The 57,330-nt window shown below is 49.6% G+C and overlaps 2 protein-coding genes across 7 annotated transcripts in view; both read left to right on the top strand.

The window, feature by feature from the left end:
* Positions 1–2,019: 2,019 nt before the first annotated feature.
* Positions 2,020–31,368, top strand: MAVS (mitochondrial antiviral signaling protein). 2 transcript variants are annotated; one of them, XM_030914199.1, is made up of 7 exons: positions 2,020–2,547; positions 10,068–10,256; positions 13,162–13,336; positions 16,559–16,731; positions 17,484–17,643; positions 19,481–20,013; positions 20,915–22,578. In XM_030914199.1, exons 2-7 carry the CDS (start codon positions 10,140–10,142, stop codon positions 21,392–21,394), a joined length of 1,638 nt encoding a protein of 545 aa, XP_030770059.1. In that variant the 5' UTR covers positions 2,020–2,547; positions 10,068–10,139; the 3' UTR covers positions 21,395–22,578. The 2 variants fall into 2 exon arrangements, with proteins under 2 accessions (XP_030770059.1, XP_010377253.2); XM_010378951.2 differs by lacking the exon at positions 2,020–2,547 and adding an exon at positions 2,647–2,768 and having other exon boundaries at positions 20,915–31,368.
* Positions 31,369–48,078: 16,710 nt separating this feature from the next.
* Positions 48,079–57,330, top strand: part of PANK2 (pantothenate kinase 2) — a 36,838-nt gene continuing 27,586 nt past the window's right edge. For 3 of the 5 annotated variants that reach the window (XM_030914185.1, XM_030914184.1, XM_010378950.2), the window contains exon 1: positions 48,079–49,760. In XM_030914185.1, the coding sequence (XP_030770045.1) occupies positions 49,121–49,760 (640 nt within the window). In that variant the 5' untranslated portion in view covers positions 48,079–49,120. Of the gene's footprint in view, positions 49,761–49,830; positions 49,964–57,330 lie in introns of those variants that run through there. The other 2 variants (XM_030914186.1, XM_030914188.1) reach the window with 2 other exon arrangements.

Below are 57,330 nucleotides of genomic sequence, written 5' to 3'. Positions count from 1 at the left end.
ACTACAGGCGCCGCCACCTCGCCCGGGTAGTTTTTGTATTTTTTAGTAGAGACGGGGTTTCACCGTGTTCATCAGGATGGTCTCGAACTCCTGACCTCGTGATCCGCCCGTCTCGGCCTCCCAAAGTGCTGGGATTACAGGCTTGAGCCACCGCGCCCGGCCAAGAATTGTTAACTGATCCAAAAGCCTTATTTGAATTTTGCCTAATGTCCTTTTTCTGTTTCAGGATCCAACCCAGGTTCCCATATTGCATTTAGTTGTCGTGTCACTACCAAAGTCCTTTTCTCTGGAGCAGTCCCTCAGTCTCCTTGTCTTTCCTGACCTTGAAATTTTTGAAGAGTTATTCTGCAGAGCAGTGCTATCCAATAGAACTTTCAGCAATGACAGAAATACTCCATTTGGGCCTGGTGCTATAGCTCACGCCTGTAATTCCAGAACTTTGGGAGGCCGAGGTGGGCAGATCACCTGAGGTCGGGAGTTCAAGACCAACCTGGCCAACATGGAGAACCCCGTCTCTACTAAAAACACAAAATTAGCTGGGCATGGTGGCGCATGCCTATAATCCCAGCTACTCGGGAGGCTGAGGCAGGAGAATCCCTTGAACCTGGGAGGTGGAGGTTGCAGTGAGCCGAGATCATGCCATTGTACTCCAGCCTCAGCAACAAGAGTAAAACTCTCTCCCAAAACAAACAAAAAAATAGAAATGCTCTGTGCCACCCAGTATGAAGCCATTAGCTACATGAAAGTAGCATTTGAAATGTGGCTCGTGGGGCCAGGGCCAGTGGCTCATGCCCATAATCCCAGCACTTTTGGAGGCTGAGGTGGCCTGATCATGAGGTCAGGAGTTCGAGACCAGCCTGGCCGATACGGTGAAACCCCGTCTCTACTAAAAATACAAAAATTGGCCGGGCGTGGTAACAGGCGCCTGTAGTCCCAGCTACTCGGGAGAATCACTTGAACCCAGGAGGCAGAGGTTGCAGTGAGCTGAGATTGGGCCACTGCACTCTAGCCTGGGTGAAAAAGTGAGATTCTGTCTCAAAAAAAGAAAAAAAGAAAAAAAAAAAGGTGGCTCCTGGGTCTCAGGAACTGGCTTCTAAGTATTATTTAATTTTAATTAAAATAGCTACATGTGGCTAGTAGCCGCTGTATTGGACAGGACAGCTGTTAAATGTCCCTCGTTTTGGGTTTGCTTACTGTTTCCCTATGATTAGTTTTAGATCATGAGCTTTTGATCGGAATACCAGAAGCATGTTGTGTTCTTCTTTGTCTAAATTTTTATAAAAACTGTTGACAGGTGGCAGGGAACCACCTAGTCAGGCAGTGGGATTGTTTTAATGCTCTTTGAGGTCCAGCAAAGACAGGAGTGATAGCTGCATTTGGAAGCCCGCACCCACACTTTAAATGTTCTTCCCGAAAGAATTAGATATTGGCCGGGCGAGGTGGCTCACGCCTGTAGTAATCCCACCACTTTGGGAGGCCGAGACGGGCGGATCACGAGGTCAGGAGATCGAGACCATCCTGGCTAACACGGTGAAACCCTGTCTCTACTAAAAATACAAAAAAAGTAGCCGGGCGTGGTGGTGGGAGCCTGTAGTCCCAGCTATTGGGCGGGGGGGCTGAGGCAGGACAATGGCGTGAACCGGGAAGGCGGAGCTTGCAGTGAGCTGAGATTGCGCCACTGCACTCCAGCCTGGAGACAGAGAGAGACTCCGTCTCGCGGGGGGGAAAAAACGTATTAGATATGAAGCTGCTAGAACCCGGTGGGGAGCAGGCAGGCTTGATTCTTGAACTAATCCAAATTTATGCTCTCTTGGCTAAACTAGGTAGAGCTGGTTTTATTACAGTTCAGGTGTGATTAAGCATACTTTGTAAATGCTGAAGGTTGTGAAATATTCACAGGGATATAAAGTACAGTAATAAAATCTCACTTGAGGCCGGGCGTGGTGGCGACAGAAGGAGACAGCCTGGGCGACAGAGGGAGACTGTCTCAAAAAAAAAAAAAAAAAAAAAAAAAAGAAGGCCCTGTGCCTGGAAGGCAGTAAGTGCTCAATAAGTGCTGGCCTCTGCCCCAGAAGGGGAAGGGCGAGGCAGATGGCAGGAACTGCGGGAGGTACCTGTCCCAGGCCCTTGGGCGTAAGAGGCCTCTCCCACGCAGCACCCAACCCATACCCAGCCTGCCAGCCAGCCAACGTCGGTGTCCCTGCCTTGCGCCTACCTGCCCGGCAGTCCCCCGCCCGCTCCCACTCCCACAGGCCCAGCGTGCGCGTCTCTAGGCTAGGCATCCTTGCCCCTGTGACTTCAGCGTCACCCAACGTTTATTGGGCACTAACTGTATGCCTGGCTATGGGGATGCAGGAGAGAAAGACACGAAGACCCTCACCCGTCAAAGCTCCCGGCTGGAGGAGGGGATGTTTCACTTGGGAAGCGTGAGGATGGAATTCTCAGCCCCCTGAGGACTCCGAGGCTGGCCGCCTGCCTGGTTTCTGGTCGGACACTGGACTTCCCCTGGAAGTTGCTCGAGACTACGCGCCCCTAGCAGAAAATCAGGTCGGTTCTCGGTGCCCAGCCTAGCGCTTCCCCACCAGTAAACCAAGGCCCAGTGTCCGCCCGGCGCGGCCTGTGCCGCCAGCCAACCACGCGCGGCCGAGTAGCCCTGCCCCTCCACGTGACCAACGGCCGCGCGCCCTGCCCGCCCCGTCCCCTCGCTAAGGGGAGGGTCCTGGGCCCCGGGCGGCGATCGCCAGGTCTCAGGGTTGGGGCTACTCGAGGTAAGATCGCTGCCCGGGCGATGGGTCTTCTCGGCTCAGCACGCACGGACGCCTTTAGAGAAGGTGGCTGCAGCGGCAGGACCGAGCCCGCCGGGACGCCCTGGGTCTGGGGCGCGCGGGGGCCGAGAAGGGGACAGGGCGCGCGGGGCTCCGGAAGAGTCGGCCCTGTGGCGCACGGGGTTCGGGAACATTGAGGGCTGCAGGCGCCGCATCCAGCATCCAGGGAAAAGGGGGTGGGTGGCGCTGGGCGTCTGTTCGGGCTGGGGGAAAGGTAGGGCTAGAAGGGGACGGGCAGCGGCCGCTGACCTCTTCCTGCTGCCCGCGGGCCCAGGGTGACGCTAAGGTGGGGCTGAGCCTCGACCGGCTGCGCCTTGAGGTCGAGTGCTGCCGCCCTCCCCTGGGTCTGGATAGTTCTCGGTGGCGATACCAGCTCAGAAAAGCCTCCCCGCCCTCAGCGGACCTGGGTCTCGCCCAGGAATCCGATCCGAGGCTGTGAGGCCTGTCCCTTTGGTGGGGGTGGGTATTTATTTCCGGAATGCACTCAGAGACTCTGGACAGTCACGTCGGAAACTTTGCTGCATCGGGAACACTCTGTCACCTCCTTCCTTCTCAGATGGGAAGGAGGTGCCAGGAAAACAGTGAAACAAACCAAAAACACGAAAAAGGCATTCTCTGTAGGGAAGCCGTGAAGCCTCAAAAATATCTAGAACAGCCAGCGACCTGGGACCTGTGGCAGCCATGTGAGGGCGGGGTTAATGTTTGTACTAAATGTTGCTTCCTCCCAAGTGCACCCTCAGCCTCCTCTCCGCCAAGTGACCTTGGGTCCTCTTTGGGCTTGAAGGCAGGTGACTGTGTGGGTCTCTCTTGCTGCAGGGGTCTCTGTGCCCTGCAAGGTTTATGACTGGCTGCAGTGAGGCAGCAGTTTCTGGGTTCAAATCCTGTGCTAACCTCTGGCCAGCTGTGCACCTTGGCATCAGTTTCCCTGTCACGGGATTGGGGAAGGTTTAACTGAAAGAACCTTAGGATGTGCCTGTCTGCAGTGGGCCCTCCATAAATGTGAACAAATGTGGGCTTCCTTTCCTTTTGGTTGGGCCACATCGTCCCTTCCCCTCCATCTGTGGCTGAGGCTGGAATGCAGAAGAGTGCCTCATCTGACTGCCTCCTGGTACCTGGCCGATACCATGAGAAAGGAAGGAGAAAGAGGTCTTTTTTTTTTTTTTTTTTGAAATGGAGTCTCACTCTCTTGCCCAGGCTGGAGCGCAGCGGCCCAATCTGGGCTCACTGCAACCTCCGTCTCCTGCGTTTGGAGATTCTCATGCCTCAGCTTCCCAAGTAGCAGGGATTACAGGTCTCTGATACCATGCCTGGCTAATTTTTGCATTTTTAGTAGAGACTGGGTTTCACCATGTTGGCCAGGCTGGTCTCAAACTCCTGACCTCAAGTGATCTGCCCGCCTTGGCCTCCCAAAGTGCTGGAATTGCAGGCATGAGCCACCATGCCTGGCTGAGAAAGGGGTCTGTTAACTCCCACAGAGTTGTTCTTTGCTTATTTCTTGAAGGCTCAGAGGACCCCCACCTCACCTTCCTGACTCTCCCGACCTGTCATTAGTACTTGCCCCAGGAGGAATGCAGCAGCGCCTGGTGGTTGGCAAAGCAAGCAGCTTTTAGATGCTGTCTGCTCTGCAGCACTGCCTCCTGAGAGAGGTTTCATGCCTGCCTGATGCCCATTTGGTCCTCTCCTGTCTCCTTCCCTCCCTGACAACCCACTTGGAATCCAATAGCATCTCAAGCTTCACTTGTTGAGAACTGAGTTCTGGAGTTCCTTCTGAGCCACTGCTCCTCCCCTGGCTTCTCTGGCCTGGTAAAAGGGCACCTTCCATCCATCCAGTGCCCAAGGAGTCATCCTTCTTTTCTCTCCCTTATCTCCTACACCCTCAAAACACCAGGAATCTGGCTGCCTCCTGCCATCTCTGTGGTTCCCATCCTGACCATAATCATCCTGTCTCCTGGGCTGTGGCCTCCTGACTGGTCTCCCAGTTCTCATCCTGGCCCCTCCAAAGTCCTCACAACCACCAGAGAAGTATTTTTTTTTTTTTTTTTTTTTTTTGAGATGGAGTCTTGCTCTGCCGCCCAGGCTGGAGTGCAGTGGCCGGATCTCAGCTCACTGCAAGCTCCGCCTCCTGGGTGCACGCCATTCTCCTGCCTCAGCCTCCCGAGTAGCTGGGACTACAGGCGCCCGCCTCGTCGCCCGGCTAGTTTTTTGTATTTTTTAGTAGAGACGGGGTTTCACCATATTAGCCAGGATGGTCTCGATCTCCTGACCTCGTGATCCGCCTGTCTCGGCCTCCCAAAGTGCTGGGATTACAGGCTTGAGCCACCGCGCCCGGCCCAGAGAAGTCTTTAACGTAAATCAGATCCTCTTCTTTCCCTGCCAGAACCTTCCAGTGGTTCCCTGTTTCACGCCAACTAAAACCCAGAGTCCATTCCTATAGCACTCTACATGCATGGCCCCTGCCACCTCCTTGACCTTGACAATCTCTGCCCCTTTCCCTAGCTTGCTTGCTTGCTTTTTTTTTTTTTTTTTTTGATGGAGTTTTGCTCTTGTCGCCCAGGCTGGAGTGCAATGGGCATGATTTTGGCTCACTGCAACCTCTGCCTTCTGGGTTCAAGCGGTTCTCCTGCCCCAGCCTCCCGAGTAGCTGGGATTACAGGCGCCCACCACCATGCTAATTTTTGTATTTTTAGTAGAGAAAGGGTTTCACCATGTTGGTAAGGCTGGTCTCCAACTCCTGAGCTCAGGTGATCCATCCACCTAGGCCTCCCAAAGTGCTGAGATTACAGGCGTGAGCCACTGCACCCAGTCATACCTAGCTTTCTTTTTTTTTTTTTTTTTTTTTTTTGAGACGGAGTCTTGCTCTGCCGCCCAGGCTGGAGTGCAGTGGCCGGCTCTCAGCTCACTGCAAGCTCCGCCTCCTGGGTTCACGCCATTCTCCTGTCTCAGCCTCCCGAGTAGCTGGGACTACAGGCGCCCGCCTCGTCGCCCGGCTAGTTTTTTGTATTTTTTAGTAGAGACGGGGTTTCACCGTATTAGCCAGGATGGTCTCGATCTCCTGACCTCGTGATCCGCCCGTCTCGGCCTCCCAAAGTGCTGGGATTACAGGCTTGAGCCACCGCGCCCGGCCCCATACCTAGCTTTCTTAACCTAGACCACACTGATCTGCTTTCTGTTCTTCAAACATGCCAAGCTCATTCCCATTTTAGGATTTTTGCATTTACCATGCCCTTTGCCTAAAGCACCAATCTTCTCAGAGCCTGAGAACAGCTCAACTGTGTTCTGAACACTAGTTCAGAAAGGCTTCTTTGACCCCCTAGTTCAAGTAGCATGCCTGTCTCCAGGGGCTCTGTCTCATCACCTGCTTTATTTTCTTTAGAACCTTTATTGCTATCTGGAATTCTTATTTGGGTGTTAATTTACTGATCTGTTATTTTTCCCAACTCATTAGAATATAAATTGGATGTGGCATAGACCTTTTCTCTTTTATTCCCTGCAACACTCCCTGATGGGGGAGGCAAAAAAATAACAAGCAAATACATCTATAATTGCAAATTGTGGTAACTCCTACATAAACAACTGGCAGCAATTGCTTATATTTGAGGCACTTAAAAATTTTTAAGCTGCTAGGCGCGGTGGCTCACGCCTGTAATCTCAGCACTTTGGGAGGCCGAGGTGAGCGGATCACCTGAGGTTGGGAGTTTGAGACCAGCCTGACCAACATGGTGAAACCCTGTCTCTACTAAAAATACAAAATTAGCTGGGTATGGTGGCGCATGCCTGTAATCCTAGCTACTCGGGAGGCTGAGGCAGGAGAATCACTTGAACCCGGGAGGCGGAGGTTGCAGTGAGCTGAGATCGCACCATTGCACTCCAGCCTGGGAAACAAGAGTGAAACTCCATCTCAAAAAAAAAAAAAAAAAGAAAAAGAAAAAAAAATTAAGCTTCCACAGTGGCTCAGCAATGTGGGAGGCCAAGGCGAGGATCACTTCAGGTCAGGAGTTCGAGACCAGCCTGGCCAACGTTGGTGAAACCCTGTCTCTATTAAAAAATACAAAAATTGGCCAGGCGCTTTGGCTTGCGCCTGTAATCCTAGCACCTTGGGAGACCAAGGCAGGCGGATCACCTGAGGTCAGGAGTTCAGGACCTGGCCTGACCAACATTAAAACATACAAAACCCTGTCTCTACTAAAAATATAAAAATCATCCAGGCATGGTTGTGTGTACCCATAATCCCAGCTACTCGAGAGGCTGAGGTAGGAGAATTGCTTGAACCCGAGAGGCGGAGGTTGCAGTGAGCTGAGATTATGCCACTGCACTCCAGCCTGGGCAACAGAGCGAGACTCTGTCTCAAAAACAACAACAAACAAACAAACAAACAAACAAATTAGTCAGGCATGATGGTGGGTACGTGTAATCCCAGCTACTCGGGAGGCTGAGGCAGGAGAATTGCTTGAACATGGGAGATGGAGGCTGCAGTGAGCCGAGATCACACCACTGCAGTCCAGCCTGGGTGACAGGGAGACTCTGTCTCAACAAAAAAAAAAAAAAAAAAAAAGAAAGCTTATAAGGCTGAATTACTGTACTGTCAAAACAAGGTATCTGAGCCATTTTAAGGGTGAGGAAGTCTGGAAACTGTTAACTTGCCCAGGACACACAGTGAGTTCAAGGCATGGAACTCAGTCTCCTATCTTAAGAATGTATGTGGGCTGGGCATGGTGGCTCATACCTGTAATCCCAGCACTTTGGGAGGCCAAGGCAGGCAGATCATCTGAGGTCAGGAGTTTAAGATCAGCCTGACCAACATGGAGAAACCCTGTCTCTACTAAAAATACAAAATTAACCAGGTGTTGGTGGTGCATGCCTGTAATTCCAGCTACTCAGGAGGCTGAGGCAGGAGAATTGCTTGAACCTGGAAGGTGGAGGTTGCAGTGAGCTGAGATTGAGCCATTGTACACCAGCCTTGGCAACAAGAGTGGAACTCTGTCTCAAAAAAGAAAAAAAATAATGTATGTGTAGCAGGCTTTAATGGTGGGCCTGCAGCCACATCATGGAAAGAAGCTGACCTAAAGATCTCAGTTCTTCCCTCTTCTACTAACTAGCAAGCGTACCTCAATTTCTTCTTCAAAGTAGGATGATCCTAGTATTATCATGTTGGGGTTCGCTTTTTATTTTTTCAGTGTGTCCCAAAGCAGCAGCATGTTTAGGTATAGCCCTCTTGCTATCAGCTTGAGGGCCTTAGAGCCAGGACATTTATAGGCACAGAAACTAGGGTCACATACAGATCCTCCACCACATGTGCTAGGGGTACATGCAGACCTCCCCAATGCTGACCCACCTGCAGGGAAGAAATGAGCCCTAGGTATTCTGGATCTGATTCTTTTTGGTCATCAATTATTTTTATTTTTATTTTTTTAGAGACAGGGTCTCACTGTGTTGCCCAGGCTGGCCTTGAACACCTGGACTCAAGTGATCCTCCTTCCCTAGCTTCTTGAGTAGCTGGTGGTCATCAATTCATTTTTAGCAAATTCTGCAGGAATTTTTTTTTTTAGACGGAGTCTCACTCTGTGGCCCAGGCTGGAGTGTAGTGGCATGATCTTGGCTCACTGCAACCTCCGCCTCTTGGGTTCAAGCAATTCTCTGCCTCAGCCTCCTCAATAGCTGGGATTGCAAGCGCCCGCCACCATGCCCGGCTAATTTTTTTGTATTTTTAGTAGAGATGGGGTTTCACCATCTTGGCCAGGTTGGTATTAAACTCCTGACCTCGTGATCCACCCGCCTCGGCCTCCCAAAGTGTTGGGGTTACAGGCGTGAGCCACCGCACCCGGCTTCTGCAGGAATTTTGGAGAGACCCAGGCAGTAATAAAATAGGATGTTTAAAGAAATTAAAGATGGCAGCCAGGCACGGTGGCTCATGCCTGTAATCCCAGCACTTTGGGGGGTCGAGGCGGGCGGATCACGAAGTCAGGAGATCGAGACCATCCTGGCTAAAACGGTGAAACCCCGTCTCCAATAAAAATACAAAAAAATTAGCTGGGCGTGTTGGCAAGCGCCTGTAGTCCCAGCTCCTGGGGAGGCTGAGGCAGGAGAATGGCGTGAACCCAGGAGGCTGAGCTTGCAGTGAGCCGAGATTGCGCCACTGCACTCCAGCCTGGGCAACAATGCAAGACTCCATCTCAAAAAAAGAAATTAAAGATGGCTGTGCACATTGGCTGGCACTTGTAATCCGACCTAGTTGACAGGCTGAGGCAGGAGGATCGCTTGAGGCCTGGGCAACATCATGAGACCCTGTCTCTAGAAATAATATAAAAATTAGCTGGGCATAGTGGTGAAAGTTTGTAGTTTCAGCTACCGGGGACGCTGAGGCAGGAGGATTGCTTGAGCCCAGAAGTTTGAGGCTGCAGTGAACTATGATTGCACCACTGCACCCAACCTGGGTGACAGAGTGAGACCCCATTTCTTTTTTGGTTTGTTTGTTTGTTTTTGAGATGGAGTTTCGCTCTTGTTGCCCAGGCTGGAGTGCAATGGCGTGATCTCGGATCACCGCAACCTCTGCCTCCCAGGTTCAAGCAATTCTCCTGCCTCAACCTCCTGAGTAGCTGGGACTACAGGCGTGCACCACCATGCCCAGCTGATTTTTTATTGTTGTTGTTGTATTTTTAGTAGAGACGGGGTTTCTTCATGTTGGTCAGGCTGGTCTCCAACTCCCAATCTCAGGTAATCCCCCAACTTGGCCTCCCAAAGTGCTGGGATTATAGGCATGAACCATTGTGCCCAGCCCGAGAACCCGTCTCTTAAAAAAGAAAAAGAAAAAGAAAAAAAAGCTGGGTGTGGTGGCTCATGCCTGTAATCTCCAAACTTGGGAGGCTGAGGCGGCTGGATCACTTGAGGTCAGGAGTCCGTGACCAGTCTGCCAACATGGTGAAACCCCATCTCTACTAAAAATACAAATATTAGCTGGGCATGGTGGTGGGCACCTGTAATGCCAGCTACTTGGGAAGGGGAAGCTGAGGTAAGAGTCAATTGAACCCAGGAGGCAGAGGTTGCAGTGAGCCAAGATCGCGCCACTGCACTCCAGCCTGGGTGACAGACTGAGACTCAGTCTCAAAAAAAAAAAAGAAGAAGAAGAAAAAGAAGAAGAAATTCAAGATGAAAGAAAACAAAAATTCCAAAAAGTTGAGAAAGAATTGCCTTTTGTCCAGCCCCACTCCCAACCCTGTTGTCATGTGTGATTCTGTTTTCTTCCAGTCTCCGTTTCCTCTCAGTCCATCCACCCTTCCTGGATGGGGCCAGAGCCCTCTCTCTAGAATCTGAGCAGCAATGCCGTTTGCTGAAGACAAGACCTATAAGTATATCTGCCGCAATTTCAGCAATTTTTGCAACGTGGATGTTGTAGAGATTCTGCCTTACCTGCCCTGCCTCACAGCAAGAGACCAGGTGAGCAAGGGAAGTGACAACCGGACACTGGCCTGGGGGCAGGACTGTGGAATTCAAAGCTCAGCCCTATTCTAGTTCCTTACCCAAGCCAGGGCTGGCTCCTTCCTTCTGCCTCTTGCTGTGTCTTGCTTCTTGTCCTTGCTGCTTTTCATTTTTTTGAGACAGAGTCTCACTCTGTCGCCAGGCTGGAGTGCAGTGGCATGATCTTGGCTCACTGCAACCTCTGCCTCCCGGGTTCAAGAGATTCTCCTGCCTCAGCCTCCCGAGTAGCTGGGATTACAGGTGTGTGCCACCACGCCCAGCTAATTTTTGTGTTTTTAATAGAGACGGGGTTTCACCGTGTTAGCCAGGATGGTCTCGATCTCTTGACCTCGTGATCCACCTGCCTCGGCCTCCGAAAGTGCTGGGATTACAGGCCTGAGCACCGTTGCTGCTTTTCTAACTTTTGGATGAAGTGTGGCTTGGGGTGGCATTGCTGACTTCGCTGAACTCCCCCTTGTGTTGTTTTTGTACACTGCTCAAAAATATGGCACTGGCTCTCTGAGATTTCCTGGCTCTGGTTCACTTGCCCACTTTTTTTGGAACCTCCTATTTCCTTCATCTCTCTTGCCCTTCCTTGTCCTGCTCAGTTTTGATTCCATTCTCCTTGTCATGGGGACCTGTCCTGGCACAGCGCTGGGACTCAGGTTTGAAAGCTGGCAGGAGCCAGGTCGCTCTAGCCCCAACAGAACTTGCTGCAGGCCCCTGGCACTCACTAGTTAGTGAAACGGGCACAACCCCTCCCTAATGTAGCTGCTATTCTCAGATTGGACCCCTGTGCTCCAGAGGGTACCTGTTGGCTCTTTTGGGGCCTCCTGTCCTCAGATTTCTCAGGAGCCCCATTGCTGTCTCTGGTGTCCTCCCACACAGATCGTATTAGTATGCAGGTCTGTTTGGGGTTTGCCCCTCCCTCTTGTATTTTGGGGTTTATAGGGATATCTTGTTTTGTAGTAAATATTTTCTGTGGGTTTTCTTTATTTTCTTTAAAAAAATTTTTTGAGACAGAGTCTCACTCAGTTGCCCAGGTTGGAGTGCAATGGTGTGATCTCAGTTCACTGTAACCTCCGCCTCCCGGGTTCAAGTGATTGTCGCGCCTCAGCCTCCTGAGTAGCTGGGGTTACAGGCGCATGCCACCACACCTGGCTAGTTTTTTTTTTTTTTTGAGACGGAGTCTCGCTCTGTTGCCCAGGCTGGAGTGCAGTGGCGCAGTCTCGGCTCACTGCGAGCTCTGCCTCCCGAGTTCACAACATTCTCCTACCTCAGCCTCCCAAGTAGCTGGGACTACAGGCGCCTGCCACCACGCCCGACTAATTTTTTGTACTTTTAGTAGAGACTGGGTTTCACCGTGTTAGCCAGGATGGTCTTGATCTCCTGACCTTATGATCCGCCCGCCTCGGCCTCCTAAAGTGCTGGGATTACAGGCATAAGCCACCACGCCCAGCTAGTTTTGTATTTTTAGTAGAGACGGAGTTTCACCATGTTGGCCAGGCTGGTCTTTATTTTTATTTTTGAGACAGAGTCTTGCTCTTGTCACTCAGGCTGGAGTGCAGTGGTACAATTTTTTTTTTTTTTTTTTTTTTTTTTTTTTTTTTGAGATGGAGTCTTGCTCTGTCTTCCAGGCTGGAGTGCAGTGGTGCCATCTCCGGTTACCGCAAACTCTGCCTCCTGGGTTCAAGCGATTTTCCTGCTTCAGCCTCCTGAGTAGCTGGGATTACAGGCATGTGCCACCATGCCCAGCTAATTTTTGTATTTTTAGTAGAGACGGGGTTTCACCATGTTGGTCAGGCTAGTCTCAAACTCCTGACCTCGTGATCCTTGGCCTTCCAAAGTGCTAGGATTACAGGTGTGAGCTACCGCACCTGCCTATTTTCCTTTTTCTAAAAATCTAGCTCCTGCAGGATTCTGTGGGTTTTTGTTTCTGCTATCTGGTTGCTTGTTTTTAATGTGGGGATTCAGGTAGACATAAAACCTCCAGGGCTGGGCACGGTGGCTCACGCCTGTAATCCCAGCACTTTGGGAGGCCAAGGTGGGTGGATCACCTGAGGTCAGGAGTTTGAGACCAGCCTAACATGGCGAAACCACGTCTCTACTAAAAATACAAAAAAATTAGCCGGGCGTGGTGGTGGGCACCTATAATCCCAGCTACTCGGGTGGGAGACTGAGGCAGGAGAATTACTTGAACCCAGGAGGCAGAGGTTGCAGTAAGGTGAGATCGTGCCACTGCACTCCAGCCTGGGCGACAGAGCGGGACTCAGTCTCGAAAAAAGAAATTAAAAAAAAAAGAAAAAAGAAAAAAAAAACTGCAGCCACTGTCATCTGCCCAGTATCTCCCCAGCACTCTCAGCTTCCTTGTTTCTTATTGTCGGCCCCCCCTCTTTCCTTCTTTTGCCCCTTTCATCATACTTTTGCTATCTACCTTTTCTTTCTTTACTAATCCAAACCTTTCTTTTTGCCCTGGGGGCCATATAAATCCAAGGCTTTTGTATCTGATTAACTGGGTTTGGATTCCTGCCCCACTGTTGTAGGCTCTTTGCTATAGTACTTTGCTTCTGCTAAGCCTCAGTTTCCTCATTAGTATAGTGGGGATAATAATGGCATTAAATAAGATGATACATGCAAAGCCCTTAATGGAGAGTCCAGGACACACTTAATTGTCAGTTTCCAGCAGCTGCCTTTATTGATGTGGCTGCTAATTGCTCTTCCTCACTCCATACCTGGCCCTGTCCTGGGCTCTGATTCAGTTTCATGTGGCTGCCTTGCTCTTCTGGTTTCTTGGCACCCCACCGCCCTGCTGTGGCTTCATTCTGGGTGGGTAAGTGGCTGGGGCCGCCTGGCTTGAGCAGGACAGTGCCATTGTGTCTTCCAGGATCGACTGCGGGCCACCTGCACACTCTCAGGGAACCGGGACACCCTCTGGCATCTCTTCAGTACCCTTCAGCGGCGGCCCGGCTGGGTTGAGTCCTTCATTGCGGCGCTGAGGGACTGTGAGCTAGCTGATCTCGCAGACGAAGTGGCCTGTGTCTACCAGAGCTACCAGCCTCGTAAGCGTCCTGCCCTGGCCTTCCTCTTGGACCCCTGGTCTGCTCCCTGGCCTCTGCTCTCCCTTCCCCTCTCCCTGTACCTCCTGCCTTTCTCTGTCATCCTCTTTTTCATCACTGTGAAGCAATAGATAAACCTGGGTATAGATCCATGTTGAGCCACTTACCAGCTGTGTCCCTTTGGCCAAGTCCCTTAATTTCCCTGAGCCTCAGGCCTCTCCTCTGTAAAATGAAGTTCATGGCAGCATCTGCCGCGGGGGCTGCAGTGGGTGATACTGCGGGATGATGCGTGTTGCGTACTGAGCTGGGCTGGGCACTTCCTGTATGCCCAGCACATGGGGTCTCCTCTAATTTTCATGGCTGTAGCGTTCGCCTCCCACCCTTCCTCATTTCTTCTCCCCCACCTACTCATTCATCCTCCCTCTCTTCACCTTCTCTTCCCCTCCCCTGGTTTACTTTGAGAGCCTTCAACGCCCTCTACCAACTGCCCAGTTATTCCTTAAGTCCCTCTCAGTGTCCCTGCCACTCTGAGTGCTTGGAGGGGATTTGGTGAGATTGAGTTTGATCCTGAGTGAGATCAAGACATGGGAAAGAGGCTGGGCGCGGTGTGTCACGCCTGTAATCCAGAACTTTGGGAGGCTGAAGCAGGCAGATCATGAGGTCAGGAGATGGAGACCATCCTGGCTAAAACGATGAAACCCCGTCTCTACTAAAAATACAAAAAATTAGCCAGGTGTGTTGTCCCAGCTACTCGGGAGGCTGAGGCAGGAGAATTACTTGAACCAGGGAGGCAGAGGTTGCAGTGAGCCGAGATCGCACCACTGCACTGCAGGCTGGGCGACAGTGAGACTCCATCTCAAAAAAAAAAGAAAAGACTTGGGAAGAAAAATCAAGCCAGCCCTATTTATATTTCAAACTAGAGGTAACCCCCAAGACCCTGGTCACATTTACAGCTGTGGGACATCCATGTTTATCTTTTCTTTCTCTTTCTCCTTTTTTTCCCCCCCTTTTAGAGACAGAGGCTTGCTCTGTCACCCAAGCTGGAGTGCAGTGGTGCAATCATAGCTCACTGCAGCCTTGACCTCCTGGGCTCAAGTGATCCTTCTACCTCAGCCTCCAGAGTAGCTGGGACTACAGGCATGGGCAACTATACCTGGCTAATTTTTAAATTTTTTTTAGAGATGAGGTCTCACTATGTTGCCCAGGCTGGTCTTGAACTCCTGGGCTGAAGCGATCAGCCTCCCAGAGTGCTGGGATCATAGGTGTGAGCCACCGCGTCTGGCTCTCATGCTTGCTTTTCTTTCCTTTTTCTCTTCCTTGCTTTTCCTCCCTCCCTCCCTCTCTTCCTCCCCTCCTCTCTTCCTGTTTTTCCTTCCTTCTTTTTAAATGTGACTCTTCATGTGTGGCGATTAATAGTGATTCCCCCCGCTGAGCGCAGTGGCTCACACCTGTAATCCCAGCACTTTGGGAGGCCAAGGCGGGCAGATCACAAGGTCAGGACTTTGAGACCAGCCTGGCCAATATGGTGAAACCCCATGTCTACTAAAAATACAAAAAAATTAGCTGGGCGTGGTGGTGCAAGCCTGTAATCCCAGCTACTTGGGAGGCTGAGGCAGGAGAATTGCGTGAACTGGGGAGGTGGAGGTTGCAGTGAACCGAGATTGTGCCATCGCACTTCAGCCTGGTCGACAGAGCGAGACTCTGTCTCAAAAAAAAAAAAAAAAAAAGAGAAAAAAATAGTGACCCCCTGAATACAATACAATGGCTGTGGTAGGGCCTGATGAGGGGTGGTGGCAAAGGGGAGGGGCTGAGGCAGCAGCATCAGGGCAGGGGTCAGTAAGCAATGACAGTCATGTGGAGGAGAAAGCCACTGGGTCCCAGGATGCCTGGGGACAGAGAAGAGCGACTGCTGACACGGTGTGGGTGGCTAGAGGCCTACGAGGCCCCCCCCACACTCCCCCTCCTCCCTTGCTACCTTGTCCTCCAACTGCTGTCTCCCTCCCACTCCTGCCCCCTTGCCAAGTGATTCTTGTCACTCTTGAGGAGCGGACCCATATCAGAACAGCTTTTGGACCTATGGGTGGGGCGGGGGGTATACCCAAGAGCACCCAAGCCTCTTTCATCATGAGGAGAACCCCCAATTCCTTTTTTTTTTTTTTTTTTTTGAGACGGAGTCTTGCACAGTTGCCCAGGCTGGAGTACAGTGGCGTGACTTTGGCTCACCGCAACCTCTGCCTCCAGGGTTCAAGTGGTTCTCCTTCCTCAGCCTCGCTGTAGTCCCTGATTCCCTTTTTTTTTTTTTTTTTTGGAGGTGGAGTCTTGCTCTTATTGCCCAAGCTGGAGTGCAATGGTGCAATCTCGGCTCACGGCAACCTTCACCTCCCGGGTTCAAGCAATTTTCCTGCCTCAGCCTCCCGAGTAGCTGGGATTACAGGCATGTGCCTCCACGCCTGGCTAATTTTGTTATTTTTAGTAGAGATGGGGTTTCTCCATGTTGGTCAGGCTGGTCTCGAACTCCCGACCTCAGGTGATCTGCCAACCTTGGCCTCCCAAAGTGCTGGGATTACAGGCATGAGCCACCGCATCTGGCTTTTTTTTTTTTTCCTCCCAAGACGGAGTCTTGCTTTGTTGCCCAGGCTGGAGTGCAGTGGCACGATTTCAGCTCACTGCAACCTCCGCCTCCCAGGTTCAAGCAATTCTCCTGCCTCAACCTCCCGAGTAGCTGGGATTACAGGTGCATGCCACCATGCCCTGCTAATTTTTGTATTTTTAGTAGAGATGGGGTTTCACTATACTGGCCAGGCTGGTCTTGAACTCCTGACCTCCTAATCCACCTGCCTTGGCCTCCCCAAATCCTGGGATTACAGGCATGAGCCACCATGCCCAGCCCCTGATTCCTTTTTTTTTTTTGAGTCAGAGTCTCGCTCTGTCGCCCAGGCTGGAGTGCAGTGATGCAATCTGGGCTCACTGCAAGCTCCGCCTCCCGGGTTCATGCCATTCTCCTGCCTCAGCCTGAGTAGCTGGGACTATAGGTGCCTGCCACCACACCTGGCTAATTTTGCATTTTTAGTAGAGACAGGATTTCACCATGTTAGCCAGGATGGTCTCGATCTCCTGACCTCGTGATCCGCCCGCCTTGGCCTCTCAAAGTGCTGGGATTACAGGCATGAGCCACTATGTCCAGCCCCGATTCCTTCTTGATAACACTACATCTTTGTCCTCCAGGGACCTCGGACCGTCCCCTAGACCCACTGGAGCCACCGTCACTTCCTGCTGAGAGGCCAGGGCCCCCCACACCTGCTGCGGCCCACAGTATCCCCTACAACGGCTACAGAGAGAAGGAGCCAAGTTACCCCATGCCTGTCCAGGAGACCCAGGCGCCAGAGTCCCCAGGAGAGGTCTGTCCTCACAGGACACCTTGAGCCACCTGCTTTTGTGTTCCTATCTGCCTACTTCTGCCCATTGAGCCTTCCAGAAACCCTCTCCTGTCCCCTATAATTCACGCCTAATCTCTGCTCAGAACCCCAGGGCTTCCTTAGTTGCAATCTGCCCCAGACCAGCTTCCAGGCTGCTGACCACGTCTTCACCCTGTGGCAACCCTAATCCTCTGTCACCAACCAGCTGGGAGAGCACAGTTTTTATTTTATTTTATTTTATTTTTTTTGAGACAGCGTCTCATTCTGTCGCCCAGGCTGGAGTGCAGTGGAGCGATCTTGGCTCACTGCTACCTCTGCCTCCTGGGTTCAGGTCATTCTCCTGCCTCAGCCTCCGGAGTAGCTGGGATTACAGGCATCCACCACCATGCCCAGCTAATTTTTGTAGTTTTTGTAGAGATGGGGTTTTGCCATGTCAGCCAGACTGGTCTCGAACTCCTGACCTCAGGTGATCTGCCCACCTTTGCCTCCCAAAGTGCTGGGATTAGAGGCGTAAGCCACCGCGCCCGGCGATGCTGTGTGTTTTCTGTGAGGTAGACGCAAGGACATCTGTGGACAGAGGGTCTGAGAATTACCAGAACCCAGACAAGGGCTCCCCTGGCTCCTGTGCTCCATGGTGTGGGCTGAGACCTATAGGAGATGTCCCAAGAGCACAAGCTGCACTTTGAAAGCTCTTGGGAGAGGCAACTGCCTTAATCATATTTTCCCTCTTGCAGAGTTCAGAGCAAGCCCCACAGACACTCAACCCCAGAGTCATCCCAAGGAGTCCAGATGGTGGCCCCCTGGAGCCCTCCTCTGACCTGGCAGCCCTCAGCCCTCTGACCTCCAGCGGGCATCAGGAGCAGGACACAGAACTGGGCAGTACCCACACAGCAGGTATGCATGGAATCTGGAATTATAGGGTCCTTCTGATCTCTCAAGTGAAGGTGAGAATTCAGAGTTGCCCCTCTGGCTTCCTTGAACAGGAGACAAGGTCGGAATAAAGGGAGTTCAACCCAGGAAGCAAACCAGTTCCTTAGCGGGTGTATCAGTTAGCATTTGCTGTGTGACAAATACAGTTTTCCAATTTTGTTTTTTTTTCAGTAGCTTAAAATATAGCCATTTATTTAGCATATGATCCTGTGGGTCAGGCATTTGGGCTACCTACCTGGGCACTTCTTCTGGTCTTGACTGAATTTCCTCTCAAGTACTCACTGATACATACATAAGTTCTGCCTCTGGCTGTTGGCCTTGCACCTTGGTTCTCTTCTATGTAGTCTCTCATCCTCCAGCACACAAACCCATCATGGCAGCTGGGCAGAGTTCTCAGAGAGAGAGAGAGAGGGCTCAAAACTGGCACAGTGTCCCCCATGCCCCATTCTGTGGGCAAAAGCAAGTGATAAGGCCAGCCTAGATTCAAGGAGTAGGGAAATAGACTCCTTCCCTAGAGGGGAGGACTGACAGGCACGGTGCAAAGGGGCTAGGTGGAGGTAGACGAGATAAGTAGGGCCATTTCTGCCCTCTGCCAAAGGGACTGCGGGGATCAGCCAGGGCCTGGAGGGCGGTGGGCAAGGGACAGTGCAGGGCTGTATCAGCCATTGGCAGGGGAGCCTTTAGGCACTGCCTTACCGCGGAGATTTCCAGTTCCCGGTGAATCATGAAAACTTCTCAGTTCCCAGACTTCTTCATCATCCAGTGGCCTGGACCCAACTCCAGACCTCAGTGCTCCCCCTCAGAAATATATAGTTGTCCATCTGGACCTCTCAGGCTAGCATGTCTCTTTCCTACTTCCCAAACTGTTCCACATGATGCTGGTGCCCAGTCAGCCCTCAGTGCCCTGGGACAGCCACAAGATACATGAACTGTTCAAGGCTAGGAGACTTCATCTTAGTACTTTTGTCAGCCCCAAACTGCTCCAAGCACCTGTCTGTGCTTTGCAGTGTCACCTGGCCATGGGATGCCTTTCAGGAGTTGCTGTAGACCATGGAGGCAGAGGGCACTTAGGTTTCAGTATGTTTGTAGACCCAGGTCCCATGAGATTCTGTGGTATTAGATTGCCGTGTGGGAGGTGTACATCAGAATCACCCTGACCTTTGCCAGCTGTGGGGCTTGGCATGTGCATTCCGAGTTCCGTGGAGTCCTGCTGCAACTGCCTTTACAGACCATCACTACCTGCTATCCCCTGCTTCCCCGACCCAGGTCAGGCAGCCTCCCAGGGGTGGCTTTGTCCCTGTTGCCTCTCTTCCCAAGCCGCTGGGATGGCCAGCCCTCTTGGCTGGTATGAGCTGTTCCGCGTGTGCCGTCCTGCCACCCCTTGCCCTGATCCACGACTGCTTCCACTCGTGGTGGTCGGAGAGGGACAGCAATGGGGGAAGTGTCCAGGATTCCATGAGGCTAAGGTCAAGGTAGAAAAGGCGGACACAGGAGAGGGGAAGTTTCCCAGGTGGGAGAGGAAAAAGCAGAGATAATAATTAATAATGATCTTCAAGTTCCTAGGTACCATTTCACTGTGTGCCAGGACAGACCTGGGGCTACAGGTCAAGGACTGAGGGCAGCTGTTGGGCTTTCAGGCCAGGAAGCAGTGACTAAAGGGACTGTGGCATCTCCAAGGGCAGGAGATTTGGAGGCCTAGACACAGTAGGGACCGTGAAACCTGGGGCAGAGGGACCCTTCTCCAGGCCTCAAGGTAACGGTCTTTGGGTCTGTGTTTCCACTTGTGTTTTCCCACCTGCAGATGCGACCTCCAGCCTCACACCATCCCGTGGGCCTGTGTCTCCATCTGTCTCCTTCCAGCCCCTGGCCCGTTCCACCCCCAGGGCAAGCCGCTTGCCTGGACCTGCAGGGTCAGTTGTATCTACTGGCACCTCCTCCTCCTCCTCCTCATCCCCTGGCTTGGCCTCTGCAGGGGCTGCAGAGGGTGAACAGGGTGCAGAGAGTGACGAGGCCGAGCCTATCATCTGCTCCAGTGGGGCAGAGGCACCTGCCAACTCTCTGCCCTCCAAAGTGCCTACCACCTTGATGCCTGTGAACACAGTGGCCCCGAAAGTGCCTGCCAACCCAGCATCTGCCAGCACAGTGCCCTCCAAGTTGCCAACTAGCTCAAAGCCCCCTGGTACAGTACCTTCTGTGTTCACCAATCCAGCACCATCCAAATTGCCCATCAACTCAACCCGTGCTGGCATGGTGCTATCCAAAGTGCCTACTAGCATGGTGCGCACCAAGGTGTCTGACAGCACAGTCCCCACTGACAGGAGCAGCAGAACTGAGGTGAGTCCTTGCCCCTCCTGGCAGGGATCCAGGCCCCTTCCCCCGGGAGAGCTTGCCCATCTGGCCTCAGCCTTGGCCCCTTCCCAGTCTGCACTGTCTCCAGCCTGGGCTGCTCTATCGCCTCTCCTTGCAGGCTTACAGAACCAGCCTCATGTAGGCCCCACACCATGTTCTCCAGGAGGAACAGTCATTAGAGCTCCTAAGTCTGGACACCTCAGGAGGGTCAGCCACAGGGGGCACCCACTGGTCAGGTGCATAAGTTCATTTAAGGCTGTAGCTCCTAGTGAAGCCGAACAGTGCCGTTTTGCACATAAGGAAGCAGTGAGGGGGATAGCGCAGTGGCCCATCTGCCTCTTGCCTTGCTCTTTGCCACCAGGATGCCCGGCCTGCCCCTCCATGGCCAGGCTTTACAGAACGCAGTCCCACCTGAGCAGCCACTATGACCCAGCAGCCCCCCATTGTTGCCTGCTCCAAGCCTCACATCTGACCCTAGCTGTGGCTGTCTGCTGGGAGGAGCCAAGTCCATATGGCCCAATGGGCATATGGCCAGGCCTCTGACCCTGTGGCTGCTCTCTAGTTCTCAGGCCCAGGCAGGATGTCAGTGCAGGATGGGGCCCCGCCCTACCAAGCCACCTGTGAGGGCTTCCAGGTGGGCATGAGCGCACAGGCAGGCCAGGGAATAGGGAAAGGCTGCCTTGGAGGAGGCCACCATTGATGCAGGTCCTTGGTCCCCTCTTCCCCCACTGCTCCAAGAAAAGGTGGCCTAGGGGCATTATTGAGGGGTTGGTGTTGGGAACCAGGGGTTGGTGAATTGAGGGAATTGAGGGGTTGGTGCACCGCCCCACTAGGCTCGTCTCCCTGCCAACCCCAGTCCCTTCCAGTGCTCTCCTTTCTTTCCCAGGAGACCCCAGCAGCTCCAACACCTGCAGGCGCCACTGGAGGCCGCTCAGCCTGGCCTCCAGCTCTGAGAACGGGAGACAGCAGCTCTGAGAACGGGAGCTTTGAGTTGGAGCTGAGTAAGCCTGGCATGCTGGTATCCCAGGCAGACAGCCAGTTCTCAGGCTGCTCCGAGGATCTTGCCATCAGCGCCAGCACCTCCTTGGGCATGGGGCCCTGCCATGGCCCAGAGGAGAATGAGTACAAGTCCGAGGGCACCTTTGGGATCCACGTGGCTGAGAACCCCAGCATCCAGCTCAAGGGCAACCCTGGGCCACCTGCGGACCCGCAGGGTGGCCCCAGGCCACACATCGACCAGAAGTTCCAGGAGTGGGAGGTGCCATGCCACAGGCCCTCACCTGGGGCTCTGTGGCTCCAGGCGGCTCTGGCAGGGGTGCTGGTAGTCACATTCCTGGTAGCGATGTACCGGCGGCGCCTGCACTAGTGAAGCCCTGGGCCCTTCCCACCACTCATCTGCTCCATTCCTGCAGTACAACTCACCCCTCTCCGAAGCCCCTTGTCCCTTTCTTGGGGATGGTGGAGGCTGGGTCAGAGGGAGCTAAGGGACTGCAGGCCTGCCTGCAGGACGTGCTTTGGCTGAACCAAGTCCTTAGAGCAGCATCTCTGTTCCCACTGTGCCCTGTGTGGGTCCCCGTCCTTGGCTTTCTGGGTCCTGGGCTGCCCCCAGTGCTCCAGACCTTCCCCACTGGCAATCCATGTTATCATCCATGTCCTCCAGAGGAGCTTCCTCCTCCAGGTCTCAGCCCTGTTGGCCCAAGTGGATCAGGAGGGATCACTGGAGCACACGGTGCTTGGGAATGCTTCTCCTGTTGCATTGGTCCCCGAAGGCCTCAGGGCAGGTGTGTGGTGTGTGGGCGACTCCACAAGACCTGGCTCCCACCCTGGCAGCCCAGCCTGAGACCGTTGCACTGAGGCAGGCAGGAGCGGCAGGGTGGCTGCTCTCCAGGAGCCCAACTGCCTTGGGTTCCTGCCCCACTGGGTCCCCTCCCCTGCTGGGCAATCCTGGGAAGGTCTGGAGGTTCCTGTGGACCTCAGAGAAGCCAGGGGCAGGTGCCAGTCCTGAGGAAGACCTCTGGAGCTCCTCTCTAGCCTCCTCTTTCCCTCCCCTCTGGTCTTCAGTCTCTTCAGCTCCCTACGTGGGCTGGGGAGGAGACACCTGGCGGGCAGAGCTCAGGCAGAGGTTTGGATTTCAGCTCCCTCCCTTCCTAGGCTGTGTGGCTTTGGCGGATGTCAGATTTCTGGTTTTGCTTCTCCATGTGGACAGTGAGTATCTGGCTCATTCTTCACTGGGTTCTTCTGAGATTGAACCTACAGGTGTTTGCCAAGTGCCTGGCCCAGAGCAAGTAGCCACTAACTGCTTCTCCCACCTCTCTCCTGCCCAACCTGGTAGAGCTGAGGGCATGAGAGGCAGAGTGCACAGTGGTTAAGGGTGCAGCTCTGCAGCACAGGCAGCCTAGGCCTGCATCCTGCCCTGCCTCTCACCAGCTCTGTGACCTTGGGCAAGGGATTTATCTGTCTGTGCCTTAGTTTTCTCACCTGTAAAAGGAGGATGAGTATATATATGTATTTCCCAGTGTTGTGAGGATTAAAGGAGTTTATCGATGTAGATTTTAGGATGAGTCCTGGCATTTACCAAGGGTTGGAATTGTGTTATTATCACTATTAAGTGTTGAGGGGCCAAGCGTGGTGGGCAACAGGGCCCCATCTCTACAAAAAAGTTTAAAAAATTAGCCAGGTGTGCTGGTGCATCTGTCGTCTTAGCTATTTGGGAGGCTGAGGTGGGAGGATCACTTGAGCCCAGAAGCTTGTAGCTGCAGTGAGCTAGGATCGTGCCACCACACTCCAACCTGGGTGACAGAGTGAGACCCTGTCTCAAGAAAAAAAAAAAAAGATGCAGAGAAACAGGAGCCTTGGCTACTCCTTTAGAGGCAGACTCAGACCCTCCTGCCTCACAGCTTTATCTTTGTATTTGCCCCTTACTTTATCTTGTGCCTTGAGAAATTGCTGGGGAGAGAGGTGTGTCCACTGGGCAGCTGTACAGGGTGGAGGCTCTAGGGTGTTTCCACTCCCAGCAGCCAGGTTCCCCCATCCCAAGTTCACCCACTGGTGGGGAGATTAGCTACAATAACACCAGAAACACATTGGGGTGGACTGAGGGTATCCTTGTGGGTTCTTTTCAGGCAGCCATTGCTGGACAAGGCACAGGAGCCACCTCCATTTCTGAGCTCTGCAAGGGACAAGAACTAGAGCCATCGGGGGTGGGGCTCACTCTGGCCCCTCCCCAAGCTGTCAGCCTCCAGGGATCTACACTCTGCCTTGGCTGCTACATCCTTTTCACTCCACTGCCTTAGGAGAGTTCAGCAACCTAATGACCTCTATCTCTGAACATCTCTTCGTCCCATGCTCCAAGTCCAGCAACCTACACCATGAAACCAGGAGTGGACCCTACCCAAGCTGTCTGTACTACTCCCCATCCCTCACCACCAATCTTAAAAAGCCCTCTGTCCCCCCACCCTAAACCCCAGTTAGGTACCCATGCTGGGCAGGTCACTTAACAATTTATGTACAAGTACTAGTTTTAGTGTATTACCATCACAGGGTAGCTTTGAAAAAAGCATTTCAAAAAGGCAACATGGGCTGAGCACGGTGGCTCACGCCTGTAATCCCAGCACTTTGGGAGGCCGAGGTGGGCTGATTGCCTGAGGTTGGGAATTCAAGACTAGCCTGGCCAACGTGGTGAAACCCCGTCTCTACTAAAAATACGAAAATTAGCCAGGTGTGGTGGCACGCATCTGTAATCCCAGCTACTCGGGAGGCTGAGGCACGAGAATTGCGTGAACTCAGGAGGCGGAGGTTGCAGTGAGCCAAGACTGTGCCACTGCACTCCAGCCTGGGTGACAGAGTGGTACTCTGTTTCAAAAAAAAAGGCAATATGTAGCCGCGAAGACTGTTGCCCAAGTGGTAGAATTTTAGCACAGTACAAGCCTAGGTAAAAAATACAAAAAGTAACAGGGCATGGTGGCACTCATCTATAGTCCTAGCTACGTGGGAGGCTGAGGTGGGAAGATCACTTGAGCCCATCAGGAGGCGGAGGATGCAGTGAGCTGAGATCGCAGCACTGCACTCCAGCCTGGGTGATAGAATGAGACTCTGTCTCAAGAAAAAAAAAAAAAAAAAAAAAAAAATTTAGCACAGTAACCAGCCCTTATGGGAGATACCCTGGGTAAGGCATGTAGAAAGGGTTGAGGGACCTTCCCAGCCCCACCTCCCATGTTGTTTTTTTTTTTTTTTTTTTTTTTTTTTTTAAGAGAATCACCTAGCCTGGAGCGAAGTGGTGCAATCATAACTCACTGTATCCTCAAACTCCTGGGCTTCAGCGATCCTCCTGCCTCAGCCTTCTGAGTAACTAGGACTTCAGGTGCATGCCACCACGCCTGGCTAAATTTTTTTTTCTTTTTTTTTGAAAAGAAAAAAAGAGTGAGACTCCATTACTCAGGCTGGAGTGCAGTGGTGCGATCTCGGCTCACTGCGACCTCCACCTCCCGGGTTCATGCCATTTTCCTGCCTCAGCCTCCCGAGTAGCGGGGACTACAGGTGCCAGCCATCACACCCGGCTAATTTTTTTGTATTTTTAGTAGAGACGGGGTTTCACCATGTTAGCCAGGATGGTCTCAATCTCCTGACCTTGCTATCCACCTGCCTCGGCCTCCCAGAGTGCTGGGATTACAGGTGTGAGCCACTGCGCCCGGCCAAATTAAATTTTTTGTAGAGATGAGGTCATGCTGTTATGTTGCCCAGGTTGGCCTCACATGAGATCTTGCCTTAGCCTCCCAAAGTGCTGGGATTACAGATGTGAGACACTGCACCCGACCCCCACCACTTTTTTTTTTTCTTTTTTCTTTTTTTGAGACAGTCTTATTCCGTTGCCCAGGCTGCTGGAGTGCAGTGGGATGATCTTGGCTCACTGCAACCTCTGCCTCCCGGGTTCAAGCAATTCTCCTGCCTCAGACTCCTGAGTAGCTGGGATTACAGAGGCCTGCCACCACACCTGACTAATTTTTGTATTTTTAGTAGAGACGGGGTTTCTCCATGTTGGCCAGGCTGTTCTTGAACTCCTGACCTCAAGTGCTCCACCCGCTTTGGCCTCCCAAAGTGCTGGGATTACAGGCATGAGCCACTGTGCCTGGCTGACCCCAGCACCTTTCAAATGATGCCACCCAAAAGCCGTGACTTGGCCTACTTTGAACAGTGACCTTGTTGCTGCTGTTGTCAACCCGAAGGCCTCTCAAATGCCAGCTTCAAGCAGGGTGTGAACTGGCCAGTGTCAAATCTCAGGAGTCCTGTGTTGGGAGTGTAGCTTTCAGCTGCGGGGAGCTGCACTTAGTGGGGAAAGCCAGGCAGGTCACCCTCACAGCCGGATAATGTGGAGGTCAGAACCTAAGGAAGGGAGTGAGACCTCCACCCCCAGTGGGGGACCTGGCCACCCATCCTTGGGGACCTGAGAAAGCATACTTCACCTTGGGGTGAAGGCTGGGTGGGGCCAGAGGGACCAGTGCCCTCCTCAGTGCTTAGGGGCAGAGCCACCTGCAGCAACGGTATCTTATTAGCCCCTCTCCACCTTCTTTCTCCTGCTGAATCATTTCCCTCAAAGCCCAAGACCTGTCACTGCTTCTTTCCCCCTGGGAAGAATGCGTGGACTCTGCCTGGTGTCAGACTGAAGCCAGAACAGTGCCACACCCTCACCTTAATTCCTTGCTAGATATTCTCAGATTTATGAGACTTTAGTCAAAGATGAGGGAGGCTGGATGTGGTGGCTCATGCCTGTAATCCCAGCACTTTGGGAAGCCAAGGTGGGAGGATCCTTTGAAGCCAGGAGTTTGAGACAAGCCTGGGCAATAAAGCAAGACCCTATCTCTACCAAAAAAAAAAAAAAAATCTAGGAGATGCTCTTTTCCCTTACTGGCCTCAAATTATTAATAGTTCCTTTGAGCAACATTATTTATTGTGAACTTTCAAACCCAAAAAAGTAGAGAGAGTAGAATAACAAATCTCCATGAGCCCATCACCCAACTTCAATAATTATCAATTCATGGCCATCTTGTTCACCCCTGACTGCTTCCCCTCATTCTGCACAGGTTCTTTTTTTTTTTTTAACTTTTTTTTTTTTTTTGAGACGGAGTGTTGCTCTGTTGCCCAGGCTGGAGTGCAGTGGCTCAACTTTGGCTCACTGCAACCTCCGCCTCCCGGGTTCAAGTGATTCTCCTGCTTCAGCCTCCCAAGTAGCTGGAATTAGAGGTGCCTGCCACCACACCTGGCTAATTTTCGTATTTTTGTTAGAGATGGGGTTTCACCATGTTGGCCAGGCTGGTCTCAAACTCCTGACCTCAAGTGATCTGCCCGCTTCAGCCTCCCAAAATGCTGGGATTACAGGTGTGAGCCACGGTGCCTCGCCACTGTACAGGTTCTTTATAGAAGTTGGAGAGTGAAGGGTTGAGAAAGCCAAGGGGCAGACGTCTGTCTGGAGGATTTTGTGCCAAACGCCCTCTCTTTGCTCCCAGGCAGCATGAAGTAACAATGAGGCATCCACCTCTTGGTTTTGTGGCCTCTGTGGATGATGTCTCTCTCCTTGAACCAATTCAGAGCTGAAGTAGCGCTGCATCCTGTCTTAGGAGGAGGGGCTGAAGTGGGTTCCTCTGTTGTCAAGCTCTTTGGAGGTGCCTGGCTGCTACTACTGTCCCAGAGAGGTGATGATGAATGATAGGTGTGTCCAGCAGCAGTCTGCCCCACTGAGGCAAGGGCTTCCACTAGGCCCTGACAGAGCCCTTCCAGCAGGCAGAAATCCCCGTGTTGGGCAAGATTCAAACTCTGGAGCATGTCTCCTGCTTCCATCTCTTAGGAATGGAGTCCTTCAGGCCTTGAGACCCACGTTTTCCATGATGCTCCATTAAGCAGCAGATAGCACCCCCACCTCCAGGGAAAGTGAGTCCAGAGTCCTTGGTCTAATGCATCTGGGTTGAAATTGATTCCTCTCCCTGTGTTCACCTTTCTACTCTTTTTCCTTTAGCCCAAGGCTATGAAGGCCTCATTTGGTGCTGGGCATGGTCACTCCCAGCATTCCTCACTCTGTTGCTAAAAGCAACAGCAATAATAAGGATTACAAGGTACTCCATACCTTACTGTCTGCCAGGCATTACGCTAAGTGCTTCACATATATTAACTCATTTAATCCCCACAATGACCCTATGAAAGCTATACCATCTCAACCCAATTGACAGCTGGTTTGCAAGATTAGGAGGGATGAAGGACCCGGGGGACAATGTGAGGGAAAACTCTAGCCCTGGGGCCCCAGGCTGGATGCTCTTTATGTCTGTGAATCACAGCCTGTCACCTGTCTGGAGTCAGGGACCCCACTTAAAGTGAGATTTTGGCTGGACGTGGTGGATCACACCTGTAATCCCGGCACTTTAGGAGACCAAGGCAGAAGGACTGCTTGAGTTCAGGAGTTCAAAACCAGTGTGGGTAACAGCTAGACTCTATCTCTACAAAAAATTTAAAAATTAGCTTGGTGTGGTGATACGTGCCTATAGTTCCAGCTACTCAGGAGGCTGAGGTGGGAGGATCACTTGAGCACAAGAGTTTGAAGTCACAGTGAGCTATGATGGCACCACTGCACTTCAGCCTGGGCAACAGAGGGAGACCCTGTCTCTAAAATACATAGAGATTTTCACACCAACACATCCCTGCCCAGTATGCCAAGATCTGCCACCTGCTATAATAGTACTATAACACTCAATATGTAATTAATGTAGTCTCAGGGATGTTGTGACAATATGATTACAACTATCATGTGTGTGCCCAGCCAGGCTCAATGCCCCAAGGCTGGGTGAGGTGGGGCAGGGGACACAGCCTAAAATACCAGGCCTCAGGAAGCCACTTGGCTTAGCAGACATTGTTTATTAAAGGAGTTCCCTATGCCAGATTGAAGGCCTAAGATGATTAAGACACTATGAGTGCCTTCAAGTGGTTGGGGACGTTCATGAGGTGTGGTGCAGACAAACAGGCTTTCACATCATTCTTTTATATAATCATCAACAGATATTTGCATCTGCGTGTGCAGAGCATTGGGATAGGCCTCAGTGGCACATACTAATACAGCAAAGACCCCACCCGATGGGCCCCCTCCCACCACCCACCAATACAGTAGGGGGTGGTCTAATGGAGTGTTCCTGGAACATGAACGGGGGCAGGCATTAGGGGTGGCAAGGGGACAGGTGTTAATCTGATCAGTTATGTACTGTTTATAATAACTAAATCAGGGGAGGAGGAGTAATACTTAGAGCCTATAGAGAGTAAATCTGACAAAATGTTGACGAAAATATGGAGGAAATGAAACTCTCAAGGGTTCTGCAGGGAATCTGAGTCAGTGCTGTGGTCTGAATGTATGTGTCCCCTTTGAATTCATATGTTGAAACCTAACCCCCAAAGTGATAGCATTAAGAGGTGGGCCTTTGGGGCTGGGCATGGTGGCTTGTGATTATAATCCTAGCACTTTGGGAAGCTGGCGGGGGGCAGATCACTTGAAGCCAGGAGTCTGAGATCAGCCTGGCCAACATGGTAAAACCCTATCTCTACTAAAAATACAAAAATTAGCCAGGTGTGGCGGTGTACATCTGTAATCCCAGCCACTTGGAGGCTGAGGCAGGAGAATCGCTTGAACCCAGGAGGTGGAGATTGCAGTGAGCCGGGATCGCACCACTGCACTCCAGTGTGGGTGACACTGCGAGACTCCATCTCAAAAAAATAATAAAATGAAATAAAGATGTGGGGCCTTTGGGAGGTGGTTAGGTCACGAGGGTGGAGATCATGAATGGGGTTAGCACCTTATAAAAGAGGCGTGAGGAAGTCCTCTGTCACTTCCACCATGTGAGGATGCAGTCAGAAGGCACTGTATCTCTGAAGCAGAGAGCCCACCCTGGACACTGGATCTGCTGGCACCTTGATCTTGGACTTCCCAGCCTCTAGAACTGTGAGAAATAATTTTTTGTTGTTTACAAATTACCCAGGCTAAGGTGTTTCATTGTAGCCTGAATGGACCAAGTTGGTGTGACCCTGTTGGAAAACTGGCAGTATCTACCAAAAGCCAAACATACATATAAACTGTGATCCAGCAGTTCCACTCCTGGGTGTGTACACCACACAAACAAGAGCTACGTCCACCGAGACACTGGCAAGAATGTTTCTAACCACCACACTGACTGTAGCCCCAAACTCCAAAACAACCCAAATGTCCATCTACCAACCCAAATGTCCATCCACAGTTGAAGTTGCAGTGAAGTCACAGGGTTGAATACTACTGTAGAACAACGAATATGAATGAAAATACTGCTATGCACAGCAATATGGATAAATTTAACAGACATGAGGTCAAGCAAAAGAGGTCAGATTCCTCACCATCAAGAGAGTATTCATTGTATGATTCTGTTCCTACAAAACGTACAGAAATAAGCAAAACTGATCCATGGTGTTAGAAGCCAGGAGAACAGTTAACGGGAGGGATACTGCGGAGGGGCATCCTGGAGTGCTGGTCTACCTCCTCATCTGGGTGTTGATTTCACGAGTATTGTCAGTTTGTGTCCAGACTCCCTGTTGGAGATGTGGAAATAAAGACCACCTAAACAAGAGCAGAGAGGCCGTTTAGCCCAAGTCTGCAAAGGAGTCAGCCATGATTGCCTGCATTTGGCAGGGGTCAAAGGCAGGCAGGGACTGGGAAATGTTAATAGTGGGAAAAAAGGGAAAGCTTTGGGTGTACTGTGATTGGAGATTGTTGGCATGGGGACAGAGTGGACTAGGCATGGGGACAGAGCGGACTAACTGTGGAGGGTCATCTTTAGTTGGTTGGGGGGGTATATTTGGCTTTCTCTGGTTGGTCTGGAGTTGGAAGAGGAGGTGTGGTGGCTGGGGATTGAGAAGAAGCTGGCAGCCACTAAATTCAGACTGTTCTGGATCCGATTGCTGCTGAGGCTGTGGTTTGGTTTCCTTGGCTTCCCAGGCAGGTTATGGGTTTCTGGTCAGGGTCTATTGTCATATGTGGCCTGGCCATTGTCCGGTTGTATGTTCAGTCTCTTGAAAGGAAGGGTATTGACTCTGAGAGGGGCTGCCATCGCTGGAATGGGGGACACATAGCACTTCCTCCAGCTGCCTACACCCCCCTGGGGTCAATGGTGCCTGCCTGTGAGGGTGAGCCCAATGGCTAGAGAGCGCTGCTCCAAGTCATTGCTTACTACACCCACAAACATTCTTTGTTCTTTAAGGCCTAATTTAAAGCCCATGTCCTACAGGAAACCTTGATTAGACCCCTCTCTTTATTAAGCTTCCTAAATTTCTATGGCTTACTTCAAACCCTGCTTTTGTGTAAATGCTGACCTCCTTGCCTACATTTTAAAAACCTAGAGCTGGGCATGATGGCCCCAGCCTGTAATCCCAGTGATTCAGGAGACTGAAGTGGGAGGATTGCTAGAAGCCAGGAGTTTGAGACCAGCCTGGGTAACATAGCTAGACCACATCTCTTAAAATAAAATAATTAATTCAGCCAGGCATGATGATATGTGCCTGTGGTCCCAAATACGTGGAAGGCTGAGGTGTGAGGATCTTTGAGCCCAGGAGGTCGAGGCTACAGTAAGCTATGATCGCACCACTGTACTCCAGCCTGGGTGACAGAGCGAGACCCAGACTCAAAAAATAAAAATAAAAACCCTGAATACCTTCCTTCTACTTCTTCAGTGCTGTTTTTATTTTAAAAAAACAAAACCACGACTTTTAGCTGAAGTGTAATGTAAATGCTGTAAAAGGCAGTGACAGACAGAAGGGAGGTGGAGGGGTAGGAAGGGTGGAAGTCACAGGGCAGGCAAAATGAAGAAGGGAAGCCCTGGGTTCTTGTCCGGCGTCTGCAGCTAGCTCCCACTTTCCTCATCCTCCAGCACCTGTAAACTATGAAGCTGGACCAGTTATGTCAAATCTGTCCTCCCCTAGAGCTCAGTCCCTCTGCCCTTGGGTGTCCCTGGAACAAGGCAGGCTAGGCTGCACCAGCTTCCTCCACCTCTGTCCCGCCTCCTCCATCCCCAGGTGCCATTCCCACACCATCTGAATCACTGATTTCCTCGCAATCAGACGCTATCTTCTAGTTAATCACTTCACTTGTATTTAACATATGAAAAACCCTTTCATTACCACATACAGCTGGAAATCGGCCTCTTGCAGGAGGCATATCCAATGGAATTGGAGAAGAGAGAAACTGGTACTTGGTGAAACAATTAATTTTTTTTCCTACTTGCTGTCACGATGATGTCCTTAGAATTGTGAGCCCATAGACACTTCTGTACAGTAAATCTGCTATTATTACTTCTAGAACTAGTTATAATGGTCTACAGTGGCCAGATGCCTGCTTGTAATGAGAAGCTACTGCAGTGAAGATCAACAGAATCAGGGGGCTTATCTGTGACCTCTCCCCATTTTCCCTCCTGCCTTCTCCCTGGGGATGGGTGGGTTTCTACTTAAAGACAAGCTCCCAGCTCTCAGACAGATAATGTGTGAGAGCAAAACAGAAGTCACAGTCCGTTGGTACTTAATCTTAAAAGTGACAGCCTAACACTTTTTTTTTTTTTTTTAAAGACAAGGGCCTGCTCTATGGCCCAGGTTGGAGTAGAGTGGAGTAGAATGGCTCACTGCAGCCTCAAACTCCTGGGCTCAAGCAATCCTCCTACCTCAGCCTCTTGAGTCGCTGGGACCAGAGGCATACGCTACCATGCCTGGCTAACTTTAATGATGTTTAGTAGAGATGAGGTCTCGCTGTGTTGCCTACGTTAGTCTCAGACTGCTGGGCTCAAGTGATCCTCCTGCCTCGGCCTCCCAAAGTGCTAGGATTACAGGCATGAGCCTCCGCATCCAGCCCCATCACTTCTGTAAATTGCAGTCAAGGGGCAATTTACCCAGAAGTAGGAACCACTGGAAGCACCATTATAGCAGCTGTTTTCTTCAGGAGAATTTGATTCTGTCCTACAAAATGACATATGCATGTGTTTTTTCACCCAGCAATTCCATTTCTAGTAGTCTAAGCCAAAGATAATACTGGCAAAAATAAAGATATATGTACAAGGCTAGTCATAGCATACTTTATAAATAGCAAAAGCCTGGAAATAACTCAGGTGTCCATCTACAGGACATTGGCAATAAACCAAGGCACATCTACACTGGAGTGCTACGCAGCTGTGAATAGAAATGAGTATCTCTATACTGCTATGGCATGAACTCCATGATGTTTAAATAAGAGGAAAAAAAGTGGAAAACTGTATATATAATATAGAATCTTTGGGCTGGGCAGTGGTTCATGCCTGTAATCTCAGCACTTTGGGAGGCCAGGGTGGGCAGATTACAAGGTCAGGAGATCGAGACCATCCTGGCCAACATGGGGAAACCCTGTCTCTACTAAAAATACAAAAAAGTAGCTGGGCATGATGGTACACACCTGTAGTCCCAGTTACTCGGGAGGCTGGGGCAGGAGAATCGCTTGAAAGTCACTTGAACCTGGAAGGTGGAGGTTGCAGTGAGCCGAGATCGTGCCACTACACTCCAGCCTGGGCAACAAAGCAAGACTCTGTCTCAAAAAAAAAAAAAAAAAAGAAAGAAAAAAAAGTGTGTGTGTGTGTGTATGTATATATAGTCTCTTACTTCAGAACAAATACATCTTTTATTTGAGTTGGTGCTTGGTGTCCTATGTGACTCTATGGGAGAGGATTCTTGGAAGTTTGGGACTGGTTTCCTCTTGACTCCCCAGCGTGGCTTTTCCCTTTGCTGACTTTGCTTTGTATCTTTTTCTTGTAATAAATCTTAGCCAGGAGTACCACTTAAAAGAGTTGAGACTGAAGTCTGTTTTATGGGAGGGTAAACCAAAAACTGGTTTAAAAAATAATTACCTGTAGAAAGGAAGAGGGAGGGCGCAGAGTGGAGGGTTCAAGGATGAAAGCTACACTTCTCTGAACGTAACTTGTTTTGTAGATTTGACATTGGACCATGGTATTTTACCTAATTATATGACAATTAAATAAAAAAATCATTAAAAATTGAATCAAAATGAAAAACAAAATAGGACTCAGCTGTATATTGAGTTGATGGCTGACCTTTATAAAGAGGAATTCTTTCTTTTTTTTTTTTTTTTTGAGTCGGAGTCTTGCTCTGTCACCCAGGCTGGAGTGCAGTGGCGTGATCTCGGCTCACTGCAAGCTCCGTCTCCCAGGTTGAAGCAATTCTTCTGCCTCAGCCTCCTGAGTAGCTGGGATTACAGGCACGTGCCACCACACCCGGCTATTTTTTTTTTTTTTTTTTTTGGTATTTTTAGTAGAGATGGGGTTTCAACATGTTGGCCAGGCTGGTCTCGAACTCCTGACCTCAGGTGATCTGCCCACCTTGGTCTCCCGAAGTGCTGGGATTACAGGTATGAGCCACTATGTCCAGCCTAAGAGGAATTATTTCAAATGACTTTATTATATATATTTTTTCTGACACGGAGTCTTGTTCTGTCGCCCAGGCTGGAGTGCAGTGGTCCGATCGTGGCTCACTGCAACCTCCGCCTTCCTGGTTCAAGTAATTATCCTGCCTCAGCCTCCCGAGTATCTGGGATTACAGGTGCCCACCACCACGCCTGACTAATTTTTGTATTTTTAGTAGAGATGGGATTTCCCCCCATGCTGGCCAAGCTGGTCTCGAACTCCTGACTCCAAGTGATCTGCCCACCTTGGCCTCCCAAAGTGCTGGGATTATAGGTAGGAGCCACTGCGCCTGGCCCAAATGACTTTAAAACACAACAATTTTGTGGCTATTAAGATTAAAAAGTCAAAAAATAACATCCTGGTGAGGTTGCAGAGAAAATGGAACACTTATACACTGCTGGTGGGAATATAAATTAGTTCAGCCATTGTGGAGAGCAGTGCTGTGATTTCTCAGAGAACTTAAAACAGAATTACAGTTTGACCCAGCAACCTCACTGCTGGGTCTAGACCCAAAGGAATATAAATCATTCTGCCATAAAGATAGTTCATCACAGCACTATTCACAATAGCAAAGACATGGAATCAACCTAAATGCCCATCAACAGTAGACTGGATAAAGAAAATATGGTACAAATACACCATGGAATACTACACAGCTATAAACAGCAATGGGATCTTGTCCTTTGCAGCAACATGGATGCAGCTGGAGGCCATTATCCTAAGGGAACTAATGCAGGAACCGAAAACCAAATACCAAATGTTCTCACTTATAAGGAGAGCTAAACATTGAGTACACATGGACACAAAGAAAGGAACAACAGACACCAGGGCCTGCTTCAGGGTGGAGAGTGTGAGGAGGGAAGGATTAAAAAATGACCTATCTGGTAATATGCTTAATAGCTGGGTGATCACATCTGTACACCAAACCCCCGTAACATGCAATTTATCTGTATAACAAACCTGCACATGTACCCCTGAACCTAAAATAAAAGTTTAAAAAAATAATAAAACACAACAATTTTGGTCTTTTATCCCAGTGCAATATATCCCAAGGATAAAAGGAACTGCAAAGAAAATCTTAAAAAGTATTCAGCAATCACATTGTTAGTAATAATATTGATATATTTATCCTGAAAGTGTTATCTGTTTATTTAATGATAAAGCAAATAAGTAGTTAATGTTGTCAGAACTTGCATCTTCTTTTATTTTTTTTGAGATAGGGTCTCACTCTGTCGCCCAGGCTGGAGTGCAGTGGCTTGAACACAGCTCACTGCAATCTCTACCTCCTGGGCTCAGGTGATCCTCCTGACTCTCAGCCCTGCCAAGTAGCTGGCTGGCGACTACAGGCCCACACCATCATGCCTGGCTAATTTTTCTGTTTGTTTTTGAGACGGAGTTTCGCTCTTGTTGCCTAGGCTGGAGTGCAGTGGCGCAATCTTGGCTCACCACAACCTCCGCCTGCCTGGTTCAAGCAATGCTCCCGACTCAGCCTCCCAAGTAGCTGGGATTACAGGTTCACACCACCACGCCTGGTTAATTTTTGTATTTTTAGTAGAGATGGGGTTTCACCATGTTGGTCAGGCTGGTCTCCAACTCCTGACCTCGTGATTCGCCCGCCTTGGCCTCCCAAAGTGCTGAAATTACAGGCATGAGCTACCATGCCCGGCTTTTTTTTTTTTCTTTTCTGAGACTGAGTCTTGCTCTGTCGCCCAGGCTGGAGTGCAGTGGTGTGATCTCGGCTCACTGCAAGCTCTGCCTCCTGGGTTCATGCCATTCTCCTGCCTCAGTCTCCCAAGTAGCTGGGACTACAGGCACCCGCCACCACACTTGGCTAATTTTTTGTATTTTTAGTAGAGACAGGGTTTCACTGTGTTAGCCAGGATGGTCTCAATGTCCTGACCTTGTGATCCGCCTGTCTTGGCCTCCCAAAGTGTTGGGATTGCAGGCATGATTTTTGTATTTTTTGTAGAGACACGGTTTCACCATGTTGCCCAGGCTGGTCTTGAACTCCTGACTGTTTAAAAAAAAACAGGCCAGGCGTGGTGGCTCAAGCCTGTAATCCCAGCACTTTGGGAGGCTGAGACGGGCGGATCACGAGGTCAGGAGATCGAGACTATCCTGGCTAACACGGTGAAACCCTGTCTCTACTAAAAAAATACAAAAAACTAGCTGGGCGTGGTGGCGGGTGTCTGTAGTCCCAGCTACTCGGGAGGCTGAGGCAGGAGAATGGCGAGAACCCGGGAGGCGGAGTGTGCCGTGAACCAAGATTGAGCCATTGTACTCCAGCCTGGGCTACAGAGCTAGGCTCCGCCTCAAAAAAAAAAAAAAAAAAAAAAAAAAAGGCAGTGGTATATGCTTGTCGTCCTAGCTACTTGGGAGGCTGAAGCGAGAGGATCAGTAGCTCAGAAGGAACTCCAGAACTGAGTTCTGAACAAGTGAAGCTTGAGATGCAGTGACACGATCATGGCTCACTGCAACCTCCACCTTGACCTCCTGGGCTCAATTGATCCTCCTGCCTTAGCCTTCCAGGTAGCTGAGACTAGAGGAGTGTACCACCATGCCTGGCTAATTTTTTGTACTTTTTGTAGAGATAGGGTTTTGCCATGTTGAACCTGGGAGGCAGAAGTTGCAGTGAGACGAGATCGCGCCACTGCATTCCAGCCTGGCGACAGAGCAAGACTCCATCTCAAAAAAAGAAAAAAGAAAAAAGAAATGGAGAGCTGGGTGTGGTGGCTCACGCCTGTAATCCCAGCACTTTGTGAGGCCAAGACAGATGGATCACAAGGTCAAGAGATCGAGACCATCCTGGCCAACATGGTGAAATCCCTTCTCTACTACAAATACAAAAATTAGCTGGGCTTGGTGGAGCATGCCTGTAATCCCAGCTACTCGGGAGGTTGAGGCAGGAGAATCGCTTGAACCTGGGAGGCAGAGGTTGCAGTGAGCTGAGATTGCACCACTTCAAAAAAAAGAAAGACTTTGACTCCAGTGGACTGAAACTCATCAAATAGGTTTTAAAAATCCATGAGTTGGCTGGGTGTGGTGGCTCACGCCCGTAATCCATGCTTTGGGAGGCCGAGGTGGGCAGATCACGAGGTCAGTAGTTCAAGACCAGCCTGGCCAACAAAGTGAAACCCCCGTCTCTACTAAAAAAAAAAAATACAGGCCAGGTGCCATGGCTCACGCTTGTAATCCCAGCACTTCAGGAGGCTGAGGCGGGTGGATCACGAGGTCAGGAGATCGAGACCGTCCTGGCTAACACGGTGAAACCCCTTCTCTACTAAAAAAAAAAAATACAAAAAATTAGCCAGGTGTGGTGGTGGGTGCCTGTAGTCCCAGGTACTCGGGAGGCTGAGGCAGGAGAATGGTGTGAACCTGGGAGGCGGAGCTTGCAGTGAGCCGAGATTACGTCACCACACTCTAGCGTGGGTAACAGAGACTCCGTCTCAAAAAAAACAACAAAAATTAGCTGGATGTGGTGGCATGCGTCCGTAGTCCCAGCTACTTAGGAGGCCGAGGAAGGAGAATCGCTTGAACCCGAGAGGTGGAGGTTGCAGCAAGCCGAGATCTGCCAATGCACACCAGCCCCTGCGACAGTGAGACTCTGTCTCAAAAAAAAAAAAAGCCGGGCATGGTGGTGCATGCCTGTAATCCCAGCACTTTGGGAGGCCAAGGCGGGCAGACTATATGAGCTCAGGTGTTCAAGACCACCCTGGGCAACATGATGAAACCTCCCCTCTACTAAAACAGAAAAAATTAGCTGGGCGTGGTGGCGCACGCCTGTAGTCCCAGTTACTCAGGAGGCTGAGGCAGGAAAATCGCTTGAACCCAGAAGGTAGAGGTTGCAGTGAGCCGAGATTGCACCACTGCGCTCCAGCCTGGGCGACAGAGCAAGACCCTGTCTCAAAAAAAAAAAAAAAAAAAAATCCATGAGTTCATGGTAATACTAAAAAGAAACAGAATTCGTTGCTGACCTCTAGAGGATGCCCCAGGAAACCAACTCATTCTGAAAACTAGTCAGTAAAGGGAAAGAATCGATCCTGCCTTTTCTATTTGAGTAGTTCCAGCTCCTCTGGAGGCTGAGGTTGAGGTACTTCAGGACAACAAAGAGTTGATGAGGGAAGATTCTTTATAGAAATATTCCAGTTAGGCCAGGTGCGGTGACTCACGCCTATAATCTCAGCACTTTTGGAGGCCAAGGCAGGCGGATCACTTGAGGTCAGGAGTTACAGACTAGACTGGCCAACATGTCGAAACCCCGTCTCTACTAAAAATAAAGAAAAGTAGCCGGGTGTCGTGGTGCACAGCCGCAATCCCAGCTACCGGGGAGGGTGGGGCAGGAGAATTGCTTGAACCCAGGAGGTGGAAGTTGCGGTGAGCCAAGGTCCTGTCACTGAACTCCAGCCTGGGCAACAAGAGCAAAACTCCACCTCAAAAAAAAAAATTCCAGTTAACCAAGCATAGAGGAAACTACCTGATAAGAAAATTACATTAGGGGCTTTATCCCCTAATGTAAGTAGTTAATGTTATGAATTTCTCTTCTCTTGATGAGATGAATAAAAAGTAAATAGCCAGACACAGTGACTCACACCTGCAATGTTTTCACTTATAAGTGGGAGCCACTTTGGGAGGCCAAGGTGGGAGGATTGCTTGAGGCCAGGAGTTTATGAGATCAGCCTGGGCAACATAGTGAGACACCTGTCTCTTAAAAAAAAAAAAAAAATTAGTCGGGTGTGGTGGTGCACACCTGTACCCTGTACCCCCAAGTACTTGGGAGGCTGAAATGGGAGAATAGCTTGAGCCCAGGGCTTTGAGGCTGCAGTAAGCTGTGACTGTGCCATTGTGCTCTTGCTTCAGTGACAGGGTGAGACCCCATCTCAAAAACAAAACAAAAATAGAAAAATAATGTTTAAAAAGGTAAATAGCATATGTGAAAAATTCTTTTAAAGAAATCAAACCTGGGCCAGGCACAGTGGCTCACGCCTGTAATCCCAGCACTTTGGGAGGCTGAGGCAGGCAGATCACCTGAGGTTGGGAGTTCGAGATCAGCCTGACCAACATGGAGAAACCCCATCTCTAATAAAAATACAAAATTAGTCGGGTGTGGTAGTGCATGCCTGTAATCCCAGCTACTCAGGAGGCTGAGGCAGGAGAATCGCTTGAACCCGGGAGGCAGAAGCTGCGGTGAGCCGAGATTGCACCATTGTACTTCAGCCTGGGACACAAGAGTGAAACTCCACCTAAAAAAAAAAAAAAAGGCAAAGCAATCAAATATAATATGTTAATATATTGATTGCATTTGGAAACTAAATTGATTTTCTAAAAAATTTACTTAACAGACTGGGTCTTGCTATGTTGCCTAGGCTAGACTCAAACCCCTTATCTCAATCAATCCTCTAGCCTCAGCCTCCACTACAGGCTTTAAGAAATTAGCTCTGAGTCCTTACGGTAGGAAAGCTGTAACTCAGGGTATGGGATCGTGGAGAGGCCAGAATTAGGTGGCTTTAAAAATGTAGGCTTGGTCTCCATCATGATTATTTAATTAAGACTCTTGGTTCCGGCTGGGCACGGTGGCTCACGCCAGTAATCCCAGCACTTTGGGAGGCCGAGGTGGGCGGATCACAAGGTCAGGAGATCGAGACTACCCTGGCTAACATGGTGAAACTCTGTCTCTACTAAAAAAATACAAAAAAAAAAAAAAAAAAAAAATTAGCCGGGTATGGTGGCGGGCGCCTATAGTCCAGCTACTTGGGAGGCAGAGGCAGGAGAATGGCATGAACCCAGGAGACAGAGCTTGCAGTGAGCCGAGATTGTGCCACTGCACTCCAGCCTGGGTGAAAGAGTGAGACTCAATCTCAAAAAAAAAAAAAACAAAAAGAAAAAACCTCTTGTTTCCAAGTAACAGAAGACAATGTAAGCTAGATTAAAATATGGGGTGGGAAACTTAAACTTATTTTAATGTTGCAGGGGGAAACATATGGAACCCAGACAGGAAAGTATTCAGCCTAGGAAAGGATAGAAACAGGCAGGACTGGGAGAGCTAGCAAAGTGCTTTTTCTCTTCTGTTCATCTGTTCACTCTTGGATCTCTGTGCAAACCAACTTTTTTTTTTTTTTTTTTTTTTTGAGCCACCACACCTGGCTAATTTTTGTATTTTTAGTAGACATGGGGTTTTGCCGTGTTGGCCAGGCTGGTTTCGAACTCCTGACCTCAGGTGATCCGTCTGCCTCGGCTTCCCAAAGCGCTGGGATTACAGGCGTGAGCCACCAAGCCTGGCCGCAAACCAACTTTTCCTGCTTCTTTGCCCCCATGAGGAATGTGGCATCACACTTTGAGAAGTGAGTCTCTATTCCAAGGTGGTGGCCCAATCTATGATCTATAGGAGGAATAGTTGTACGTTGGGTAGAGGTCAAATATGTCCACTACACAGCCATAGTTTTTTTTTTTGTTTTTTGAGACAGAGTCTCGCTCTATCGCCCAGGCTGGAGTGCAGTGGCGTGATCTTGGCTCACTGCAACCTCTGCCTCCCGGGTTCAAGCAATTCTCTACCTCAGCCTCCCAAGTAGCTGGGAATACACACGCCTGCCACCATGCCCAGCTAATTTTTTTGTATTTTTAGTAGAGACAGGGTTTCACCAAGTTGGTTAGGCTGGTCTTGAACTCCTGATCTTGTGATCCACCTGTCTCGGCCTTCCAACGTGCTGGGATTACAGGTGTGAGCCACCACACTTGGCCTTTTTTTTTTGTTTTGAAGATGGAGTTTTGCTCTTTCACCCAGGCTGGAGTGCAGTGGCATGATCTCAGCTTAATGCAATCTCTGTCTAAGATGCAGGTATTTTAAGGGATCCTAAACTTGGTACTGTCAGTATAATCATTCCTTAGCACATGGTGTGTGTGCACATATGCACTCACAATCCGAAAGGCACTGGGTGAGGTAAAGACACAAAGTCTTTTTTTTTTTTTTTTTTTTTGAGATGGAGTCTTGCTCTGTCACCCGGGCTGGAGTGCAGTGGCTGGATCTCAGCTCACTGCAAGCTCCGCCTCCCGGGTTTACGCCATCCTCCTGCCTCAGCCTCCAGAGTAGCTGGGACTACAGGCGCCCGCCACCTCGCCCGGCTAGTTTTTTGTATTTTTTAGTAGAGACGAGGTTTCACTGTGTTAGCCAGGATGGTCTCGATCTCCTGACCTTGTGATCCGCCCGTCTCGGCCTCCCAAAGTGCTGGGATTACAGGCTTGAGCCACCACGCCCGGCCGACACAAAGTCTTAATCTGATAGCTCTCATATCTAGTTGGTATTATACAATGTGTACACCAAGAATCTTAAGACCAGGAAGTATGAGATAAATGTCATTGAGAGTGACATAAGGCTGGGCAAGGTGGCTCACACCATAATCCCAGCACTTTAGGAGGCTGATGGGGGCAGATCACTTGAGTTCAGGAGTTTCAGACCACCTTGGGCAATGTTGCAAAACCCTGCCTCTTCAAAAAATACAAAATTAGCCAGGTAGTGGTATAGACCTGTACTCCCAGCTACTTGAGTGGCTGAGGTAGGAGGACTACTTGAGCCGGGGAGGTGGAGGTTGCAGTGAGCCATGATTGCGTCACTGCACTCTAGCTTGGGTAACTGAGCCAGACCCTGTCTCAAAAAACAAAACAAAACAAACAAAACAAAAAACCATAAAAGGTCAGGTTTGGCTGGGTGCAGAGGCTCACACCTGTAATCCCAACACTGTGGGAGGCTGAGGCGGGTGGATCACCTGAGTTAGGAGTTGAAGACCAGACTGGTGAAACCCTGTTTCTACTAAAAAATACAAAAATTAGCTGGGTGTGGTGGCATGCGCCTGTAGTCCCTGCTACTCGGGAGGCTAAGGAAGGAGAATCACTTGAACCCAGGAGATGGAGGTTGCAGTGAGCTGAGATTGCGCCACTGCACTCCAGCCTGGGTGACGAAGAGAGACTCTGTCTCAAAAAAAAAAAAAAAAGATCAGGCTTACATTGAACTTTGGTAATCAATGAAGACTTTAAGGAGGAGGTATCATTTGGGCCATGCCATAGAAGTTGGATTGGATTTTGATAAGCAGAAATGTGGCGGGAAGGAATTTTATGTAGAGATGTAGACATGCACTTTGGGAGGCTGAGGCAGGCAGATCACCTGAGGTCGGGAGTTCGAGACCAGCCTGACCAACACGGAGAAACCCCGTCTCTACTAAAAATACAAAAATTAGCTGGGTGTGGTGGTGCATGCCTGTAATCTCAGCTACTTGGGAGGCTGAGGCAGGAGAATTGCTTGAACCTGGGAGGCAGAGGTTGTGGTGAGCTGAGATCGTGCCATTGCACTCCAGCCTGGGCAACAAGAGCAAAATTCTAGATTAAAAAAAAAAAAAAAGATGTAGAGATGAAGGATGAGCCAAAACTGTATAAGAATAAGGCTTATCTAAAGAATTGTGAGATTTGTTTTTTTAGAACAGTTATGCAAGCAAAATAATGAGAAAAAGTGGGAAGATACCAAATGGTGGAGCTCCTTGGATGTCAAGTTGTTTGAACTTCATTCTGTAGGCAAAGAAGCCACCAAAACCTTTTCAACATAGGCGAGATTATAAACAGAAGAATACTTTAATAAGATTACCCTGGGAGCTGTGGGCCTGGAGAGTAGGGACTAGAGGCAGAACATTTAAGAGGCCATTAAAATAAATTACTAATTAGAGCTTTCTGTTTGTGATAGCCACTAGACACTTGTGGCTATTTATTGACTACTTGAAATGTGACTAGTGCCACATGTAGAAATGATAATATTTTGGATACATTGGGTTAAATAAAGTATAATATTAAAATTGTTTCTTTTTTACTTTTTAAAATGTGGCTGCTGGAAAATTTTAAGTTACACATGTGGTTTGCATTATGTTTCTCTTGAACAGTGCTGGATTCAAGGAAAGGGGCAAATGAGGGGGAAGAATCAAGTTACTCAGCAATAGAAATGGCAGTACCGTTAGGAGAATTAAGGAAAGTGGGGAAGTGGAACTGTTTAAGAGAAATGAAGACCCTTGTTTTTGGGAGAGAGATGCTTTTACAAATAGGTTTGTTTGGGAGTGAAAATAATACTAGCCATCAAGCTTTCAAAGTAGAAAGAGCCGGGCGCGGTGGCTCAAGCCTGTAATCCCAGCACTTTGGGAGGCCGAGACGGGTGGATCACGAGGTCAGGAGATCGAGACCATCCTGGCTAACACGGTGAAACCCTGTCTCTACTAAAAATACAAAAACAATTAACTGGGCGAGGTGGCGGCACCTGTAGTCCCAGCTACTTGGGAGGCTGAGGCAGAAGAATGGCGTGAACCTGGGAGGTGGAGAATGCAGTGAGCTGAGATCCGGCCACTGCACTCCAGCCTGGGCGACAGAGCAAGACTCCGTCTCAAAAAAAAAACAAAAAACAAAAAAAACAAAGTAGAAAGAACCAGATCTTCATTGCCTTCAATATAACAGAGTTGCAAATAATTTCTGCTGAGATGAATTTCTATGTTCTGAGGAATAAGCCGCTCTGTGAAAAAAGTGTTCCATGGTCAACTACATTTAGAAGATGGCTACATACCCAGGCTCCCCTTGGAGATTCATTATGCCCATTAGTGTATTAAAAGCTTTAAGTAGCACTTAACTTTACCTGTATTTCTCAAATGTATTTGCTTTTCTGAGTAACAACTATTAAAGCACTAGACTTGAGTCAGATGTGCTGACTTATGCCTATAGTCTCGGCTACTTGGGAGACTGAAGCCATGAGTTCGCTTGAGCACAGGAGTTGGAGGCTGCCAGCAGCTACGATCATGCCACTGCACTCCAGCCTGGGTGAGAGTGAGATCCTTTTTTTTTTTTTTTAAGACAGGGTCTCGCTCTGTGGTCTAGGCTGGAGTGCAGTGGTGCCATCTTGGTTCACTGCAACCTCCTCCTCCCTGGTTCAGGCGATCCTCCCACCTCAGCCTTCTGAGTAGCTGGGACCACAGGCATGTGCCATCACGCCTAATTTTTGTATTTTTGTAGAGATGGGGTTTTGCCACGATGCCCAGGCTGTTCTCTAACTCCTGAACTCATGTGATCCGCCTGCCTTGGCCTCCCAAAGTGCTGGGATTACAAGCAAGGGCCATCATGCCTGGTCCCAAGATCATGTCTCTTAAAAAGAAAAAAATAGGCTGGGTGCAGTGGCTCATCCCTGTAATCCCAGCACTTTGGGAGGCCAAGGTGAGTGGATCACCTGAGTTGGAGTTCGAGACCACCCTGACCAACATAGCAAAACCCCACCTCTACTAAAAGTACAAAAATTAGCCGGGCATGGTGGTGAGCGCCTGTAATCCCGGCTACTCGGGAGGCTCAGTCAGAAGAATCGCTTGAACCCGGGAGGCGGAGGTTGCAGTGAGCCAAGATCATGCCATTGCACTCCAGCCTGGGCAACAGAGACTCCATCTCAAAAAAAAAAAAAATAAATAAATAAAATAAAATAAAATAAATAAAAGCACTAGACTATTAGTAGTTACCAGCAAGTTAACAGTCCAAATCAGTCAAAGATAAGATAGACCTTGAGCTTGAAAACTAAGGGAAAATTTTCATCTTTTTCAATACTTGGGAAGGGACAGGATCTTCCATATTTAGGAAACTGAGTTGTCCTAAACTCATTGTATTTCATCTTGAATTTTTTCTCTATTTTCTGAGACAAGTGGAGACTTTGTGAAAGCAGTCAACGCTTTCATATTGCCTGTGAGCTTCATCGAGGCCACCAGAATGCCATATGCTAGCTATACTATGCGTATGTATGTGTGCATATAACACACATCTCTGCCCCTTTTCAGCAGTGGACTCTGGGATACAGGCCAGACCTTGGAAGAGTGTCTAGGGCTTAAGAACTTCATGTTCTTCATAGTTTTGTCCTTTTTTTTTTTTTTTTTTTTACCCCCTCATACCTTTGTCCTTTGAGAGAGATAGTTAAATAGGTAAGGTCTTCCCAAGTCCTCATACATTACACTCTGGACAAAAGGCCTTGTGTTTGAAAGAGGCCTGATCTACACCCCTCATGTCCTCAGCACCAATGAAGCACAGTGACAGGAGAAAAAACTTGGTCTTTAAGCCTCTGTGCCTGGCAATCTTGTGATATCTTTTTTTTTTTTGAGACGGGGTCTTGCTCTGTCACCCAGGCTGAAGTTCAGTGGTGCCGTCTTGGCTCACTGCATCCTCCGCCTCCGGTTTCAAGTGATTATCCTGCCTCAGCCTTCTGAGTAGCTGGGATTACAGGTATCCGCCAACACACCTGGCTAATTTTTGTATTTTTAGTGGAGATGGGGTTTCACCATGTTGTCCAGGCATGTCTCGAACTCCTGACCTCAGGTGATCTGCCCACCTTGGCCTCCCAAAGTGTTGGGATTACAGGCATTAGCCACCATGCCTGGCCTTTGTGATGGTATCTTCATTTTTTTTTTTTTTTTTTTTTTTTTTTTTTTTTTTTTGAGACGGAGTCTCGCTCTGTCGCCCAGGCTGGAGTGCAGTGGCCGGATCTCAGCTCACTGCAAGCTCCGCCTCCCGGGTCCACGCCATTCTCCTGCCTCAGCCTCCCGAGTAGCTGGGACTACAGGCGCCGCCATCTCGCCCGGCTAATTTTTTGTATTTTTTAAGTGGAGACGGGGTTTCACTGTGTTAGCCAGGATGGTCTCGACCTCCTGACCTTGTGATCCGCCCGCCTCGGCCTCCCAAAGTGCTGGGATTACAGGCTTGAGCCACCGCGCCCGGCCGGTATCTTCATTTTTACTCCTAATGATGCTCTATTTTAGCTGCAAGAAAGCTCAATAGAAGTCGGTCACCTGGCTCCTAGAGAGTAGGAACAGATGAAGATGTGAATCATTAGGGGGCAGAGGGCGGACTATGGGCTTCAAGATGGCCTCCAGAGATTATCTTCCTCCTGATATTCATGTCCTTGTGTAGTACCAACCCACACTGAATAGGGCTGACCTATGTGATAACAGGATATTGCATAGATGATGGAGCATAACTTCCCAGCCTAGGCCATAAAAGACATTGCGATTTCTGTCTTGTTTTCTCATCCGTCACTAGCTCTAGGGAAAGCCTGCTGCCATGTTGAAAGGATACTAACATAGTCCTATGAAAGCCTGCATTGTGAGCTGAGGCCTCCTGCCCACAGCCAGCACCAACTTTCCAGCCATATGAGCAAGCCACCTTGGAACTGGATAACCCAGCCCACTACACTTTCAGAGGACTGTAACCTCTTGAAAGATTCTGAGCCAGAACCACCCAGCTAATCAATCCTGAATTCCTGACTCACAGCAACTGGGATAATACATACATACTTATTACTGTTTAAGCTGAAGTACCTAGCAATAGGCCTCTAACGTGGTAGATGAGTATTTTGTATGATGTTTTGTCATTGAAATGGCTCTTGATTTTCAAGTAATTCCTTTAGAATCTGGCTAGTTTCTTTGAAGCTCTACGCTTACCATATCTCTTGTACTTATTCTGGCATACACAACCAGAACGTTGGCTTCTCTCTAGGGGTAAACAACCAGAGAGTGATAAAAAACTTAGTAAGTTCTCACTATAATAACCCAGAGGGCCGGGCGCGGTGGCTCAAGCCTGTAATCCCAGCACTTTGGGAGGCCGAGATGGGCGAATCACGAGGTCAGGAGATCGAGACCATCCTGGCTAACACGGTGAAACCCTGTCTCTACTAAAAAATACAAAAAACTAGCCGGGTGAGGTGGCGGGCGCCTGTAGTCCCAGCTACTCGGGAGGCTGAGCCAGGAGAATGGCGTGAACCCGGGAGGCGGAGCTTGCAGTGAGCTGAGATCCGGCCACGGCACTCCAGCCCAGGCAACAGAGCGAGACTCCATCTCAAAAAAAAAAAAACAATAACCACAGAGAAAGGATGCCTCTTGTTACGTTCATTTCACCTTTCTTTTTTTTTTTTGAGACGGAGTCTTGCTCTGTTGCCCAGGGTGGAGTGCAGTGGCGCAAACTCGGCTTACTGCAAGCTCCACCTCCGGGTTCACGCCATTCTCCTGCCTCAGCCTCCCAAGTACCTGGGACTAGAGGCGCCCACCACCACGCACAGCTAATTTTTTGTATTTGTAGTAGAGATGGGGTTTCACCGTGTTAGCCAGGATGGTCTCGATCTGCTGACCTCGTGATCTGCCCGCCTCGGCCTCCCAAAGAAAGTGCTGGGATTACAGGAGTGAGCCACTGCGCCCGGCCTCATGTCACTTTTTGGCGGGGGCGGGGGGGCGGTGGGGCGGAATCTAAGCTTAACCACAGGTTTACCTTACTCTGCTCCAAGGCAATTTTTCAATTTTTTAAAAAATAAATGTTTTCTTTAAGTATAATACCCAGAAAAGTACACAAAATGTCTTGATAGCATATTACAAAGTGAACACACCCATGTAATCCCTACCCAGATCAAAGAAACAGAATATCATTAGCCTTCTAGAAGCCTATCTGGTCATCTTCATTTTCTTTTCCTTTTTTTTTTTTTTTTTTTTGAGGCAGAGTCTCTCTGTTGCCCAGGCTGGAGTGCGGTAGTAGTCTTGGCTCACTGCAACCTCTGCCTCCCAGGTTCAAGCAATTCTCCTGCCTCAGCCTCTGGAGTAAGTGGCATTACAGGTATGCACCACCAGGCCCAGCTAAGTTTTGTATTTTTAGTAGAGATAGGGTTTCACCATGTTGGGCCAGGCTGGTCTCAAACTCCTGACCTCCAGTGATCCGCCCGCCTCAGCCTCCCAAAGTGCTTGGATTATAGGCATAAGTCACTGCACCTGGCCTAATTTTTAAATTTTTTTTGTAGAAGTGGTCTTAAACTCATGATGTGCCTTCTTATTTATTTTAGAGACGGAGTCCCACTCTGTCTCCCAGGATGGAGTGCAGTGGCACAATCTTGGCTCACTGCAACCTCCACCTCCCGGATTCAAGTGATTCTTCTGCCTCAGCCTCCTAAGTAGCTGGGATTACAGGCGCCCGCTACCACGCCCAACTAATTTTTGTGCGTGTTTTTTTTTTTTTTTTTGGTAGAGACGGGGTTTCACTGTGTTGGCCAGGCTGGTCTCGAACTCCTGACCTTGTGATCCACACGCCTCGGCCTCCCAAAGTGCTGGGATTACAGGCATGAGCCACCCCACACCTGGCCGCCTTCTTTTAGTTATCATAAGGCAGGCAGTAGCTGAGTTTCTCAGGAATCCAGGCTCTGTCATTCTTTAGGCTTTGTGTTTCTGGGTAAGTTGCCTCATCATCCAAATGTTACTGCAAGGACTAAGTGAGATGCAGAGGCAGTGGGCAAATTGTGTAAAAATACTACTGTTTCAAGTGTTTTGATGTTGGAGTTCATCTTGCCAGCCAAGGGATGATGATACTTGGATTCTTCAGGATCAGAGCTCACAGACTTGGATGGAAGCTCCCTCAGGTCAAGGAGGACCACATTTTCTGAGGGGTGTGGAGAGGAGGCAGAAAGAGAGGCAATGTCAAGCACTGAGATTTAGAAGAGTAGCTACAGCTGTTTTTGGTTCTTGTAGATCTACCTGTGTTGGCTTCCTGCAGGAGCTAAAATTTCCAGAGCTAGTCCTACAGCGAGGGAAGCTAACGTGGAGTGGGCATGAGAATTCTATACAACAAGCACAAGTGAAGCTCAACCTTTTTGTTCATCCTGCTACAACCAATCATTATGGGAGAGGGGAATAAGGATCACTGCCCAAGGGGCATTACAGTCTCCCCAGGGACGCACTCTCTTTTTTTTTTTTTTTTGAGACGGAGTTTCGTTCTTGCTGCGAAATCTCAGGTCACTCAAACCTCCGCCTCCCGAGTTCAAGCGATTTTCCTGCCTCAGCTTCCCAAGTAGCTGGGATTATAGGCATGGGCCACCACGCCCCGCTAATAGGGAGGCACTTTTCATTAGCCCACAGTCCAGTTAAACTTGACGGAGCGAGGAAGTGACCTGGGAGTACAGAACAGGATGGGATCCTTCCGGACTTGGGCAGCCTTTGGCAAGTGGGCATGCTTGGAAGGGTCAGGGTCTCAGGCCTGGAAGTGACCAATTTTTCTCTCCGAAAAAGAAAGGAAGATGGTTAAAAAAAAAAAAATCCATGCTCCAAAGCAGCAGCCAAATCCTTCTATGTCCCCCAGTGCATCACCCAGAAAGGGGCTCCAGATTCTCCTGCAAAAGGCCAACTCTGCTTCCCGGCTCCCACTTCCCCTCCTTCCCCACAGGAGGGTGGCGAAGGATTTATAACCCACCTCTTTCTTTCAGTTGCCATGGAGACAAGCCCCAGTCCTTTCATTCCTTCTGGTACCTCTCTCTCCAACGCAGCCGGAAAGGAGGCGGCTTAGCCCAAACATGCTGGGGGAGGGGCTGCGACCTCGACGGCAGCTGCGGAACCAGGCCGAGGGACAAAGGCTAAGGCCAGCCGCGTCAAGCCCTTTCATCTGCCGACGACCAGCGGCCAGACGCTGCGGGAGCATTGCTGGGCTGGAGGAGGGCTCGAGCTACTAGGACGGCACGGAGCAGCGGGGTGGGACTTGGGGTCGTCTCAGGAGAGTTCCGCGGCCCGGGACGGGCAGAGGCATGCACGGGGTGGGGGCAGATGGCTGGGGTGGATGAGGAGGCACAGGCCCTTCCACCCACGCGTCCATTGGGCGGCGCCGCCATCACTCTCTTCTGGACTACACCGCCTTCTCCTCCTCCACGGAACCAGGATCCCCCTCCTCCACCAGCCTCTCCCCGCCCCTGTCACCGGAGCCTCTCATTGGACGGGGGCATGGTCAATCCTCCTCGAGTTAGGGAGTCGATTGGACGCGAGGCCTTTGGGCCGCCCCCAGCCTCGTCGGATTGGCTTCCTGCGCGTTGGCGCAACGGAAGAGGCGGCCGGCGGAGGGCGCGCCTCTGCCCCGGCTGCACTGCCGCGGAGGACGGGAGGAGTTCGACGCTGGGGGGCTTGCTCGGGCGGCAGCGGTGGCTGCTGCGTATGGGAGCGGGCCGGTTCGGCGCGCCGATGGAGCGCCACGGCAGGGCCTCCCCCACCTCCGTCTCGTCGGGTGGGGAGCAGGCGGCCGGAGGCCCCGAAGGGCGGCGGCAGGAGCCACTGCGGCGCCGGGCGAGCAGCGCGTCGGTACCCGCTGTCGGGGCCTCAGCGGAGGGCGCGAGGCGGGACCGACTGGGCTCCTACAGCGGCCCCACCTCGGTCTCCCGCCAGCGCGTCGAAAGCCTGAGGAAAAAGCGGCCGCGTAAGTGTCCCGTGGGGCGCCCTCCTGGCCCGCCCTGCCCCCCTTCCGGCCCACCCTGTCCCCTTCCGGCCCCGCCGCTGTTTTTCCCGCGCGCGAACACTGTTCCCGCACGGTGGTCGCTCGTTGGTGCGTGGCCTGACATCCGGCTGGAGGCCTCGTGTGCTCCGAAAGCGATACCTGCGGGGGCCCCCCCGCACCCATTGGTATGCATTTCCCGCTTGTTGAAGTGGAGAGCTCTTCCCCGGGACCCGTCTTCCCTTTTCTTAGCTCCTTGGGCATTCTTTTCCGGAGGGTCACATGATTTTATCCTCGAGAAGGCTTCTTTTGACTCATTTCCACCTCCTCTCCCCCCAAATCCTTTGAATCCTCAATGCTTGTTTTCCGTGGGCTTCCAAAGAGCTGCTGTCTAATATTTTAAGTCCCTTTTATTCCACAATTTCGGGCTTACTGGAAAATGGGTCGCTGCCTCTTGAGTTGCACCAGGCCTAAAACTGTATTCCGTGCCCCTCTAAGGTGGCTGCCCTTCTTCCCATGAGAATCCAGGTCATCTCTCACCCACATATCCCCTCCGTTTTCCTTCCGTCTGTTTGCAGGTACTCACGATTCAGAACTATGGCATTCTGGGCAGTAAGGTTCTTTGTTTTGAGGGAAAACTACATCTTTCTGAATTTTGCCTTGGGAGTTGCATACGCTCTTCCCAAAGAATAGGTTTCCCCATTTTATTATCAGGTTTCTTTTTTTGTGTTGTGTATTTTCTCCCCTTTACAAGTCTTCAATTCAGGACCGCTGCCTGGCAGCCATTGCTGCTGTTGAAAGTATCAATTGTCCTGATACTGTAACATGAGCTTTACAGTATGATGCCGTTTTACATATGGTTGGACTTTTTGATGGGTGTTGCCAGATTCCTATTTCAGGAAATTGACTTGTTTAAATGCAGATTGTGAGAGGGAGGGAAAATGGCAAGATGTGTGTGAGATCTTTATTGGATAGTCTTGTACCTTAGCCCAGTCACCCAGCTGCTTTTTTGAATCTTCTCTGATATGGATGATTAAATGTAGTTCTGTGATGCTGTGAAAAGTTTGGGAGGTTTCAGTTCTTTTGTCTTTTTCCATCTTCTTGCAACAGATTTGGAAAACAGATTCTTAACCTGTGCCATTTTCAGAGTCAGTCACCTAGTTTTATTTGAGAAGCACCTGAGTTTGAAGCAATGCAAAATATGAGATCCTTCGTGGTTTTGCATTACATTGTTGGAAATAGATGTAAATTCCAAATATTCAGCAAATAAGAATACAGCCATTAGCCACAAGGGTTTTTTTTTTTTGGTTTGTTTTTGGTGTTTAGTTTGAGACAGCGTCTTGTTCTGTTGCCCAGGCTGGAGTGCAGTGACATGATCATGGCTCATTGTGGCCTTAACCTCCTGGGCTGAAGCCATCCTCCTGCTTCAGCCTCCTGCATTGCTGTGACTAAAGGCACGTGCCACTATGCCAGGCTAATTTTTAAATTTTTATTTTTTTAAAATAGAGATGGGATCTCGTATGTTGCCCAGGCTGGTCTTGAATTCCTCCTGGTCCCAAGCGACTTTCCCACTTAGGCCTCCCAAAGTGCTAGGATTACAGACGTGAGCCGTTGGGCCCGGCCTGGCAGTCTTCTAAGAGCTCTGGTAACTCATTAGCCTCGTGGCTCTGAGGTAGGTGGTAGTATTCCATTTCACAGATGAGAAAACTGGGGCACGATTGCCCAGTGTCAAATGGCTAGTGCATTGTGAAATAGAAGTGTAAACTCAGAATTGCTGGCTTCATAGCTTTTGCTGTGGACCACTGTGTTTTTCGGAATTATTTACGTTCTATTAGTTGTTTCTTCATTGCTCTAAGACCAAGCATAAGTTTGATCTTTTCTGTTCAAGACTGACTGACTTGAGGTGAAAATTTTTAGCTACTGTGGAAGTACTTCCAAATATTGAGCATGAGAATGACCTGGTAAAAGTGCAGATTCAGTGGGCCCGGTTAAGCTCCTCATATTCAGATACAGGTGACTTAAAGACCACGCTCAGAAAAACTGGTTTACACTGGGTGGGGAGAATTAAGGTAGTTTTGAAACTTCTTTTAGGGAACTAAGTAGACGCATATTCGTGCCATAGGATTTCTATTTTGTTCTGGTGTTTGATGTTTGTCATGATTCCCTTCATTGCCGTCTCTGACTACTAAATCATGAAAACCCATCTTTCTGGTATGAGACCTGCTAAAGGAATAAACAGGATACGGATTGTTCTTCCTTCCATTTGTTTCTTCTGTACTATCTAGGGGTGCCCCTGTTAGATGGAGAAGCAGGCTGGGCGCAGTGGCTTACGCCTGTAATCCCAGCACTTTGGGAGGCCAAGGCGGGTGGATCACCTGAGGTCAGGAGTTTGAGACCAGAGACCAGTCTGGCCAGCATGGTGAAACCCCATCTCTACTAAAAATACAAAAATTAGCTGGGTGTGGTGGTGCATGCCTATAATCCCAGCTACTCAGGAGGCTGAGGCAGGAGAATTATTTGAACCTGGGAGGTGGAGGCTGCAGTGAGCTGAAATTGTGCCAGTGCACTCCAGCCTGGATGATACAGTGAGACTCCTCAAAAAAAAAAAAAAGTAGCAGTTTGTTGACTGCTGAACCCTCCGAGAATATACTTCAGTCTTATCTCTGAGAGAATTCAACTAAGACTGAATCTTTTCGTATATATTTTTAGGAGGGTTAGGTATGGACTGGTGCCACCTTTCTGGTGAAACCCTGTCTCTACTAAAAATACAAAAAAATTAGCCGGGTGCGGTGGCGTGTGCCTGTAATCCCAGCTACTTGGGAGGCTGAGGCAGAGAATTGCTTGAGCCCAGGAGGCAGAGGTTGCAGTGAGCCAAGATTGCGCCACTGCACTCCAGCCTGGGCGACAGAGCAAGACTCCGTCTCAAAAAAAAAGAAAGCCTTACTCTGATACTGCACTACTTGTCTAAAGGTGCAGATAGATACTAGTTGCCATTTGAAACTCGAAGGAGCTATTCAGGTTATCTTAGGCATTCTTGTGGCCCTGGTTATAGTCTGTTCTGTCACGCATTTCCTAGAGCAGTGTAGTTCCCAAACCTGTCCTCGTCCCAGACTTACTGCATCAGAATCCCTAGTGATGAGGCTAGGCATGTGTATATTTCAGTTCTTCAAAAGTTTTGCATCAGGTGGGGAGGGGGGTATGTCTCGCAGGGCTGAGAGAAATACCAAATAAAGATTGATTTTAAAATGATGGAAACCAAGATGCTGTTGATGGTAATGTAGCTACCATTTTTTGAGCACTTACTTGTCTTAGACACTATGCCGAGTATTTTATAAACATTTTAGTTAAGTCTCATAGTTATCCTGTGAGGTAGGTGTTTTTTATCCCCAATTTCCAGATGAGAAAACAGGCTCGGTGAAATTGTCCTTTTGTCCAAGGCCATATAGTGAGTTAGTGATGGAGTTGAGTTTTGATTCCTGGTCTCTTGACTTCAGATCCAGTGTTCTTGGTCCACATTTTGAGGTGGGGGAAGGTACATGTGATGTAATCCAGAGCTGTGGTTCTCAAGTTTTTAAAACTTCCCCCAACCTACCATTGCATGCTATAGGTCTGAAAAGGGGTCTAAAATTATATTTTAAATTTTATTGAGGCATAATTAAATAGAGTAAAATGTACAATTTTGGCAAATGTAGACACTCACGTAACAAGAGAACATACATTTTTATCAAAGGCTCCAGGTGTTCAGCGTATGTGCAGAAGGTGTGGAAGCCCTGTGATCAGAGTGCTCCACAGTAGTGTGGAGGACGAACTGGTTCTTTGAAGATGACTCACAAGGCATGTTGTAGCACGCCAGGGAGACCTTTGGGGCTTGCTGATTTTGGACTCCTACAAATCATGGATTATACTTAACTTTCATAATAAAGCTTTTGTTTGTAGCTTGACAATACTAGGCTAGAAAATGGATTACTTTTTCTTGGCTTTTGGAGGAGCATCACTGTTGACAGTGTGGAAATGGTGCTGGGGCCCTGTTAGACTGCCTTTATTAGGCTCAGCATTTCAGCTTCAGGGAATTAGGACGAATTGACCCCTGGGAGCTCAGGAAAAATGTTAGATTGCTATAGCTTTGTGGCCCATTTGGAGAGGCAAGATGGGAGGTTTTTTTTTTTTTTTAAGACGGAGTTTCGCTCTTGTTGCCCGGGCTGGAGTGCAATAGCGCAACCTTGGCTCACTGCAACCTCCGCCTCTCAGGTTTAAGCAATTCTCCTGCCTCAGCCTCCCAAGTAGCTGGAATTACAGGCATGTGCCACCATGCCTAATTTTTTGTATTTGGTAGAGACGGGATTTCACTATGTTGGTCAGGCTGGTCTTGAACTCCTGACCTCAGGTGATTCATCTGCCTCAGCCTCCCAAAGAGCTGGGGTTACAGGTGTGAGCCACTGTGCCCGGCTGAAAAGGTTGTTTTGAGATGGAGTTTCGCTCTTATTGCCCAGGCTGGAGTGCTGTGGCGTGATCTCAGCTCACCACAACCTCCACCTCCCAGGTTCAAGTGATTCTCGTGCCTCAGCCTCCTGAGTAGCTGGGATAACAGGCATGCGCTACCACGCCTGGCTAATTTTGTATTTTTAGTAGAGACAAGGTTTCTTCATGTTGGTCAGGCTGGTCTCGAGCTCCGGACCTCCTGTAATCTGCCCACCTCAGCCTCCTCAAGTGCTGGGATTACAGGCGTGAGCCACTGCGCCCAGCCTGAAGATGTTTTTTAACCTATTGATTTATCGACTTTTTAAAATTTATTTGCTGAGACGGAGTCTCACTCTGTTGCCCAGGCTGGAGTGCAGTGGCAGGATTTCAGCTCACTGCAGCCTCTGTCTCCCGGGTTCAAGTGATTATCCTGCCTCAGCCTCCTGAGTAGCTGGGACTACAGTTGTGTGTCACCATGCCTGGCCAGTTTGTCAACTTTAAATGGAGCTGAAGTAAATATGGCTTGTCTTCTTAGATATATAACAAATACTAAGCAATAAGCAGGGACTAAAAATAGTCCAATTATGCAGCTATGTAAAATGGTACAGTATATTGCTTTAGGGGCCATGTGTAAGAATCATGCAGTTGGATAAATATGGTTGTTCAGTGTTGGTGTCCCTGCCCACTGTCTGGGGAGACCATAGCAAGAAGAGATGTAGGTTGTTAAAAATATTTTGCTGGCTGTGTGTGTTGGCTCATTCCTGTAATCCTAGCACTGTAGGAGGCTGAGGTGAGAAGATCACTTGAGACCACGAGTTCAAGACCAGCTTGGGCAACATAGCCAGACCTTGTCTGTCCAGAAATAAAAAGGCCATGCATGGTGGCTCACACCTGTAATCCCAGCACTTTGGGAGGTAGAGGTGGTGGATCACTTGAGGTCAGGAGTTTGGAGACCAGTCTGGCCAACACTGGTCTCTACTAAAAAAATACAAAAAACTAGCTGGGCGAGGTGGCAGGCGCCTGTACTCCCAGCCACTCGGGAAGCTGAGGCAGGAGAATGGCGTAAACCCGGGAGGCAGAGCTTGCAGTGAGCTGAGGTCCGGCCACTGCACTCCAGCCTGGGCGACAGAGCAAGACTCTGTCTCAAAAAAAAAAAAAAAATACAAAAATTAGCAGGGTGTGGTAGTGCATACCTGTAATCCCAGCTACTTGGGAGGCTGAGGCAGGAGAAACACTTGAACCCAGGAGGTGGAAGTTGCAGTGAGCCGAAATCATGCCACCGCACTCCAGCCTGGGAGACAGGGTGAGATTCCATCTCAAATAAATAAATAAATAATAAAAAACAAATTAGCCAAGTGTAGTGGCACATGGTTTTAGTCTCAGCTACTTGGGAGGCTGAGACAGGAGGATTGCTTGAGCCCAGAAGATTGAAGTTGCACTGAGTTATGATCATGCCACTGTGACAGAGGGAGACCTTGTCTCTGGTTTTTTTTGTAGTTGTTGTTGCTTAAAACATTTCAAAAAAGAGGAGGAGGAAGATAGACTAGGCTATTATAGAGCATCAGGCAATGAAAAGAATGGCTATTTTGATTATTTAAAAGAGCAGTGATTTTTTTGAACTTAAGTTTGTAGCCTTCTGAGCTTTTCTCAGGTTCATAATTTGGGGTATCTTTATCTTCAGGCACTGTTCAGGTCCGACTGACTGGGATATGAAAACTTCTAAATTGTGGCTTAAAGTTTGCTTTCTAAAAGTGAAACCCATCTCAGTTTTTTAGTAGTCTGTTACATTTTGTATGTTTATATTTCCTGAATGTAGAATTTGTTGATGTATCTGCTGATTTTACAATATGTGGTCTTTTGTAAATATCTAGTTCCTGAGTTTAAAACTATTTTGGGAATAAGAATAATTATTAAAGTACATCTTTTAATGTTAGGCCAAGATATTGCTTCCTGTAACAGCCTAGACATGGATTTGTGGTGTTATTAACCATGCGTGGTCTGGTAAAGTGTAGTTCATAATATTGGAAAATTGAGCACTCTTTTGTGAGCTATGTATTTCTTTCTTTTTTTTTTTTTTTCTTTTTTCTTTTTTTTTGAGATGGAGTCTTGCTCTGTCGCCAGGCTGGAGTGCAGTGGTGTGATCTGGGCTCACTGCAAGCTCCACTTCCTGGGTTCACGCCCATTTTCCTTCCTCAGCCTCCCAAGTAGCTGGGACTACAGGTGCCTGCCACCACGCCTGGCCAATTTTTTTTTTCTTTTGTATTTTTGTATTTTTAGTAGAGACGGGGTTTCACCATGTTAGCCAGGATGGTCTCGACCTCCTGACCTCGTGATCTGCCTGCCTCAGCCTTCCCAAAATGGTGGGATTACAGGCATGAGCCACTGCTCCTGGCCCCTTTTTCTTTTATTATTTTTTTTTTTTTTGAGACGGAGTCTGGCTCTGTTGCCTGGGCTGGAGTGCCGTGGCCGGATCTCAGCTCACTGCAAGCTCCGCCTCCCGGGTTCACGCCATTCTCCTGGCTCAGCCTCCCGAGTAGCTGGGACTACAGGCGCCCGCCACCTCGCCTGGCTAGTTTTTTTGTATTTTTAGTAGAGACGGGGTTTCACCGTGTTAGCCAGGATGGTCTCGATCTCCTGACCTCGTGATCCGCCTGTCTCGGCCTCCCAAAGTGCTGGGATTACAGGCTTGAGCCACCGCGCCCGGCTTCTTTTTTTTTTTTTTTTTGAGATGGAGTCTCGCTCTGTCACTCAGGCTGGAGTGCAGTGATGCAATCTCGGCCCACTGCAAGCTCCGCCTTCCGGGTTCACCCCATTCTCCTGCCTCAGCCTCCTGAGTAGCTGGGACTACATTCGCCTGCCACCACCCGCATTCGGCTAATTTTTTTGTATTTTTAGTAGAGTTGGGGTTTCACCGTGTTAGCCAGGATAGTCTCGATCTGCTGACCTCGTGATCCGCCCGCCTTGACCTCCCAAAGTGCTGGGATTACAGGCATGAGCCACGGTGCCCAGACTGCTGAACTGTGTATTTCCCATTGGAAAGTGTGATGTTGTGAAGTATATATATGTATTGCTCTTCTGCCCATTTCCTGGCATACAA

Source organism: Rhinopithecus roxellana, chromosome 13 (assembly GCF_007565055.1).
Source record: "Rhinopithecus roxellana isolate Shanxi Qingling chromosome 13, ASM756505v1, whole genome shotgun sequence".
Taxonomy (NCBI): Eukaryota; Metazoa; Chordata; class Mammalia; order Primates; family Cercopithecidae; genus Rhinopithecus; species Rhinopithecus roxellana.
The sequence above is the reverse complement of the archived record's forward strand: the minus strand, read 5'-3'. Positions and strand labels throughout refer to the sequence as shown.

Coding starts and splice junctions, on each gene's coding strand:
- MAVS (XM_010378951.2), top strand. CDS start 10,140: ATGCCGTTTGCTGAAGACAAGACCTATAAGTATATCTGCCGCAATTTC. Junction 10,257..13,161: donor GCCTCACAGCAAGAGACCAG/GTGAGCAAGGGA, acceptor TGTGTCTTCCAG/GATCGACTGCGGGCCACCTG. Junction 20,014..20,914: donor ACAGGAGCAGCAGAACTGAG/GTGAGTCCTTGC, acceptor TTTCTTTCCCAG/GAGACCCCAGCAGCTCCAAC.